We start from the raw sequence: 72,089 nt of genomic DNA on the forward strand, positions 1-72,089 counted from the left end.
AAAAGCGAGGATATGTTCTAAAGAAAGAACTGCTACGTGACGTGAAGAATGTCAGCAACTATCTTGCCATTGTGGTACGAGCTCAGTGGCTATCCACATGCTTATAGCAGCCCGTGAATGTAGGATGCTCCCTTTATGTGGCAAAGCCAGGGGGGGGGGGGGGGGGCGGGAGGGGTGGGGGGCGTTTATGGGGCTTCGCTCCTTCCCTCCCCAAATCCGGCGGGCCCTAGAATATACACACAAATTCCGACACCATCTCCCCCGCACCCCAAGTCATGAACATCCCAGCCACCTCAACCCCCCTCCATCCTCACCCCCTTAGAAGTTCCTGGCTACGCCACTACTATCAACAGCACTCAATAGATAGTCAACATTATCAAGATAAACTAAATTTCTTTTATTTTAAAATAATTGGGTTGTGGGGATATTTATACAGCGTGTAGTTGGTCTGCCATTAAAGTTGCGACGAGTCACACGCTGTAGATGAGCAATTTAGCCAGTGCAGTACAACCGCTAGCCTGGGGTCTTTCACGTGCTCACGCAGTAGTGATACACGACCGCACGCCGGTACGATGCTCATCCAGATCGAAACGGGCAGGGGTGGGGCTCGAACCCAGGATCCCTGGGTTCTGCAGCGCGAGCTTTCGCTCCACGCGCGTCGAGCTGGGTGTGCGCTTCAGCCCACTCGGCCACCGATCCCCCCTCTTTTATTTTATGCACCATATAGGCAGTGTTTTTGTCTTTATATGCATGCAGCCAAAGCACACACTGTAGAAAACACTTGTGTGAAGCCTTCGTTCACAATGCGGTCCCCGTCAAACTTTCAAGGCGTTAACGAATTCCACAAATTAAATTTTCAACGAAACGAATTCGTTTTGCAAAACGCTGACAAACTTACGTTGCGTTTTACATCATTCACCTTTGTCGTCCGATGAATCAGTAGTCAGCACTACACAAACCTCAATGAGCTTGTCGTTTGTTTTCTTGCCGATGGGGCGATCGCTGGCGGTCGTGGCAGCGGCACAATTCTTACTCAGACCGTTGGCTGCTGCCTCCGTCCTCGCGGAAACGTGGCTCCCTTTGTGTCGAGGTGAGGTTTTGAATCTTAATGCACGGCAACGCTGAATAAAGGTCTATTACCGTCTTTATAATCTCAGCAACGCTACCCTACGAGCCACAACAACACCACCACTTTCAAGCTTCTTAACACCATCACAAATAGAAGCCAAGTCTTGCATCTCGCCAAGCGTTACATCGGAGACGTTAAACGCCAGCTCACTGTGCTCTTCGACCCGGTCCTGCCGCCGAATGGGCTCATCCAACAGCACGAAAGCATTCGTGTGCGCGTTGACCGAGTGACCGATCGCATGTCAAACCCCAGCCGCGGTCAATCCAACGAGCATCGCAGCCATGTTCTTTCGAGTTTAACTCGCCAAGGGTACGGTTGTCGAGTTAAAACAATGCAAATAGTCCCTTGCATTCTTGTTCTTACGTCATTTTGTCGTCACAACCCGAACTCGAAAAATGACTGTTTGCGGCAAACAGAGGCTTTCTAGTTTCACGAACGTTTCCATGGCAAATGGCGTTGAATCGTCACGCGCAATGAAGCCAATGGGAAAGCGAGGTACCTATGTATGGACGTGTAAAAACGTAAAAGCCGTTTTTTTTTTTGTACGAGCTATTCTGCAAATAAAAATATATAAAAAATACTGCCCGAGATTATGCCGTCGCGTGCTTCAGCGCCGAAAGGGAAGAGCATGGCTTATGGAGACTATACCGGCATAATCACTGCAGTGAGCAAAGGAGCAAAGCATTCTTAAAACTGCCCAAAGAAACTTTCCTGCATCATCCACAGAATGCTCACAACCGTTTCACTCTGCGTCGATCTCATGACTAGTCATATACTACCACAGAGTCGTCGTCAGCTCTGTATCCATTTGAAGTCTCCTTCACAGCCAAACAGGAAATTTCATTTGCAGCTTATGTTCAAGGCGGCTTCACAAAGGGTGATCGAAGTCGCAGCGCACCTTCACGTAATATTTTTTTTTCTCGTAATGCCATCCGTATCGTGCAGAAGCAGGGAAAGCAACGACGCAAACGAGACACAAACACCACAAGGTCGTTACCGCGGTTTTCGCCATGTCTGTTTTCAAAGACCGTAGCGAAAGACTTCGAGAAAACAAGCTGAGATATCTTAGCTAAATTTACTTTACGCCATAATTATTGAAATAATATCTCGTATTTTATAAAAAGATAATATTAATTTTTCTGTTTCCTTCTATTTTCCGGAAGGTATCCTTTTCTCCGTTATTCGCTCGTTCTAACTCCCGGAGGAAAGAAAGAAGATAACAAAAAGAACAGGGGGAAATGCGGGGATTTCTGCGCCCCAACTGCGTGGACACGTCATCGCGACGTAGGGGGATCGTCAGATTCTAGCTGACCGCGTGCGTAAACCCGAACGTTGGGGCGGAGCCTCACACTAGAATCAATCTAGTTTGAGGCTCCGCCCCTTCTTTCTCGATACGTCACAACTCGAAAGGTTCCGTTTGCGACCAGAATAGCACCCCACGGGTGAGCGAAATTCAGTGAGATATGTTGCGCTACAGCGACAGCATGGGACTAGTCCAATACGCCGATTTGCCTGTTGGGAAGTGCGGCGAGTCTTCCGGTGAAGACTCCAGAAGTCAACGCAACTGTCATTGTTGGTAAAAGGCGGCCCGTGTTAGTCGTTTGCAAAGCGACGTAGGTGGAAACAAATTGCCGCGGCGTTTTTCGCGGCCTCGGAGATGCGGGAGCGAGCCGACGTTAAAAAAGATACGTTTGAACTACTACAGTGTCAGCAAGAGCCGCGTAAATACCTGTTCACACTCGGAGCGGACTCGCGCGTTTGATGGAAGTGCTGGATTCGCGCTGTTGGTAAGCGCTTCGCGACCGATCTTTTACGATTGGAACTCGATACTGACGTGACACTCGGCAAAGAGAGGTTGGACCGGCATTGCACGTAGCTCCCACGAACTGTATATAGCTTGACAGTGACGTGCAGTCGTCTCAGAATGAAAATGGCGTACTAATAACAAGGTGTACCTACCGTGTTACGAGGGTAATCCTACCGCGTTCATTTGAGCTCTATATCACACAAAACAAGAAGATAGAATCGACTAGAATCCCTTTTCGACGATAGTGTTCGTCACCACTGCCTCGAAAAACAAGGAGATAACAAGAGGAAGAGATTCACCTCGCCTCTTAATCTAAAATTTAGGTCAGCGATCAAGCTATAAAACGGGAAGGGTCCACAAGGGTCGCGCGGGCATATCCCATTCAGCACGCCAGCCGGTCGTGGGCAGGCGGTCTTGGCCAAGTACCGTTGAAGCAACGCTGCGCCGAGTCACAGTGCCTGCTAGGCCTACTTTTCCGCCGACCTTGCTTGGTCGGGGTCGGTGTATTTGTGGCCGTTGTAGGTTTTCTCGGGTGTTTGTGGATTCAGCGGTCTTGTCCGTCGTGGTCTGTTTGAAGTGCTTTTTTACTTTTTTCTTGCTGCTTGAAGTGGGGACGCGCGAGAAGAACACGTAGAAAAATAAACGTTCGTTGGTCGTCGCGGCTGACCAAGTAACAGCCAGCTGAGCGACACAGTAGGGTCTTTCTCTTGCTTCGGTTATCACACGATAGATGGCGCTTGGCTCTCAGAATTATCAAATTTGGCAATTTTCGTCACATCTCTAATTATGCTACAAAATGTGGATCTGAATATTGTTTAATAAAAATTGTAGGGAACATTCACCGGCTATTTGTTGTTTTCTGATCGCGGTGCTGGTGAGGTAGGCTCTTACCCAATAGGCGACGTGGATTCGGCTGACGTGCTGCGGTTCCGCGGATGCATCTCAGTGAAAAGGCAGAGAGCTTCCGAAGAAAAGAAGGCGCAAAAGAGTCCAGTTTTCTTTTAAAAAGTTCTACAGCAAAAAAAAAAATTTTTATTGCTCCCTGTTTTTGTGTTTTTGTGTTTCTTTTCAAACCTTTTACGACGGTCGATGGATGAAATTCGATTGCCGAATCGTTTCATGGTCCCTTTAAGTTTCAACAGCGTATAGGGTATACAAGCACGAGATCTTTTTACAAGGAGCACGGTGGAAAAAAAAACACATTTAGGTGATGGCTCTGGTCGCTCTTCCAGCGTGGAGCGAGCGACCTGATCGTGTTCGGAGCTAGCTTCGAACCAAGAGTAGCTAGCTCCGCGCCGCCGCGAAAGGCACTGAAATATGACGTCCCTCCTCGGCGGCCACGATGTCGGCGGCGTAGCGTGCTCGCCTTTTTCGTGGTCTGGTGGGGGTGTGCGGCCAGTGGCTGGCCTTGTGTTTTGCTTCGGTGCTGTGTTGATCACAGGTGCCACCATCGTAAGTTCGGGTTGAGGCTTACCAAGGTAAGCCTCAATCCAAAGAAGAAGTAAAAGCAGAAGAAGAAGAAGAAGGAGGAAGAGGAGAAGGAGGAAGATAGCACAGATTTACCGACTCTGGCGAGTTGGTGGCGACGTGGCGGCGGTGAGGTACAACAAGAAGCGGCGAGCGAGGGAATGCGGGACCACCACTGGGAGAAACAACCGGAGCGGTCGGTTTGGGAGGCACCCTATTCTTGGGCGTCATCTATACCCGTGCGAGTGAATCGCTCGGTGCGCCGAACATAATGTGGTCGCCGCGTCGTACAGGGAGTCATCAACTAAATGTTTCTTCCGCCGTTACAAGGAGGCACCTCGGTTGAACGAATTCTTGCTCAGCAGAAAATACTGACTAAAATAAAGCCATGAGCTCGGGCTTGTAGCTGTCAGACAATACCTTTAAAATATTTTCATTAAGGCGAAAGGCTTATATGTCTCATCGTTCAATAGACCTTCAAAGTCCTTGCGCGAAAATATGTCGGCGACACGAAAAGTACGAAAACTCGTCGGCGACACCAAAGGTACCAAAACCCACTCTTTGCCAGTGGACCACGAGATAGCGGACCCCAAGCTAGAATCATTGCTTGTATGGTTAGACAGCCCTGATGCTATTGCGCCTCAACGGGTGACATGTCTCTTATAAGTAAATTAGAAACTTAACCAGTGCAGTACAACCGGTAATCTGGGGTTTCTAACGTGCACCACGCAGTTGTGATTACACCAACGCGGGCCGGTACGAACTTCATCCAGATCGAAACGGGCAGGGGGTAAAGATCGAACCCAGGAGGTTCTGCAGCGCAAGCTTTCGCTCCACGCTCCGAGCTGAGACGCGTTAGCCCACTCGGCCAGCGGTCCCCCGGAATTCCGTCCGGTTTGTGGACCGCCTATTAGCGATGTTTGTAACGAGCGGTGCCACCTTCCGATAGGCGCAGCGAGAAGATGAAGTACGCTGTCGTCTGCTCGCTGCACCAATCGGTAGATGGCACCACGCGTTAGAAGCACCGCTCACACGGTCATCTGCAAACCCGTTCACCGTTAACCCTACAAATGTGTTGGTTTAGTTTTCTATAAAAAGTGACCTTCGCCTTAAAATTTCATCCGGTAAATTGCAAAAACTCCATGAACATTCGGTGACATTTTTAGCTTTCTATATGCAGGCACAAATTTTTCCTGTTCGTTCTCATGCGCAGAGTTAAACAATTGGTTACAATAATGTCAGCATCAGTTTTAAAACACCGTAGCAAAGTATTAAATATCTTTTATTTAGTTATCTGAATATTCACTCCCATCATCTGGTTCATTCAAAGCATTTTTAAAGAGCATCAATGAGCAAGGTTGAGAGTTCTACTGATTTATGTCTTCCGGACCGATGTCTTCCTGATTGTTGTCTTTCGGATTGATATGTGTTTCTCCACCTCTCTCGGCCAACATTCGTACAAGCTGTTGAAAGTGACTGCCGGTTCCCCGCAAAATACCGTGTAGATGAAAAAACACCAGCTGTTTACGCGGTTGGAGTCATGACGACCAGCAGTGAAGAGCTCGCACACTGAAAAAAAAAAAAGGAGTATAAAAATATAAGAGAAATATTATTCCCATCCGAAGCGCACCGTAAACTATTTAGGATCGTCTTTTTATAAAAGTTCCAAATTTTTGGCTACCGGCGTGTCCGTAGTTTAAAATATTCATTTTCCTCTACTTCCCCGCTGTGCAGTGGGAAAGCCAATCATTGAGATCTACAGAGGGAACTTGGCGAATGACGAAATCAAACAAGATGTTCACTGTGACATATCAAAGTTTATGCAAGAGGTATGTTTCTTTCGACCAAGGGCCGCTGTGGCATCCGCAAGACGCGACCATACAATGGTGCCATACGGACGCATCCTACCTTCCTCACGGACGTCTGCCAGCGTGCGCCCGCACGCGTGAACAGAGCGTTTAAAAGAGTAAGAAACCTTAAAAATCAACGAAAGAGCGATGCAACTAGCGCCCTCAGTGTCCTATCAAAAAATTAAAACAGTTTTATTTTAATATTTCTTCCTCTTGTCTTACTTTACAAGTGAACACAGGGTGTGCGCGGCACTTCCGGTTGCCATGACAGTTGGAGCCAAATTCTTCCGATTTTTCTATGTTTACCTAGTGTTGAAGTGGATGCGCGACGACTCTTGGTTCACCCGTGAGCAGTCCCATGAGAGCTACGCTCTAAAAAAGGCGCCCCATTGTCAAGCTTCTATGTTGCCGATGCGTATCGGCACGAACAAAAGGTCAGGAGTGAAGTTATTTTGATTATTTCGAAACAAGGAAAGCCAGCGACGCCGCCGAGCTTGTATGCAAACAAGTCAGCGTTTGCCCACACCAGTTGGGGTGCGCAAAAAACAGATTCTCGTAAAGCATGTGCGGATGCGCAGTGCCGAAAGCAGCGCTACCACGAAGGCGTGACATCAAAAGAGTCGAGTTTGTGCATAACCGCTTCATTTTGTGACTTTATATGTAGGCCCTTTGGAAATGGGAATTACGACATCCATGCATTTGATATGCAATGCATAGTGATCGTATGAACATTTTGTATCGCGTTATGTACATACCGCGTACATAAAAAACGAATTGAAAAAGGATCTTTCAACACAGGTGAAGCAAGCTAAAACGGTCAAAATTAGCGCTAAATTTGCATTAATGCATCTCGTGTGGTTGCAAACTGGAGGAGCATTGTCTTTACCTAAGCCGGTTGAGGTATAGCGCTGATGGTTAGCTCGTTCTTACTTGGTGAAGACTATACTCCGTTTCAGTTTGAGTCCTACCAACAGGAGACGCTACTTTCCCCGGCTAGGTCAATCATGCACAGTGCATAGCTAATGACTCTGTGCCTGTTTTTGCTCGCGATTGGTTCCGCCGGATATAGCGAACGCACAAACACTAAGAGCACAATGATCATGTATGTTTTGGCGCTGCTTGATCAGCTCCATAAAACCTTAGCGTCGGCTTTGCTTGGACCTAAGGTGAAACAGGGTATAATCGTTTCATCATCGTTTCCTAGTCAACTTCATCTTCAGGGGGGAAAAGGCGACAGGTGAATTTTTGAGCCGTGCAGTAAAAAAATCAATCCGCCGAAAAAGTTTTCTGTTCGAACACTACTAAAATTGTGTTGTTGTATTTTTAACGAATTCCGTCGCCGATGATGAGACACGTCCCCATCAGATTTTTTTTTTTTTTTTGCATTTCAGCGTGTTCAGCTGAACAAGCAATTTGTGACGTGTAAAAATTGTATATTTCTAAAAGTTACCACTAGGGCAATCAAAATTTGAAAATAACCTAGTTAGGATACTTACGGTTGTTGTATGTTCGAGTCCTGAGTATGATACAGTGTTTGTAGTCCGTGAAAATAACTCTGGATTTATAATATTCTGTATGAAGACAAGCAGACATGTAAACGCCTGCAAAGCGTAGTGTGCGCAATGGGGAGGCAGTTAGGTGTACGTACGGCCGCGAAAGAGCCAGGATATCGCTCTATACGTCCTATTGTGACGTATGGCGGTTTCGGTATAGAACCCTTGAACCATCTCTCTGTAACTAAAATGGTGCTTTGTTACTGCGGAAGACCAATTGCACGCACTTGTTGAACGAAAACAATTCACGCAAGCGCAAGACAAAACTTCTATGCCAATCACGTAGTACCTGAAAGTGTCCAGATTCACAATTGAATACTGACGGCATTAATACACATACCTGTACAAACCACAACTCCCAAATACAGGTTATGTACACAATAGACTTGAGAGATAAGTCATCAACGGTTGTGTTTTGGTTTTCTTGCGCGAAGGACAAAATAAAAAACAAAATTATCTCGATCTCAGTATTGTGTATCTAAGTAAAATGCCAGAAAACTTATTTTTATAAATATCATGTCAGAATACGTTGCAGGGCTTTCCACGTAGCAAAAGATCTTTTGCTACGTGGAAAGCCCTGCAACGTATTCTGACATGATATTTATAAAAATAAGTTTTCACTTATTTTTATACACACAAACACACACAAAAAAACTACGAAGCGCTCAACTTAGAATCGTTTACTTAGTCTGGACATTTGACATAACGTTGGCTCTAATGATGAACTTCCTTATCGTTTTGACGCGCTCCACAATTGACTTGTCTGGAGAGCGCGTTTGCCACAGGGCGTTTGGGATCAACCGATGCCTGTCGCTCGTCTCTGTATCAGCGCCAAACTCCACATCTCGATCCAAATATCCAGATATCGCTCTGCTGAAATCAGCGGATTCGGCCGCAAACCGATCTCCTGGGGTACGTAAATTCCTCGCCCACTGCATGCCGGTCGCAATTATGCGACCCGCTGGTAAACGTGGCGTCGGTAAAAGGCGTTGTCACGGTCGGTGGAAGTTCATCCAAAGACAGTATTGACTTTCGCTGTGGCGCTGTAGTTACGTTACGTTGTCGTCCTCTTTTCCGTTACGTTACTGTTACATTAATAAACCTTGATGTCCTCGAAAAGAAAAAAAAGACGCATCCACCCGTGTGGCAACGTCGTAGCTGCGGCTTCAGACGGTCAAATCGCTTGTAACTTCGTTTTGTTTATACTTCGTCGCCGCTCGTGCTTCTTTAACATTCGTAGCGTCCGACCATTGCACATTTCTCCTTTTTCGGGCTTCTCGTCTGCGCTCCTGTTCAGGCTATTACTGGCGCGTACTGTACTGCAGTGGTGTCCGAAGGATATGAATTTTCGCGTTTCCATCACACGAGTGAAGTGAGTTCGTTGGTGCCAGCATTATTGAGGGCCCCCATTTTACTTATCGGTTTTACATGCAGTATCGAGACTATTGTATATCATTGAATGTAGCGAAGAAGCGTGGAGGAATTTTTCTCCTGGTTAGATTGTGTAATGTTCAATTCCGCGTCGTCCTGGAACAGCGTAACGCTTTTTTCGTCGATTCAGCCCTGTGTGTTTTATATTGAAAAAAAAAAATCAAATATAACTAAACTTAAATTTCCTTCCATAGTAACCGGAGACAGAACGATAAAAAACGGACAAAAAACAAGTCTCAAACACAGCTTCTAGTTTATTTTAACAACGACCGCTCGTATATATACGTAAAGACCCTCACCACCAAAAAAGAAGCACCTGCTCTCCACTAGGTCTCCGAAAGCCAGACACTCATACACATTTAAACACAAACCAGCCTCCCTGACGACCTCACTTGAGTGCTGACCAGCCACATGCGATAACAGGTACCTCAAGCACAACCCTTACTATTTTTGGAAAACCCACAAGACAAGACCTTAAAGACACAAAACAAACGCTGTCCAAGTTTAAGGACGGTGTGCTAACACAATTGCCAGCGGTCAAACTACGCATGGTCGCCCTCAGAAATCTTCTACCATTTTATTTCTCTTCGTGAAAAACCTGGGTATCTATGCCACTAAAAAAAAAAAAGAAACCAAATTGCTTTTGGGTTTCATAAAGCAAAAAAAAAAAAAGAGAAAAAACAGTGCGCCCCCGTTGTTTATGGAGGAATGGCCGAAACCCGAGACAACCGCAACGGAGAAGTGGTTGTCTCGCGTCACAAACAGCCATGGTTCTGCCACCCATGCCGAGCGCTTCCAAAGGGTGAGGTCGTTTTTCCCTGGTGGAGTGGAAGGCGCGGCGGCTCCCTACGGATTGCGTACTTCGTCGCAGATTTAGGCCATTGATCTGAAACCACTAGTGGAATTCGCCATAAGTTCCTCGTAAACACACTCATTAAAAGACCTAAAGCGTAGAAAATGAAAGAAGCACTGCTGCGGCGGTTACACCATTGTAGTAGCTCCCAAAGGCTGTGGTGTACCAAGTCAAGCTATGAGATGTTCCAATGTTTGAGATATACAAAACCTACACCTGGCATTCAAAGTTAAAAAAAATAAAGAAAAAAAAACTTTGACTGCTTTTTTTTATTTTTATTTAAATGTTTGATGACGGATTATCCTTTTATAATACCACCTCGTAGCAAGTCCGATACAGAGCCAAGCAGCATCTGTTGGACGCACGGAGAGGTTAATCATAAAATAATCTTACGTTGAATTTCTTGACGATGTGAGAAGATCAATCTGCCCTTCATCTGTTAAGTTTGTGTTTGGTTTGTACGTCATCATGCACAATCGGAAAGAGTCAATTTTCATGGAGGACTGAACCAATACAAGGCTGCCGTATAGAAGGCCCTGGAAATGAATGTGAAGCGCATACATAGCACAAGAGCACAATTATTACAGGAGAGGTAATAAGGACCTCGGTGTTGTGCTTTTCTCTCAAGAAATAAGTTTTAGCCGTCTATAAATAGCGATTCTTAACACAAAATACAATGATCATGGGCATTATGAAGAACGAACCCTGAAGACTAAAAAAAATTATAAAAGATTTATTTGTGGATCTTTAGGGAATGCGTTAGCGTGACCCGTGGGAAACGCCACGCACGTCTTCATTTGGGAAATACTATAGCTGACCCCTCCAGTTTTTTTTTTGTTTTGGCTTTCTCTTTTGCTTCCTCTATTCTTGATGCCTCTTTTTGGCTTCATTACAGGGTCAGTGTTAGCGTTTCCCAAAGGGGACGTGTATGCCGTTTACCAAGGGTCATTGTGCTAACGTATTCCCCAAGGATCAACCCATGGGTTTAATTTTCGTACCACAAACCAAGGGATACGCGATCCGCACACCTGCAAGCTCAGACCCGCCCCAGCATCCGCGCGAGCATTGGCTTCCACCCCGTGACGTCGCCTCCCTCTCCGCCTTTGTCCTTCACTACTCTACTCTCTACGCGCATCGCTTTCCTTTCCCCTGTTTTGTCCACAGACGGACGCCGTCAGCTGTTTTCTTTTATATGAGTACTAATGCATTATTAAAATCCGGAAAAGCAATAGACAAGACATGGCGTACGTCTTTACCCGAGTGCCTCAATTGTGATAAGGGAACTTTAAAATTCAGAAAGGCCCAAGGGCGGTTTTATGAGACGGTCTTTTTTTTTTCTTTTTTTGGGGGGAGGGGGGGGGTTGACATCACAAACGGGTTTGATGCCACGAGCGAGGAGATGCCCAGATGTATTTTGTTTACCTAATGTTTGCCATTTATCCAAAAAGTAAACATTTTTTCTTCGAAAGAACTGATATATGCCGTTTTTTTTATTGAAAAAGTTGCCCTTGGAGTCTTAGGGGTCGTAATTGCCTCCCCCCCCCCCCCTTTCCTCCCGTACCCCTCCAAGTCCGCCCCTAGAAAAGCAATCGCACAAAATATAATGCTAAACAAATATGTTTAAAAAAATTACAGAAAGACCCATGGTTGGATTCTTAGGGAATGCGTTAGCATGACCCATTTGAAACGCCACACAAGTCCCTTTTTGAGAAGCGCTAACGCTGACCACTTCAGTTTTCTTGTTTCGCTTTCTCTTTTGCTTCCTCTATTTCTTGAGGCTTCATTCTGACCTTGTTACGGTGTCAGTGTTAGCGTTTCCAAAAGGGGACGTGAACGTGTTTCGTGTCCCAAGGGTCATGCTAACACATTCCCAAAGAATCCACTAATAGATCGTCCTGTAATTTTTTTTCACCCCTTTTTTTGTAGTCTGCCTGTCAGAGTGCGTCGACCCCTTGGATACAGTCATTCATATCACTCGTGGGAGGAACCACATTCATATGACTCGTGTAAGGAACCGCATCCATATCACTCGTACAGGGAACCGCATTCATCCATTTAACTACACACACACATGACAGCCCACGCACCACTAAAACGAAAACCGAGCGCGAAGAACATTAGGCGACCGCAGGGATCCAACCGCGGCACCTCCTCCTCTCTGGCTCCGCGCCAGCTGTGCAACGTTCCTTTCACGAAAACGAAAACAATCGTTTTGACGAAAACCCCGCGGTGTCTGTCAGTTTGTCAGCGCCGGGGAGAGAAAAAGAGGTGTACGCGTATTGTCCTCAGCGCTTCAGACCAATGGGAGCGTCGCCCGTGCCGCCCTCTCCTCCTCCTTCTCTCTCATTCCCCGGCGTTGACAAACGAAGGACACTGCCGGGATTTCGTCCGAACAAGCGTTCTAAACTAACAGATTAATAGCGCATTAAAAGACTCGCACATGGTTGAAGGGGACTGCTCGTACTGGAGTATTTTACATCCGTAATCGCGAGCGAACGAGAGCTGACGTAAGACTTTTTGTTATAGTACCCGATCCGAAATTACTTTTGTATCTCACGCATTGTTTGTGTTTAAAATTGCCCTAGGATGTTTGTGCCTTTAATTGGGAACGCAGCCGTACTGAGCAGAGATTATGAGTGCCCGCGGCCCATGACGATTGCTCTTTTGGTTCATGCATTTCTCGTATGTTCGCCTCCAGGATATTGTTTTAGTGATGCCACGTTATTATGGTCACCCACATTTCCACCAAAAAAAAATTGTCCATAATGTGAATTGTTGATATTTATGAGACAAAAATATATTTAGTTATCTTCTTCGCCTTCGAAAACTTTGTCGATATGGTTGGGTGTCGATATCAACGAACTCCGTATTAATGAGTCAGGATTGTATCGGCATCAGCAGCCGTCGAACAACACCAGCGTCGTTCGATTTACTTGCACCTTCTACACCGCCAAGAAAAGTGTAAGGCAATGTACTTCCAATGTGTGTACTGAGATACGACCGGAAGTGCACCGCCCTACACTTTTCTGCACCGACGCAGGAGGTGCAGGAGGTGAAGGTAAATCAATCGAAGCTAGAAGCGTGACGTTATCATGGACGAGCTAATGATCATATTATAGTTGTGATTCACTGATTTACAATAGACCGTTCCACTAGAAAGACCGGAGAGAGAAAAATGTCCTCCCCCTTTCACCCCGAGCAACGTCTGCTCCGCCGAGTGGGCTGTACCTAACATCCGGCTAGTGTTCACACTCAGTTTCAAATCGCGTCGTTTTGGACATTTCAGCAGATGCGCGGATTTTGATATGAAAGTTATCGTGTAATGCTATGCCCGCCAAAAAGACTAACGTGGTCTAACAGCAATGTTACCTGCGTGCGAAGACACAAAACAAAAAAGAAAACCTTAGTTAGATTGGCCGATCGCTCCGGCGAAAAGTAAGCCGGTTGCTGTAGATATTTTACTACACGAAGTTCGTACGGGTGTAGGTCTTTAGCGACAATGAGTGGAAGTCTGTGATAATATATAAAAACGTGCTCTCCTGGCGCAATAGACGCACTGGTTGAGTTGCCGGCTGACTCCACTGCTATTGAAATAACGGAACAAAGATACGCTAGTTGATCAATTTCTCAAATCAAACAACAGAGCCCTAAAGGCTGATTTTGGAGGAGCCATAAATATTCTAAGAACGCGAACCACTTCATAACGGCAGCCACAAGCGAGTGTTCGATGTTCGGTGCAGCCTGCGGTACAGCCCGAAGATGGAGAACGCCAACCTACCGGTTTGTCGTCTGCGAGCAGAGTCGGGCGCGTGCACTCTCTCGTTTTACCCCGCGGAACCTGCTGAACTTCCCGGATTTGTGGAGAGGGCGCTGCGGTCTAGCAAAATGGCGCCGCCCTGAGAGCGCTAAATGGAATGGTCTATAGCTCACTCCATATCTACATATGTTCCTTTTATGCCCGTTCCAGGCTCTAAAGTACATCGAACTGCATTATCTGATCGGCCAATCAGCACGCACCACTCCTGCAGCAGTGCGGTGCACGCGCGACGCTTGAAAGCCGGATATCGAGCTGATTCGTTGATCACCTACTGTGATTTGATGTAAATGACTCTGCATTTTTCCCTGCGGAGGGAGTATTAGCTGTTAGTGACGTGCGCGACCAAAAGCGTCGCTTTGGTCGCAATTCGCATTTGTGGAAATGCTCAGTGAGACGTCTTTGTCTGAATTATTACAATTTAACTCAATATAAGAGTGTCAACTGTGACGATGTTGGTTCAAGAATGCGATGGCTCCAAGTTTTTTGTGGTTGTTTTTTCCTACACACGATGGAACTTGTTCGCAACTGATAAAAAATTGTAAACGATTACCACTTAAGACGTCACGGCGAGGAGAAATGTGGTCGTGACGTCACGAACGGAAATCATATGAAGGCACCACCGAAACATCTTGGCGCTAATAGTCGCTGAGATCTTAGGAAACGCAGAGCGTGCTTAGGCTTATCATATTCCCGCTTCTTATTTCGTAATTTGATCTTCGACGTAGTCAAAGCTGCCCTGAGGAGGTTTCTGAGATCGCCTAGATATGGCGAAAACTCACTCTGTGTTTTCTAAGCTTCCTAGAAATCCACAAATAACAATGCCCATAAAAAAAAATCAAAGGACAAAATTATTTGTGGCGATGGCAGCCAGGACAACACGTGACCAATAAAAACGCGACATTTCGTTGAGATTTCTAACGCCGGTATTATTACAAAATGTGCTTGCCTTTGTAGATGAAATCAGCAAGTAGGAGTACTTGAAAAATTTTATTTTTAGCTGCGAGGAAACATGATACTGCAATAATTGTCTCAAAAACAACAAACTATGTTGTTGTTCTTGTTATTGTTGTTTTCGTCTTGTTTTTGTGTTTTTTTGCTTTTGTTTTTTTTTGTTTTGTTTTTTGCGGGAGTCATGTGTCGGGTCGTTAGCTCTCGAGCGCTCGAGCGCGCGCTATACTTCGTTTCAGCTTCGGTCCAGACGCAGCCAAAGCTACAAGCGCGAGCTTCGGGCTTTCAGCATCCCTGTCAAGCACGCGCGCTCGTGCTTGACAAGGATGCTGTCAAGCACGAGCTTCACGTGCTTGACGTGAAGCGGCACCGAGCATCGCGGTGTCGGCGTCACAGCTGGCTAGCCCGGGAGTGTGAAAGTGCGTCGTCGTCGGCTGAGTGCGTCTTTCCGCACGGTCATGCTGGGCTCCATGTCTACTACACTCGGCATCTCGAACCCTCGGTGTAGAATGTTCGAGCGCCGAACACTCGGGAGACTGACTCGGCAAGGTCGTGTTGGCCTCCTTATCTATTACTCGAAGCAAAAGTAACCGGAAAATTTCTAGAAGTATGAAGTAGTGTCCCATCTCGGCCGTGTACGTACACGCACAAAAAACACGCGAGAAATCACGCGGGAAAACACACATGATTACAGGCACTGTAGGACGCACATGCGCTTTTGTGTTATCTTGAAACCAGGCGACCCGCCGGCATATGGCAGAGCAATTAGTTTCAGTCGCAGCTCGCGCGTCCTGGGGACTTTTGTCCCCGACTGTACACGCTACAATATCCACTAGGAATGGCGTTTACAGCAAAAGTGCAGCACTTGTCTTCTCTAGTCCCTGAGAAGGTGAGAAAGGCAGAGAAAAGCTTCGGTTGCCCCGCCTCCCCAGCGCGAACTTCCTACCAATTTCCTACTTTCGACAACGCTATACGGCGTCTCGTGCTCCTTGAGCGCGCTCACGAAGCCAAAGCACGGCGGAAGGCATGCAGCGCGTGCTGGAGGTTGAGCATTCGAAAGATATGCCCTGCCGTTCTCATTTTTTCGGTGACTATGGGTGATATCCAGGTGGTGTTGGCCGATCCTTTAGTTGCGGAATGTCTATAGGCCACAAGCTTTCGGTTGTGTCATGGCATGCTCAAGAAAGCCAGATTTAACAAAGAAAAAAGGGGAACTGAGCCCGTGACACAAGAAAACTGAGCGATAGACGTCCTTGCTTTTAAACAAAATAGGCGAGTGAAATGCAAACGTGTAATGTACGGAGCATGCCAGAAACATCAACGAATAATCGTTGATGTTTCTTTGTTTTACAAGTTAGAGGCCATAAAAAAAACCGAGACTTTTGCAGAAAGCTCTCAAGCGGAGCATAATGACAAGCATTTTAAGAATAGGTATCCGTCAATGCCCTATTTATGCAATATGCAAAAATAAAACGCCTATGTCGCGTTGGCAGGTTGCCCAGCTGCGTAGAATGACCGCCACAAACGAGCGAATTTACCCTTTTAAAATCTTGGTACTTTTGAAGCTCCACACTCCTTTCATCGAGAGGCGTCTGAAAAATGGTAAGACGATTACAATTATTCCAGGGAGCAAACCTTAATAGACACAGTTGTAAACGTGTGCAAAAACGATACATTTCTTTATGAATTTATTTGACCAATGATCGTTTTCACCTCAAGAGCCGTAGTAAAGAAAACTCCGGCTCCTAGCGGAGCATCACTAATTTCTCCTTTTATGCAGAAGATTAAGGTATATGTAGGTGCATTTTAAATTAAATATGTGTTATCTTATCAAGACGTATACGTTTCAAACACCGAATGCATCGCTTCTTCCTCTCAAAACCAAATCTTGTCACAACTACTTCGCGCGGGGTATGAACAATGCGCTAAACCTCATTTTTTCTTGAGGTGAAAACGAGTGCAGTGTTACACCCAAAAACAATTTTTCGGCAGAAAATTTGTTATTGCAATAACCACCCAGGTTATATTAAGTAATGGCAGTTTTCCTGAACGGAGATTATTCATTGCTCTTTGAATTCTCATGCCCAACAAAAAGCGACCGCACAACAATCTTAGGCGGGTTTATTACCAGAGACTGAAACCGTACCCGGAACCCGAGCCGAAAAATGTCTAGGATTGATTTTATTTCGGTAATTGTAACCGAAATGAAACCAATAAAAGTTTTAGAATAACGTACGCAATTTTATCGCACGCTAGCGCTAAATTTAGCGCCTGTATTAGCGCACGCGACGCGAGCGTGTTTTAGAATAGCGTTTCTCCGTCGCGACACAAAAGCCCAAGCATCTCGCGCTTGCGACGCCATCAAGATAGTCACAATTTTTATTTCACTCACGAAATGCTGTAACTTTCAAAAAAAAGTTTTTCGGTCCAGAGTATTATTCTAGATTTGTTTAAACATGGGAATGAGACGCGACCGGTTAACCGGTCGTGTCCGCTTGCGTCGCCTCGGCAAGAGAGGTGTCGTGTACTGACCTTCGCACATCGTACCTTCGGCGAGAAATGTTCGTGCGTCACGAGCACCAAGTTGCCGGTGATCGTTGCCAATCCGAGTACAATGTCGTCCCGTATTGAAAGTCGCATTCGCGAGGATGCCGCCGACGTCGCACTCACGACGCCGCCAAAGCAGCCGCCGACGTAATGCTGGAAGCCGCCATTTTTTTAACTCTGCTCGTCTTGGCTATGGCCAACTTCTCATCAGGAATCCTCTTTGGAGGAGCGGAAAGACTCTTTGCGTACGCACGCTATTTCCGAGAAATAGCGCATGCTAAAATTGCGCACGCAAAGCGCAAAACCTGGTTTGCGTTCGGAGCATGCGCAGTGGCGACGACGCTATTCTTTACGTACGCAAAGCTTTAGCCTGCGCTATTCTAAAACTCATTGGGGAATTGTAGAAGACCGTTCCCGCAGCCCGCTAAGCACCCGGATAGCGCTCCGTAATCCGCCACAAGGCCTCGAACTACACAGACAAGGCTGGCGGCGCGCATGCGCAGTTGTGGCGTTTTCTTCGGGAATACCGTAGCGGAGGAGAGAAACGGTCTACTACAATTCCCTATTAATATTTTAACCCTAACCGAAACCGTAATGTATTAACCGGTAGCCGATGAACTCGATCGGTTTAACGTTCTTTTTTTTTTTTTTTCTGGAATAGTACAACGGAACATTAACGATGATCTTTAAATGCCGCCGGCGCTTGCAGACAGCTCACCATCTCCACTTTGCTTAGTCTCCTTGCGAAAGTAAGAGAAAAAAAAAAGCGGGAAAGCAAAAAAATGGAAGCCGTTTACAACTCCCAGCAACGCCGAATTAGAGCACAGCTCTTGAGGAGGAGTAGGGAAAAGTACTGAGGGGGAGGGGGCTCACGTGACCTCGGGAAGGGGGAGGTCACGTGACCTTGGTGTCGGAGGGGGGTCACGTGATCCCCAAGAGAAATTTTTCCGCTAGATTTTGGGCGAAAGCTTTTCCGCTAGATTTAGCGGGGATATTTTCCCGCTAGATTTAGCGGAGAAATTTTCCGCTAGATTTAGCGGGGAAACGTTTCCGCTAGATCTAGCGGGAAAATTTTTCCGATGATCTAGCGGGGAAATTTTTCCGCCAGATTTAGCGGGGAAATTTTTCCGCTGGATTTAGTGGGGAAATTTTTACGCCATATTTAGCGGGAATATTTTTCCGCTAGATGTAGCGGGGAAATTTATCCGCTAAATTTAGCGGGGAGATTTACCCATAATGCACAGCGCGGTTATACCGACGGCGACGGCAACACCGACGCCGCTGAAACCGGAAACTGGCGCCTAAAGGCTCTGTTATACTCCGACGTAACGCGTTCGAGGGCATCACAGCGACGTCACGTCGGCGAAAACCCGACGCTCTACACTCCGGCGTCGTGGCGTAACCGACGCGACCGGCGGCGTTCGACGCAGCCTGACCGCCTCGACGCCAAAATGGAGCATGCGGTATTCCGCGCCGGCCGCGCCAGCGATGTCGGACCAGGATGCACCACGCGCTGGCTCCCGGCAGCCCTCGCGCGGGAAGCGCGGCGAATACGAGCAATAGCAGACGACAGGACACCACTCCGTGTGGCGTCATGTTTGAAGAGTCGAACTCGGTCGTCGAGAAGCTGATCGGGGGAATTCGTCCTCACCCGTGTGTCTACGACACGAGGAAGCTTGAGTACCGTAGACCATGCGCTTGTCAAAGATGTACCGTATGTACATTGACCGCCTACGCTTGCGGCGCAAGCGGTGCACCAAGTGCGCGAGTTTTTGTCGTGCAAGGTACGTCCACGCCATCGCTCGAGCTTGGCGCTCAAGAAGCTCGAGAATTTTCGTCTGCTATGCGAAACGAAAAGGAACCGGAATGGCGCCCTCTCGAGGGAAACGTGCTCTCGTAGTCAGGTTTAGCGCATGCGCCGCGCCGCTGGCTCACCGACGCGCGCCGCGGGAGCCGCCAAAGCCGCCGGAGTATAAAAAGGGCGAATTTTTGACGCGCGCGGCAAAGGTGACATATTGAGCCTCCGGCTCAGCAACGCTTCCTTTGATTTCCTTGCTTTCAAAACTCTGACTGACTGACGTGACGTAGCCGACTTCGGCCAGCGTTCGCTTGCGCTCGCGTAACGTCAGGGTATAACAGAGCCTTAAGAGCTGCGCTCTGAAACGAAAGCTTAGGCGCGCGGAGCTGGAGGCGGGTTCGTGTTCCTGGCGGCGTGACGGCTTGGACGGGGCCGCGGTGGACGGAGGCGCCGGAGGCATCCTTCCTTTGCTACGCTCAATCTAGGCTTGACCTGACAAACGCTGGATCCTACAGAGCGAGGCACGTGGCAACAAACCACGGAATCAAACTCCCGTGTAGCGTCATCACCTATTTCCCTTCGATGCTCTTATTGGCTTTCATAGAACCATATATGAAGATAATTTCCGAGTTAAGGCTCACGGCGACAGTTCTGCTATGGAAAGAAGTCTCTGTGGCCACGACGCCCTACTGAAAAGAAAATTTCAAATTTAAACAGGTGGCAAACTTTGCCCTGTCTTCAAAGCGCAATCATGTTTTCTAACGTACCGTCCCAACTTGCCCAACAATCAGCACGTAGCAAACTGGTTGACCCGTTTGAATTAAACTGGTGGCAAACTTGTCGGTCTGTTTAAATCAAACGTGACTATGGGATACGGGTGCCCGTTTGAAACGGCACCCGTTTGATACGGGTGCCCGTTTGATACGGGTGCTCGTTCGACACGGGTGCCCGTTCGACCAGCCACGTGACCACACATCTGAACGCACCATTCGGATAGGAAAATTATTTGCTAGCCCTAAATGGGTATCGTCCGGAAGGTTGGTTATTTTATACTTATTTAAGACATCGCGAAACTCATAAGCCTATTCATAACAGGGAACATGTAGAAAAAATGTGCTCGCGCAGGTGCTTGCAAATGGGCAGAAAATCAGACACAAAAATGGTTTTCAGTTCTCATAAAAGTTTATTACAGCCTATTCCGTAGACAAGAGCAAACGTGCAAGCGATCTGTGAAATCTGAAGAGGCACTCTAAGCTTTTATACAACTGAAAAGATTGCAAAGCAAAAGCAAAAGCCAAATTGCTCTCCCGGCTGCCGCGAGAACAGACGCTGCATAATTATATAGATAATCTCGACGAGTACTCGCAGAAGAACGGTCAATCGTTGCCAACAAGTAGGTAGGAGTGCACTTACCATAATAACAGCGGACTTGAAAGATGTAATCCAAGATAAATGTTGACACTGTCACAGCAGGGCAACTACACAAACACTAAAACGAGAAGGAAGGCTCCTAGGAAGTTTCAACACGATGCGGCGCACAAGCTGTCATTTGCCGAACCCAGCCAAACCGCAAGAATTCTTGACTTCTTTGAAGAATCGCTTGTTGCTAGGACTTTTCGAACATTTGGTGCACATCCCAGACGTTGTCGAGAGGCATCCTAATCAGACCGCAGGGAAAGGCGGCAGATCGAAGCAGGCAAGACAAGCGAAGTTGCAACGGACAACAAGCAGACAAAGAAAAAAGCGACTGCCGACGTGCGCCCTGCCGGATCTGGCTATGCCAACCCCCGGACATTTCCCATAGGGCCAATGGAGTCGACTTTTGTACAGTAGCGCCGAATTCCTCGTCCGTGGGGGGGGGGGGGGGGCTCTCATTACTGGAACGAGTCAACTTATCATTTTATATTTGGTAAATTATAATATTATATTAACAACTAATCATGCTATTTATAAAATATCTGGCTTACTTTTCAAAACGGCTTTTATATATCACGTTTGGAACGTAGTAGCTTACTTTGAAGCCGTTTCTAAGCCAAGCCATAAAGAATCCAACATGGCGCCCCTCTATTTTTGTAGGGTGGTTCTCGTATGGATCGCTTCGGGGTCGTACTGGATCAAGGCTCCTGAGCATCCCGCCCGGTCCCGCTCGTGTAATAATAGGGACTTTTAGCAAACCGTTACCGTGTTCCGCGTACCACACTACCGGAGCCTTTGAAGCATGCTTTTAAGCGCGCGCCCAGCGGTCACGGTATCACTCAGGGTGCGCGCCTGATAAAGCATGTTTCAAAGGCTCTGATAGTGCGGTACGCGGAACACGGTAACATCTCGCTAAAAGTCCCTAACGTAGTATACGATGTGCGGTTTCGCTTTCAGCTGTATAAGATGCGTAGTCGTGTGTTCGTTGTTCTGTTTCGAGGCGTCCCGCCGTCCAGTGAGGGATCCAGAGATGCTACCGAAATATTTCGAGGCATATTTATTGCACACATGCTAAAACAAAATTAAGTACAGCACTGCACCTGCTTACGCGCAAAAAAAAAAAAAAATGACAAAATTACTTTGTTGCCCTCGCCCAGAAGCACCAGTTTCAGATCGCGAGCACCTCTCCGTCATCTGTGCACGATCTCATCACTTCATTATTACATGCGGCACCGCACACATCTTGGGAATGGGCTTTATCACTAATTTTATACCTATTACTTCTTGGGAATTACCACTAACATATATAATTACAAGTGTACACATTGACCCACATAATTACGCATTCAACATGCCAAGTTGGATCAGCTGTTCACTGAAAGTAAAGTTTTTCACTGATTTAAGAAATATAAGCCACTTAGGTGGCCTCCAGCAATCGTTAGCTTCATTTTTACATATTCAATGCTTCTCACGCAAGCGAGATGAAAATGTGTTAAAATAAAGCTTCGAAAAATGTTGGCACTCAACAGGCTGTATAACCGGTTGGGAACCACGAAGTTGACGAAGTGTCCGAAGCTTTCTTCCTCCTTGAGACAACGTTCAAGTGCTCGTTCCATGTCCCAGCATCTCTAATGACAATGTGGTCATAATATTTAAAATTTTATACTGATATAGAAACAAAACAAATGTCTATCTACAGAGAACAAACTAATGACTTAACGCCGTTGTCGCACCCGGAACCATGCAGAAATAAATGAAACTTCAAATTAAAATATAGGAAGCCTAATTCTTTCTGTTTATTATCCTCCGTCTGTTCGAGGACCGCCAGAGACCATTTTGAAAATTAAACCCAATTGTTACACTTGAAATACCCTGTTGTGCCCACATCGAAGTGGGGCTAAGTGCATCCCGTAGTTGTTCGGGGTGGATAATATAGAAAAGCGTGTGTTTTTACTGCGAGACCGAGCCTGCCTATAGTACGGTAAACCCACAAACTAACAGCTATGGGATGCAAAATTTTAATGGTAAGTTCGCTGAGCAAATAAAACTGAGTGCGGGAGATACATACTCACCTGTGTTTTCTTGAAAAAAAATGAACGAGCAAAGACTTGTGGGTTTTGGCATTTGCGCTGTTCGTGCGCCATTGGGATATGGCCACGTAAAATGGACCTCTCAACAGTCTCTGAAAGTTTGCACCAAAATATCCATCGAGTTCGACAGGCGCGCGGAACGCCGAAGAGCGGAACCACACTCGCACGACCCTTGGGTAAACAGAACAACGCGACACGGCCGTCCGCCGTCACGAAGTCTCAAATTTGGGCGAGGGGAGCAGCGGCGCCTTCCAAGGCCCAGGGCGTCGGCGAGGCCAGCGGGACGGTTTAGAGTTTTGGTTTCAGACCGAAAACGGAACAAACAGAAGGAAACATATAAAATAGGTGACATTTTACTTTCATGGTGTGGTGAAGACGTTTTGTTGAAATTACTGTTAGCAAACAAAGTTCTATAGTTGTATTTTTATATTAATGAGACCCCCCGCCCACCGTCCAAGCGCTGCTGCCGGTGGCGACGCTAAACACAGCGCCGCTGATGGTGGCGAAGCTAATGTCAGAGCCGCGAAATTCGCACTGTGACCGGGGGTTGGCTATGCTATCAGCGTGTAGCGTGTTCTCCCCTCTCTCTGGTCACGTGACGGAGCTGACCAGAGAGGATGGAGGTGGCGAAAGCGAGGTCAAGGCGCAAAACGCCGAGACCCCCCCCCCCCCCCCCCCCCCCCCAACCCCCCGCCCCCAACCCTCTCCTCTTGCATTCTAAAAAAAAACTTTCGGTTGGTTTTTTGTGACAATGCAGTCAATGCTAGGGGAGAGGGCGCACAAACCGCTGTACACGCGCTTTTCTCCTCTCTTAGAATCGCCACTGCACGTCGCGTTTGCAGCCTCGGAAAGCAGGCGAAACGAGCGGTTTTCAGCATCCTGGAACGCTGGAAATGGCGTCGGCCAGAGGCTCCGCTTGCGCCCGAGTCAAAAAGCACCCAGCGCGGGCTCGTAATTTAACTGCTGCAACGGCGGGCCTGCTCTGGCAATGCTCGATGTTCTTGCAGCCACGTGTTCGCGCGCTAGAAATATATTCTTTCACGCGGTCGCGTCCTCTGCGCGAGAGATTCGAGCTGAATACGTAAATTGAGGAAACAAAGAACGCCAAATTTTTAAAGTTCTGCCAAAAATATCGGCTCGCCAACGTCGCACCTTTACGTATATAAAAAAAAAAAAAACGCTTATTGCAGTTGCAGTATAAGCGAACATCAGCGCAATCAAAATATAAATATCATTACTTGCATTACGCGGACGATTGTAAACCGATAAACCGGCGCTCCCGCGGCTTTCCGGAAACAGGCTGCCACGGCTGAAATAGGCGCGCCCATGCCGCCGATTGGTACGTTCAGTGTCAAACGGGCTTCGGAGAGCCGTTTGATTAAACCGGTACAGTTTGCCGGTCACCGGTCGCCCATCTTGTTCAACACGGTCGCTGCTTTGAGCAAACGTGCGGCACCTTCGCTCAAACGAGTTGCCCATTTGCCCGGACAACTGACCCGTTTGCCAAAGGAGTGACCTGTTTGCCCAAATAGGTGACCGTTATGGCTCATACGGGGGACCCCTTTGACAAACTGGTGACCGGTGTGGCCTGTTACCGGTATGAACCCGTTTACTTTCATTTAGGCGCCAAATGTTTTTCTTTTTTTTTTTTTTCAGTACGGCACGATTTGAAGAATACCAGAGAAACTGCTCTCCACACGTGACTTTTGGGATACGTTCGATTACTTTTGACGCCGCTCCGGTATCACCAACGGAGAGCCAACAAAACGGCCAGCCGGACGTCGATGGGCGCCATAGTTCGTTTCTGTCGTCTATCCGACTGCTGAGTGAAAGCTTAATGGTTGTCGGCTCTTCAACTCTTCCATGGCGAGTTCCCTTTTTATTCCGGATGTATTTTATAAAGAGAAAATACAGGATCATATGGAAAGTCCGGATATTTTTGTGGAAAGGCACTCACCTGAGTGAACGACGTTTTAACGAGCAAAACCTCGCCCACCTTGTTTCATCGAAAGAAGGTGTTCATTTGAACGAATGCGGACGCTCGGTTGGCCAGGTGACATTTGTTCATTTCAATGAACTCAAAATAAATGGTTGCTTCCAATATCTTAAAGTGTAATTAATGGTGTGTGGTATATCCAGCGAATGAACCTTATTCTTAAATTATTTTTTTAACGCATCACGACGTTAAACGCTTACAAATATTTATTTTAGGCATGAGGCTCCTAAATAGGATAGTTGATTCGTGACCCTGGTGGAAAGGCGTGCTTTCAGGCAAATTACGGTAACGGAGCTAAAGGAAACTGCACCATAATATACTCTCTATATTACAGCCCGGATTTCCAGTATTAAGCACTTTCAAGGCGCCTCCGGGAAGGTAATGTGCGACCAAACTGAAATGACTAAGAGAAGTCGGCTGATTATGAGTGAAAGTTAGCTATCGGTGTTTCGACCGTGTGCCTTATATTACTCAATGTTTTCCTGTAAGAAGTGGGTAAAAGTCAGTGAAAATATGTTAGGAAAGATAAAAAAAGAAAGACATTTGGTTTTTTTTTTATAATTACGCGCAATGCAGATGATATTTGATAAATAAGTTTTATTTTCTCATTAATGCCTCAAGGACAACAATAGGCAAACAAATATTAATATGTTTATAGACTTCAATTATCGATGCTAATATAATTTTATTACAAACTTTACAAACGGTCACTTACTTAATCAAAATTCATGAAAATCATTATGAAATTATGACATCATAATTTATAAAAATGTCACCAAAATGTGTTCTGAAGAATGCTCTCAACCAAAAAGTGGTAAAGACGTTTCGGAATGCTCATCATTGTAGATATTTTCGATCTTGATGAGCATCGTGCCGGCGTGCGATCGTGCATCACTACGGTGTGAGGCACTTGAAGATCGCAGGCTGGCTGCTCAGCATTGTCTAAATTTCTCGTTTAGAGCGTATGGACGTGTTGCCTCTATGAATGGTTGGCAAGTGTCACACTGTCTATATATCCAGACATAAAGGAATTTGTATGGCTCTGATTACTTTCGCCTCGCTGACTCGTTGTACAACATCAGGAGTTACCTCAAACGGTTTCTTAAAGGGCTACTCCGGTCCATACTTTCGATTTTGCGATTACGACTGTTTTTAGGACAGTCAGCGTCCCTGAATTGCAAGGTGTAATTTTTTTCTCCTTTATGTGCGTAGTTTTAAAGATGCCGACGCCTCAAAGTTTTGTTTGGGGCGCGGCCAACAAAACCGAAACTAGCCGCTCGAGGCGCCGGCAACACTGGAGATCAGCCGCTATGTGAACGTGACGTCAGGATCGTTCTCGTGCAATGAGTACGCAGGCCGAGCGGCACCTACCTGTGTTGCGCTAGCCGTCTAAAGATAGAGGGTAAGCTGATTTTGTTTTAATTCTGTATACGTGGCAGTTATCCAGCATATGTAGCAAGAGTTAGTGCGTATATCCAAAAGCTAGCGACTGGAAAACCCGTGAACTCGTTTGATGCCGTACTCGGCGGCCACCGCCGCGCGTGCGCTATGCCGTACTCGTCGCATCTATACCCAAAAGCTGGCGACTGGAAAACGAGTAAACTCGTTCGGTGCCGTACTCGGCGGTTGTCACCGTGCGTGCGGTTTTCTGTACTCGTCGCTAGGCCTAAATTGTCATCGGGGCTTCGTGGATGGAGCGGCGTTGCTCTATGCCGCGCTGCCAGTGATGTACAGTACTGGGGCCCTCTCGCGTTCGCACTAAGGGTCAGTTCCAGACACGAAGCTTTGAGGCTCTCCGGCGTGGGCCGCGGCGCCCGAACACATGTGTGCTGGGCTGTACACGTCTGTTTTGTTTTGTTTTTTTTCCTTGGGCGCGTAAAAGCCGAAGTCCAAAGTCCACTCGTAAAACAGCGTTCACCCACACCTTCTCCAACTTCTGGTCCGTTGGAAACTTGTGAAAAAGCACCTCCGGGTTGCGCAGCGGGTTGTTTGAGCAGCCTATACTCCGTTTCAACTTATGTTGTACCGCAGCGAAGGCTAGAAGCGCGAGCTCATAGCGTTGGTAGCTGCCCTTGGTGCACGAAAGCTTCTGCCGCCGAGGTGTGCCATATAGCCAGGAGCTCGCGCTTGTAGCCTTTCCTGCTGTACAACACTAGGTGAAACAGAGTATAGTGCGCTACAAGTTGTACTCGGCATCTTTCGAGGAACAGCTCGGCAGTCTTGGGCGCACCGAGTTGCTAGCTGAAACGAGTCTTGGAGTCCTCACAAGGGCAAATAAACAAAAGGCTATATCGAAGCTACACGGGCTACAGATAAAAGCAACGGCTAAACACGCCAATCACAAGCCGAAGTAGCGGTGGTAGCGGCTCAAAGAAGCGCACTCCGCGCAACGCCCGAACCGGAGGAAAAACAGAACGATACTGACGTCACGGCTCAATGATGCTTTAGCGATCGGCCACCCGCTGGCCGCCCGCTAAGGAGCAGCGGCTCGCGGCGGGTCGCATTTTGTGGCTTTAGCTACACTGGCCGAGGTTGAGCAGTTTCGCGTGGCTCTCAAAGAGTCGTGCTGCGAAATCGCGAGGAGTAGTGACGTCACACGGCGCACAGCTGGCGCACCGGAGACGCCGCCGCCGCGCGCTCCGCCGCCACCGCGCGCCTCGCTGGTCTGCACATTCCAGGGGCGTGACGTCATAGCCATAGCAGAGGCACTGGCGCCGCCGCGTGCCCAGCTGTCCGCCTCCGTTGCGCAGCAGCCAAGTCTGACGTTACAGTGTACTATAGTCAGTTACAAGTCAAGAAGGTAGGAGAAGCTCCTCCCACAAGTGTGATGCGCCAGTTTCAAATCTCTCCGCAGTCGAAAGAAGAGTTCACTGGAAACGCTCCTTGTTCCGCTTCAATGGATTCCCACTTGTCTCCGATCCCACTTTTTAAGAAAGCGACCTTTGTATTCATCGGAGAGGGAACCGAGCCCCTGAAAGCAGCCTTTGTATCCATCGGGGGGGAAGCTAATCCCTGAAGGTCGTATTTGTTTCCGTCGGTGGGGGGAACTCTAATCTCCCTCTCGTGGCTTCCACAATGCTAAGTCAAAGTCGAAAGATAAAGTAAATATGTACAGAAAGGCAAGACCCTCCTCGCGCGTTGGCCGCGACGTCACGGAAACGGTGGGACGCTATTGGATGCGGAGGTGGCGGAGGGATATCCGATTCCCTTTGAGGGGCATTTGCCGCTACCTTCTTAACCTGTAACTGACTATAGAATACTTGGGTAGTGTTGGGACCGGAGGGGCTCGCCTCAAGCACGTATATTGATCGCGACAGCTGTTGACACCGGCGCGTTATCCAGAAGGTGTGCGCGTGCGCGGCTGCACGAGCGAAAATATGAATCTTTGGTGCCGCTTTGGTGGAGTGCACATAGGATTTCTGATACAGCTACGACCTGCCAGCAGTCGTACCGCGGCATCAATTACGCTGCGGCACGATCGTCAGCAACATGATGCTTCAATGTATTAGACGGTACAAGCTACATTACCCTTCCTTTACATCAAAACAATTGCGACTTTAAAGAAGCGCATCGCAAGTTGTTTCAGCGTAGAATTAGCTGCGACATTCGGTTTGTCGGATGGTGAGCATTTGAAATGAAATGCCCATTTCTTGGTCGCAAAGGCCGAACATTAGATATTTGAAAGGGATATCTAAACCTCGGAACCAGATTTTTTTTTTCTATCTACTTTTATAATCGAGCGAAACGGCACATACTAAAGTCCAAGATTGTTTTAGTATATTTTTATAATCCCAGGTTAACTTTGTCTTTTTTTCTGCCCATCTTCTTTTTCTTGACCTTAATCAGCTCGGTTCACTTGTCACACATTCTGTTCATTTATGCGACAAACCACCCAAGCGACGGTCGCAAAGGGGTGAAGAACTTTTATTTCTTCATGGCTACCAGGACCATCCGAGGACCACCCGACTTTCATTTGTGAGAAATGGCTTATAAGCAGTGACAAGTTTATCACGCGTTTTAACACTGAACTTAAGTCCAAAAACTGAGACAACGTGGGCTGAACAAGTAATGCTTTATAAGATTCAAAGAAAACAAGCAACTATTTCACATCATTTTGAGCAGAATACATGAGCACACGTAGATCAAGCAAGGAAAAAGTTGTAATAGTTTACAGCACGGCATTGAAATAATGTTTACAATGTGCAGCGTATCCACGGTTACAATATGCAGCGCATTATCCCCTTGAGGGTAAGCCATCTCAAGCCTACACGCTCATAACAATATATTTAACCGACAGCTGCTTTCTGACAACCAGGTAAGTCTCGCCTAAGCAGGGTATTCGAAAAAAAAAAAAAAAAAAAAAACATGGTTTCACAGGGGCGTATCCGGTTCACGCAGGCATACAGGGTGTTTTTGTTTTATTCTTTACAGAAATTTACATATTTTACAAAAAAAAAGGATATGGCGGATATGTGGATGCCGTCTTTCGTTATATCTGTAGGGCTGTGTGGACAATAGGTGGGTGAATAACCGTTTGCAATGTTTAATAATTAACCAAAATCTGTTAGTTAACTTGTTTATTAATGGCTTAATTGGCCATGGTAAAATTGCAGTTTTAAAAGGAGTTATTATTAAAAGTAAACACAATTTCGACAATTCGCGAAAAGGCAACGAGGTTCGCGAAATTTATTCTTAAAAGTTTGCCTTTCTTCGCATGATTCAGAAACCGCGTTATGAAAATAATAGGTAGAATAGTGACTTAGTCGTCTTGCTGTGTGGCGCCGGCGAGTCCACCGAAGACACGCTGTCGAGTTAGTGACGAGAAGACAGGAACAACTCTGTCGTTCTTCTACGCATCAATATCAGCACAACCGCATTTGCGCTTTCAGCGCGCGGTTTTTTAATTAAGCAAAGAAAGGCAAAATTTTATCTAGACGGTGGTTTTGAAAGCGCAAAAGACTGAGAAGGAGGGGACAGGACAGAGCGCTTACTTACAACAGACATAGCGGCTAAGGCCCAAGAAACTGATAGAATTCGATGTGTGGACGATTGTGTTGATGTGCTGCTACATACTGGTCAAGTTAATGACAAGAATATGAGAATTCCTTCTATTGTCAATTATTTCAAAACGAATAGCCTAAGCCTTCTAGCTTCTGATAAAGAAGGAGGTTTCGTTGTCATTCCTAGGTCACTCTACCTCGAAAAAGCAGGGAGGGCCATAGAGAAAAACTTTAATCAGTTGCATGATTTCAAAACCAAGAGAGTGAAGGCAAAGGCGCTCCAACTGTGCCACAGGCTTGAGCTTGAGCAATTGAGGAAGACAATTACTGCTACGAAAAAGGGCCATTTGGATATGTTCTTCACGGCAAAAACACACAAGGACGAATGTCCTTTCCGAGTTGTGGTCACTGAGAAAGGGTCTTGGCAGGGTTTAATGTCACGGTTCCTCTTAAGCCATTTGTCGAATCTCCAGCTGAATGACCTATTCCTAATAACAAATTCAGAGGAACTTATTAAGTATCTGCAACTAAATGCAATGACAGTGCGCTTTGGCTTCTCACTTGATGTGGAGGATCTGTTTTACTCAGTACCTCACATCAAATTATTTGCAGCAGTAAGTGAATGTATTGAAGCCAATGGGACTATTTCATTTCAAAACAAGTGCGGCATTCCGGTAGAGTCCTTCTTAGAACTTTTAAAGTTCTACCTTTCTGCTACAGTCGTCACATTTGAAGGTAATTCTTTCCTACAAAAGAAAGGTATATGTATAGGTTCCTGTGTGGCACCTATATTATGTGATATTTACTTGTCCCAATGTGATCGGGCAATAGACAATACACTTTCTAACAGCCATGTATCACATATTTTTCTATATGTTGATGATTACCTCGTTCTCCTTCAACATCGCCCAAGCGAGAATGAGACGCAAATGTTCAACATCATCCAATCTAACTTTTTAGAAAATGGCCAAGGTCTCAAGTTCACCCAAGAGTCACCAGTGAACTCCGTACTCCACTTTTTAGATCTAAGACTGGTGTTCTCCGACAACCACGCTTGCTGGATGTATTCCCCTCGATCGAAGAAAGGTCTTTTACAGTATGATTCGGCTCACTCCAAAATTATAAAAAGAGGAATCGCAAAAAATTGTCTGAATACAGCTCTTAAAAAATCTTGCATGCACTCAGCGGGGGAAAGCTTCGATGCTCAAGTGCAAAGACTGAAAGCGTCGGGATATCCGAATTCCATAATATATGACGTCGCCGAATCCTTGATGACCTCAAATAAAAAACGTGACACTGAAAAACGAGAGAAACACCGACCGACTGTTCTGCCATATATACACCGCTTGTCCCACAACTTGAAGAGAACAGCTGCGAAGTTTCAAGTCCAAGTTGTGCTTTCAGCTCCGGACAAACTAAAAAGGCTCTGCCCTAAGATCAATTGCCAACAGCATCAACAGGCAGAGTGCAGTGTAAAACATCGACTCAAGTATGTGGAATGTCAAAGTGGAGTGGTATATCAAATACCGTTTACATGCGGCAAAGTGTATGTAGGTCAGTCGGGGCGATGTATTAATACCATATTAAGAGAACATGCCCAAACGTTAAAATCAGCACCATCGGGACATCTTGCGGTGCATGTCAGAGACTGCGAATGCTCACCAACATTCAACCACACCAAAGTTCTAAAGCGGTTCCGTGACAAAAACACCAGAGAACTGAACGAGGCTCAAGTCATCCTCACCAGTGGCGACAAGTGCATAAGCGCGCCATCAGTGACCCTAACACAAAAAGAACTTCAGTTCCTTCGGTGTTTCCCCTGAAGACCTGAAACTCAGAGAGAACTTCAGTTCTAGCGGTGTTTTATCTGAAGACGTTTTAGCCGTTTGCTCAGCGTAATTTTTTTCTCTTCTATTTCATGTTTTTCTTTTTCTTTTGCTTTTTGTAGTATAGAGTTTTTTTTACGTGACAAGTACTTTGCCTTTGGCTGAAGTTAAAATAATTTTTATTTCCATTTATAAAACTAAATATGTTCTTTTTAGCAGCAGTGACTTTAATTTCATCTTTCTTTTCTTCCTTTTCTTTTTTCACTTCCACCTTGTCGTTCTCTAGATGCTCTATTAAATTTGACAGTTGTAAGTAAGCGCTCTGTCCTGTCCCCTCCTTCTCTTCTCAGTCTTTTGCGCTTTCAAAACCACCGTCTAGATGTTTAGCCAACTAGCCCCCCAATTAATTCTGAGGCAAAATTTTAGCGATGAAAATCTCGGGACAGAACGAGTGGGTTGGTAGAGATAATTAAGCTTGAGGAAGAAAACGAGAAGGGACGGACAAACACAACAAAAACGAGCGCTTTGTTGCTTTCGCTCAAAGCTCGTTGTTTGTTCGCGAACTTTCTAAATTGGGTTGGCCTTTAATAATGGCTCCCTTCAAAGCTGCAATTGCAACATGGCCCATTAAACCGTTCATTAACCCGTGGCCTACCGCAAAAATTAAAAAAAAAAATTGAAAATACCGATTTTTTTTTTTTTTTTTTTATGAGCCCTATACTTTGTTTCACCTTGTGTCGCACCGCAGGAAAGCTTACAAGAGCGAGCTCCTTGCTCTAGGGCACATCTCGGCGGCACAAGCTCTCGTGCACCGAGGGCAGCTGCCAACGCTATGAGCTCGCGCTTCTAGCCTTCACCGCGGTACAACCAGAGGGTACAACATAAGGTAAACGGAGTGTATAGACCTTTGTCCGGAAGTGCTCTTTTTAGCCTCGACCGCAAGGAGCAAAAGCGAACAATAATCTCGAACCCAGACGGCCACGGGGAGGGGGGGGGGGGGGGGGGGGGGCTGCGTCCACGGCTGCGTCAGCTGCGTCCTGCGTCGGCCTGCACCGCCGCTTCCCGTTGAGGGCTTCTTCGCTGGTGTGCCGACTGCCGTTTCGCCGGCATCGGTCCTGTTTACCGCGGTATGTGAGTATAGTGCCCGTAATGTGAGAGCCGTGTGTCCATACGCCACTTTACCGCTGTTGGTTTCCATCTAGCCGAGCCAGAAAACATCTCGCGACGAGTTGACCGCGCCGCGAGTGACGAAGAAGAAGCAAACATGGCGACGGTTTGTGCGATTGCTTTGGTGGCTCCGGTGTTGAGTGTTTTCAACGTCCTCGTGAGAAGGTTCCCCTGCCCTTCGAAGTTATTGCAAGCACCACGAAAGATGTGGAATCATCGTCTCAACTACAAATAAGCAGGCCTTCACGAGCAACAACGGTGCCGAGCAGGCGCTCGGCGCAGTTGTATCAGGCTCACGCAGCCAGCGGCACAGTTGTGTTGGTTTTGTCGTCAGATGTTCAACAACGCCGAGGTATTTTCATTTATCATTTGGAATGGCTTCAAGAGTGGGAAATTAATCGATTTCGCGGATTGTTAACGCCGAGGCAAGTGCCCTCCGTTGCAGTGCCGTCGTCGCGCAAAGTGCAGAGAAAACCGGGTGGCGATGGCGGCGGTGCTCTTTGATCTTGCGCCGTCGGGTTCATGAAGTCCGGAGTAAACGTACGTACGTGCGTCTGCTGGATCGGTGTTTTGGACTTCCTCAAAACTCTTTCTCACGCGCATTTTCCTTGTGAAGCTTAGTAGCTCATTACACCTCATCGTCGACTGCGCTCATTTGACTACGACGGACGAGCCTGCGTGATGTGAATTTCACTGCCTAAGATTCGTGGTGTGCTGTAACGAGGGCTAATAAAATATCACCGCGAACTTCTGAACAAACGAGTCGAAGTTTCGTCTGCTATGATAACTGATCGCCTGTCACAATAGTATTCACTGGCGGCCATAGCTGTGTGCGAAAATGCTGAGAGCGTGTGGAGGACAAGCTTCCACAGTTCTTTTGCAACGTGCATTCCGCACCATCAAGATTGCCGGTCTTAGCAGCCTATTAATGCAGGCTCGTTCTGAGCATGCGCTCTAAACAGCACCCTCAAATATGGCGTCCAGTGAATACCCCTTATATTAATCAGTAGCGTTCCTAGACTCCGCCCCCACAGGCGCCGTGCTTCGTTGCCCGATAGTAAGTGTCTCCTGGTACCTCGTAGAATTCCAGCTACCACTTCAAGTAAGTACCATCCTTTAGAACTGGCAATTAATAGTTTCGAACCCAGACGCTCGCAGTGCGTGTTTGTGTGTGTGTGTGTGGGGGGGGGGGGGGGACGCGTGCTAACATACTCGGAGCCCTCGTTTACGCCGCTTTGCAGCGGCAGACAAGGCGCCACATTACAAAAGGAAGATAATCCGAGCTGTCTATGTAACTAGACCCATTCGCTAGTCATTCGACGAAACGTCGTGGTCTCGTTTTCATTCGCTAAAACGGCGTTCGATCAAGTGAACGCCTCCCACTTATTTCGGCTCGGCAGAGCCGCGCTGCCGCAGAAAGGCAAGCAGATCGCGAAAATCGGTCTCAAACGTGCTACGAATGTCATGTCGTATACAAGAAGCCAACAATCAAGCATTTGAAAGCTACAAGAAAGCGGTAGCGAAATATTTACTACGCAATGAACCCGGACTGAAACGCGGATGTCAAGGGTCAGCAGACACCGAGAACATTTAAGACAAGAAAGGTTTTCTCTTGTTTTCTTGATCGAGATGGGTTCTCGAATGTTCACGACATCTTATCTGTTGAAGAACGGGTCGCGGAGGCTTCTGGTGAAGACATTGTTTATGATGTGCCGGTGCATTCGGACAGCTTTCCGCATCCAGCTCCCCAAAGCAACGCCGCCAACGCAGCCCCCCCCTCCTGCATGCCAGTTCTCTCCGCGTGGTGGCGCGAGCGCAGATAAACATGGCGGCGCCCTGGAATTAGCGCGGACACTGGTCTATAAAATCGGGTTCCGACACGTGCACCGCTCAGATTGAAAAAGAAAAAAAAGGCGAGCTGCGCGATTTTTTACGGATAACTCGACTACAGCGCCGCCTCGAACTGTCAATACACACGCCCTCACGAGCTCCCGTTGCCCAGCCGCTCCGGTCTCAACACTACCCAAGTATTCTAGTACACTGTAAGGGGTATCCACACGAAGGAGAACTCCGTGGACGGATGTCGTGACGTCAAGGGGTATCCACACGAAGGAGAAATCAGCCCCTTTCCTCCGTGGAGCGCGCATCACGTGAGACAAACGTCATCCCTTTTTGACGCCTCGCGGCCTCGTTCTCCTCCGTGGCGGAGGCACGGAGGCTTCGTATTTTAGCATGAGAGCTCCGCAGGTGCACGCGGAGGAGCCGGGGACGGAGTTTCCCGGGTTGTTGACGTCACGTCATCCGTCCGCGGAGTTCTCCTTCGTGTGGATACCCCTTCAAGGGGTATCCACACGAAGGAGAAATCCCCTCCTTTCCTCCGCGGAGCGCGCATCACGTGAGACATACGTCATCCCTCTTTGACGCCTCGTGGCGCCGTTCTCTCGTTCTCCTCCGTGGCGGAGGAGCGGAGGCTTCGTACTCTTAGCATGAGAACTTTGCAAGTGCGCGCGGCGGAGCCGGGGCAACACCTCCTAGAGAAGAAGGTCAGAGCGCTCTGAGAGGTTACGTCACAATGGCGGAGGAAGGAAGTCCATGGCGCAACTACGTGAGAATACGCTATCGACGTGAAAACAATGTCCCTCGACAAGCGGCGCGGTGGTGTTCGTTCATGCGCGTTTATCCGACATTAATATACGTTTTAAAGGCGCAGTCTTGTACAATTTATTATATATATAATATAAACGTATTATATAACGCGCTACCGAGGTTGAGAGTACCAAAATTATATTTATGAGTATTCCCGTAACCGCGGGACTACGTGCAGTTCCGCAGCACCCCACACTTTTCGAAAGGACCGGCTGCGATGCTGCTGATGCCACATGGCTCCGATTCTGGTAAATTTACGTTGTGTGTGAGCTGCTGACTGTCTGAAAAGGAACGCTGAGACATCTCAGAAGGGAAGCAAACCGAAAAGAAATCCAGTCGTTGTCGCAGGGAGCGCACACCAGCAAGAGATGGGTCGACAACGTCAAGCCTCTCGTCGCCGCTGCTCTCGTGTGTGGTACTTTTGAGACTTGTTTCCCGTCGTATTTCTGTCATCACCGCAGTCTCGGGTAGTTTTTTTTGTGTTCGCATGATACTACGGCATTTACGTGCATTCGTGAAACAAGTCCTGCTACGGTTTGAGTGACGTGTGACAACTAGCCAACGAAGGCTCTGGTCGACTAATCGATAGACCTCTCTCTCGACAAAGAGAGGCTTCTCGGAGTTCGTGTTCAAATGTGTTCGTCACGGATATTGTGGGACGTATGGATACGATCGACAGGTGAGAAACAACTTATTTACGGGCTTTCTTGTTCATATAGGACGCAAGTAAGATGCTGCAATCGTTTTTTTTTTAATCGCATGATAAATTGCAATTTTGTTCCTTGTCATTATTCGTATGCAGTTGCGTCGACATTTGTAAATATGCGCGCTAATCTAGTTTTCACTGGAAGATGAAAATCAAGTTTGTGTGATTATTGAAAGTGAGTTGTTTGTGGTTCTGTGTTTATTTATACTAAAGTTATTTTATTGCCTTTTCCGCGTTCATACTAGAATCTTAACTGTATTAAGGTGATAGTATTATTATATACAAAATAAGTTATGTTTTGTTCTAAGGAAGCTCGAGCCCATAGGGAGAAGTAAATTAGTAGACTAAGTAGTAAGTTTAGTACCCCTGCCACAGGGAAACGTTAATATATTTTCGTTCATTGATATAGGATTTAATCAGCTCGCGGTCTTGAGTGATTATACGAGCGCCGCAAGCGGATTTGTCGACACTATAATGTCATTCGATCGAAATTACATTAATTTTGCCATGTGGCCGGGGTATGATGCAAGAATTCAGTGACTGGTCGCGATAACGTCGCTTACATGATCGTGAGAAACGCTTGTCTTGCCTTGTCCGCGTTGACTATGTCTACCTGATTTTTAACTGTTCTGTTTTGCTGTTTGAAAATCACTGCGTGTCTCGCCATTTTGTCAAAGTATTTCTGTATAAAATATGCATTCCTACAACAATAATTGCATGACTCAATGTTTTCGACCTAAACAATCACATTTTTCGGTAGATGTCTTGTACGCATAACTCGTGCCATTTCGTACAGATTATTTAGCGGTGTAATATTTTGCTCGTGTAATAAAATGTTTTTTAGACCCGTTGCTATCTGCAGCTTTCATTTTAGCTAATATGACACGCGTATGTGACTAAAAACGCGTTACGACGGTTGATCTACGCGCGTTGCATTCGCTTCGACGCGCGCCCCCGATGGCCTTCCTCTGCGACGTCACGAGAAGAGCACTACGGCCTTGTCTTCTAGGAGGTGTTGGCCGGGGACGGAGTTTCCCGGGTTGCTGACGTCACGACATCCGTCCGCGGAGTTCTCCTTCGTGTGGATACCCCTTCAACAACCCGAGAAACTCCGTCCCCGGCTCCGCCGCGTGCACCTGCGGAGCTTTCGTGCTGACAGCACGAAGCCTCCGCGCCTCCGTCACGGAGAACGGCGCCGCGAGGCGTCAAAAAGGAATGACGTATGTCTCACGTGACGCGCGCTCCGCGGAGGAAAGGGGCGGATTTCTCCTTCGTGTGGATACCCCAGTACTGACGCTGCACCGGAGCCGCTTGATAGCGCCTCTTATTTTCTGCGCATAAGATCACACTACGTATATCCTGGCATGGCCGAGCTAAGCCACCATATTTTTTTATTATCGGCATTAGTTGAGAATGCGGCGTCCCCCGGACCTAATATTTTGGCTGGGGTCGTATTTTGTGTCACTACAGCGATGTCAGTAATTTATTTCATTTTAGGTTTTGGCCGGAGTTGCCCTTTAAAGAACTGCTCTCTAACGTTAAAAAAAATCGCAGGCAGGCTTTTTTTTTTTTTATACGCTTGTTAAAAGAAAGATCGAACTGAAAACAAAGAACCGTTTTTCAGCTACGGCTAACCCGTTACCAAAATGGTAAAAACCTAAACAAAATACATTTGGGGAAAAAAACGGCACTCGTAAACGTAACCAAACCGTTATATTTATCGTTTTCAGTCCCTCTCTTTTAGGTTCGGGCCAAATTTAATATTATTTATTTTTTTACATTCATTTTTGGTCGCTAGGCATTTTAAAAGTAAAAGCGCAGCCATACGTATTAAAACATACTATCCAGAGAACCGCACACTTCTCAACTATTGACAGCCTTCGGGGATAGACAGTTCCATTCGTTGATACAACGAAGTAAGTGTTCTTAAGACGTGCGCGCTGAGGCACAATAAATGCGTCATGCTTCCTTCGATTAAAAGGTTCAAAGGCGCTATCAAACAGGACGAAAAAAGAGACACGTACGACACGGACAGGCGCTAACGTCCAACTGATTTATTGAAACACGAATCATCGTCAAACTCGATCCTACTCGCCTAAACACATGCAACTGATAAAAAGTCCTATCTTTCATTACACACATCCTTAAGAAACACAATTTCTTTGGTTAACAGATAAAGAGATGGCATGCTTACGCATCTGTCAGCCGCTTTGTGTATACAGAAAGCCTCGATTAGTTCTTTTTCCATTTTTTTCATTCCCTTTCGTGATAAACCTTCTCAAACAAACGTTCGCACCCGCATCGTTTGCAGTGCTCCGCAAGATGCCCACCCGAATTATTGCGTACGGCTAGCTTATGTTCGCGCGCTCTTTCATTAAAGCATCCACGACCTAAGAAAGGCCTCCTTTCTTTTAGCAGTGCCCACTCAAAGCTCGTAAAACGGGGGATTGCATCCTCCTGCCTTCACGCAGCCATTACAAAAAGCTGCCAGCATAGACTGCCGGTTAGCTTTGATCAGCAGGTTGCAGACTTGACGAGGGCTGATTACCCGAAGAGCTTAGTGACAAGTCTGTGTGAAAGGGTCTTACAGAAAATTAAACGATAGGGTGTTGACAAAAGTCGTGAAAAGACAGAGAAGATGCCAGTGCAGGTGATACCATATTTGCACAGAGTGTCCCACAATTTAAGAAAGATGGCTGTTACACACAGGGTTAACGTCGTCTTCTCAGCCCCGTGCAAACTTTCAAAGATATGCTCCGCGATGACAAAACGAAAGTATGTAGTGTGCTCAAAGAAACATGTAACAAGATACACCGAATGCGTGACCAAGGTGGTGTATGAGATTCCTTTTAGTTGCGGCCAAGTTTACATCGGTCAGACCGGCCGATGCTTTAATGAAAGAGCGCGCGAACATAAGCTTGCCGTACGCAATAATTCGGGTGGGCATCTTGCGGAGCACTGCAAACGATGTGGGTGCGAACCTTTGTTTGAGCACACAAGGTTGATCAAGAAAGGGAAGGAAAAAATGGAAAGAGAACTAATCGAGGCTTTTTATATACACAAAGCGGCTGACAGATGCGTAAGCATGCCATCTCTTTATCTTTTAACCAAAGAAATTGTGTTTCTTGAAGGATCTGTGTAATGAAAGATACGAATTTTTATCAGTTGCATGTGTTTAGGCGATTGGGATCGAGTTTGACGATGATTCGGGTTTCAATATATCAGTTGGAAGTTGGCGCCTGTCCGTGTCGTACGTGCCTATTTTTTCGTCCTGTTTGTTCGCGCCTTTTAACCTTTTAATCGATATGAACCAACTAGCCCCAACCAAAGTTTTATTGCTTCCTTCGAGTTCATTCACCAAAGTTCGCATACACAGCATATCTGTAAATGTCAAGAAAGTAATGAACATGTAGCAAGTATAAAAGGACCAACACGTTCGCTAGATTTTGTATAAAACATTATACAAGCTTTGACCCCAGTGTACAAACAAAAATGTAAGAACATAAAAAAAAATGCTTGATCATATATACAGCGTGGTCCCAATGACAGGTTGGCCCTTTCAGCAGCCAGCAGTGCGGATTCGTAGTAAACAATGACGCATGCCAGACGGTTACATTCCGGAATAGTGGTGAGCTTATTGATTATACAAATAAATGTAAAATTAAAATCAGACTTAATCTACGTCTTTTTTCTTTTTTATTAGGCTGAAGTTGGTGTTTCAGAAGCAGGAGATGAGGCACTCCGTTATTCAAAGCTGATATTACGTTCCTTAAACCCATCTCAGACTGGTGTGTTTGCCACGTCCTAAAAGGCGATCCCCCCATTTCCGCCTGATAGAGTAATAAAAGTGTCATGCTGACACCGGCCGCGATCTTGGCGGTGCCACAGCAGCGGTAGTATATGGGGCAGATGCCTGTACTCCTGCAGATAAATCTCTATTGATAGGACAGGGAATTAAACTTCTGTACTCAGGGGTTGGGACTCCGCGACGACAGCGGCACTCGCGGTCGCTCGTACGTTTTCCCTGGTCTTCTAGAATCCTAACGCAAGAATGGCGACAACCAACAAAGAGGCCGGCTTCTGGGACGTCATTTGTTGCTACTTTGGAACCACGTTTTTATGTATGGGCGAGATGGACGCTATGCGAAGCGCAAGTTCGTCGGCTTCTTCTGCAGGGGTTGCGGTGACGCCAGACTGGCTCTGATTAAAGGATAATGAGTAGACCTCAAAGCCACCTGCTTTGAAGTCTACCCACTATCCTTCAATCAGAGCCAATCATAGCTCGGCGTCTTTATGACGTCACCACAACCGCTGCAACAGAAGAAGACCAACTCGCGGTCCGCATACACATTAGTAACAAACGCGTTCCAGATTCCGTAGTTGATATACACTTAAAAGGAGAGAAACCTGCATTTTATTCAATTAGCGATTGATTGAGTTCCTACACAGTACTGAAATAGCTCGTTTTTTTAATGTTTACTCTTTATAAACCTAGCAGCTCTTTTGCTAATTATAAAATAAAACTAGTTCTATTGAAACAATAACAGGCGGTGTTAGCGTAAATGAGACTTTGCCCAATTATAGTTGTACAATCTGAATATTTAGCGTAAGAGGAGCAGCAATAGGGCGCGTTCTGGATGCACATGTGCTTGTAATATCGTTCGCGGATGACAAATTTTAAGCCAACACCAAATGATTAAGCCGTATATTCATATAACGAGTTTCGGTAAACCTCAAGCAAATTGTTTCAAAAATTCATGCGCAAATACACGGGAGTATGGTCACTGACAGTTTCGGAAACGCAGGGACTGGCTAGTCGCGATCGTCTGATTATTGGTCCGCAGCCAATCAGATCGCGGCATCAGACGATAAGGACGTGAAAACACTAAAGACGAAGCAAAACGCGTGAGTATAAGCCACGCCTTGCATTTCAAATTCTGTCTGCGACTAAAATCACCATATGATGCTCTCATTCGCGTCACGACATTTGACACGACAAGCTCTATTAGGTAAAAATACGTGGCAAGTGCCTTGTGTAGCACTGAACATGAACACTGATGCCGCAAAAGCAGGCGTCATTTCCTTCTAAAATTTATACTGAAGGTTTGCGAAAAAAATGAGGCATTCATCAACACTGACAAAGGGAAAATATGCACTCTAAAAAAAAGGCCCGTGCGGTTTCTTTCCGCAGAACACGCGGACTGCCAATCACTGCTGTTTGCGGAATCAGCTCAGCGAATGACAATGCCAAAACATATGTTTAGACCAAAAAGCGAAGTCTGCGATGTAGCACTAAGGAATGCAAAACGTCACGCTTGCATTGCTTGATGCTACATCGCGGACTTCGCCTTTTAGTCTAAACATACATTTCGGCATTGTCATTCGCTGAGCTGATTCCGCAAACACCAGCGATTGGCTGTCCGCGTGTTTTGCGGAAAAGAAGACGCACGGGCTTTTTTAGAGTGTGGTAAGGGTGCAGGCGATCTGGTGAATATTAACCACGTTGAATTAACCTGAGAATATAGGGTAGAGAAGAGACATCTTTTCTACCCCAGTCTCACGTTAATTCAACATGACTAATGAAGTGTATACTAAAAAAAAGGGACTTCAGCAATGTTTACACAGACAGAAAACACTCACACCTTAGTCACTCTAACACTACTCTCAAAAATACTAAAGTTAAAAAGTTACATATCCTAAGACAGTTCTGACATCACTTAGATTTTAAAATGCCATAAAGGCATGAACATATAAACTGAAGATAACAAAACACCATGAACCAAGGCTTCCACGGGTTTTGCTTGAGCTAGTTGGTACATACTTGAATAGGATCAGCTGAACAATTACAAATTAGAAAATCATGAGAGGAATAGACATACACACCGCTGGCTATCCACTTGCTTCCTTTAATACTTCGTCTTCCTTTTTCCTTTTTTTACTACAGCTACTGATGAAAGCCATCCCCCATGTCCGCGCGCTGCACCCATAAGGTTGTTATGCGGCTCTTGGAAATTCTCCTTTAGTCCGAAGCCCATACATTTCACTGTCATCTCAACCACGAATGGAGGTCTGTGACGTCATTTTTGTTGCGTGTGCTCGTGCACACCGGCGGCTGCTGGCTTGTGGAAAGAACGTGCGCCACTTATTGTGGGCACTAAATTCTTTGGCTCAGTATCCCTTTAAGTGGTAGTTATGCACCGCAGGAGTTTTCTTATGTGTCATTGACATGCAAACGGTCGTTTCCAGGTTTAAAGACATCTGCCAGCTTTCACACCACTAGCTAATATTTTGTAAACAACCGTGCAACTCGATGGAATCACTGTCATCGTTTATATAATTATGTAAGATGCAATCATCACTAAGTAGTATAGATATTACATATTTTTACTTCAGAAACAGACTAATTTTTCTTGTACCTTTTTTAATTTTATTAACTCACGACGATATACGAAATGATTCGCAATAAACGTCCAATGCCAGGTAATAGCGAACGACTCTCACCGTGCAAACTCTATAGAGGTCTTTTCTACGTTTCACTTTACTAGCTATTTCTATAATGTAGCAAACCAAATGAAAATGTGGGATGAACGTATCACAGCGGTTCTTATTTAATTAAATTAATTTCATTTTGAATTATGAAATAAGGAATTACAGCGTAAACGTGAAAGGATGACTGCGTTCAGTAAGTATAAAAAATGTGCATTCCTATTTATAAATCTTTGATTATAAATGAATATATTTAAAATTGAAAAAAAAACACGCTTAGAGAGTCAAATATAAATTTTAGCATACCGGGTGCTTGTGAGAAAAAAGAACCGTGTTTTCAGCCCGCCTAAATAAACTACATGTCGCAGAAGACTGAAATGCCGGGAGACAATTAGACAAAAATAAAATTTCAGAGCATGACGTTGCTTGAATGAAAATATAAAAGAGAAATTCGATATTTCTGTGTGAGCCGACGTTTATTTAAGCTAATACCGTTAAAAATAATAAATGATACTGTGGACACTTGCGGCACTTATATCAGCAAAATATACTTATAGCAAAGAAAGGAAACGATTTTGTGTGTCTTGTTGGCAAGTTTGTTTTACTTAAAAGAAATGCTACAGGCGCCCACAATATCATGTTGTATTTTGGGGGTATCCTAGGTTTAGGGGGACTACATCTCATAAAAAAATTGCATCTTCCTTTTTTTTCTTTTTGATCCAAATAAAGATATGTTCACACATTTTTCTCCGTTCCATTACCACCGCACGCGCCATATTTGTATGGAGCTCCAGCTTTCTACGAAACGTAGTTTATTTACACGGATCAAAAAACAAGGCTCTCTTTTTCTACAAACACCCGGTACAATGGCATTTTTATATAGTATCAAATTGAAAATACATTGATGAGTCGGAAGTTCATCTACACAATTAGACGCACAGTATTCACATTGTGTTTTCCTTATTTTGATATAGGATTGTTGATCCATCAAGTAACTTAGAGTTACTCACTGAACTTCCAATCCGTGGAGAGTCTTTGCTGATATTTCCGCTAGCTGTTGGGTTGACTGCGAAGACACCCAGGCAACTCATCAGCAATGGCCACAATCCGAAATGCAGGGGCATTGTCTCTTTTCTCCTGGAGGCTTGACCCTGCACAAGATGTACTTTGCTGATTATGACTAGGTAAATCTTGCCCTTTCCGGTTTCAACAAAAAAATGAAACGAGAAACTTCTGTCTGTGTCAAAAATACTAAATCAACTAAAATGAGAAAAAGGACCGATACGTATCCGTCGGCGTTGAAAATACAAAATCATTTAAAACAGAAAAACACCGATTCTTTGCAATTTTCCCTACGACGAAATCGTCTCCTCTTAGACCTGAATGCTAAGCTTTTATTCAATTTTTGCCGATAATTACCGTTTTTAGGGTCTCTGCGAAATTACTACATCACCTAAGTACACCAATATGCGAAAAGAAATATTCACCGAAAAACATTAGACCACTTTTTTTATTAATAAATGTCCGAAAATCTACTGCCTTATGCAATACATTTGTGGCTGTTTTTATTTGAACTAACCCAAACTTGCCGGAAGTGTGGCTACATATATTTGTAAATATATATGATAGTTTCAAACCTAGGTTGAAGGAAACTGCGCTTTAAAAAAAATATAACTACATACATTGACTAAAACATTTAGAAGTTCCCCGGTTTATGTATAATGGCTGTCAGTGATTATACATAGATTGGTTGAGACTTAATTTACCATGAAAAAAGATGAAAAAATTGTGATTCGGCGTTTTACGTGGGCGGCATATGGAATGATATCTTCACCGCGATTTTATCCTCACGCTCAGTGCAAAGTTAAACATTTCATTCTTCCGTAAAAAAAGAAAAAAATACATTATTTGTTTTTATTTATGAGGGCTGATTTTTTGCTTTGTTTTGATAAACAGGCTAAAAAATTGATAAAATATTTGAGTATACAAATAATGTAGATCCTAGGTACCTCTTCGCACACACACACAGTAGATTAAGCCAGCTATTCTAACGTGGCACGGGCTCTCGGATGCCCACCCCTAAGATGTTTGCCGCCGGGGTTATCAGTTATTTTACCATACGTCAGCAAAGCCGTCGCTAGCCATAGATGTATATGTGTAGCGAGTAAACTGTATGAAGCTTCGGGAAGGACAGACAGGTATCCTTTATAATTAAGGTAAAAAAATAATGTTTGTGGCGACTGACACTCATGTCAGTCGCCACACTGGAGTGTCAGAGAATCCGGGAGCGAACGTCTTTTTGTGGATAGCATTTAAAAGCTTGCATCAAGTCGTAATAACTGCTTACGTCTGTGCTATGATTATATGGAGAACTAGCTAGGGTGTAAATTAACATTCTCTCTCATACAACAATTTTTTTATTACTCCTGTTTTAGAGCGCTGCTCTTAGGCGCCCGTTTCCGCATTGAGCGGTGTCGGGGTCGGCGTCGCCGTCGGCGTAACCGCGCGGTGCATTATGGGACGCGTGACGTCACTGGTGATTTCACTGATGACGTCATCAGTAACGTCATTTTCATCGTCACTGATGACGTCATCGGCTTTCGTATCGTCACTGATGACGTCACTAGTGATGATGACATTATTAGTGACGTCTTCGTGATGACGTAATCGTCATTGTCACATGACCTTACAAGGGTCACGTGACCCCCGTGAAGTCACGTGACCCCGGTGACGTCACATGACCCCCGTGAGTTCACGTGACCCTCGTGAGTTCACGTGACCCTCGTGAGACGACGGCGACGCCGCTCGGAGGGAGGAGTAGCAGACAGGATGAGGACGTGAGGAGGAGGGAGGAGGGGTATACCTTCCCCTCAGTATCCTTCCCTCCTCCTCCTCAACAGCTGCGCTCTAATTCGGCATTACAGCGAGTTGTAAACGGCCTTCATTTTAGAGCGCAGCTCTTAGGCGCCCCTTCCCGGCTTGAGCGGCGTCGGCGTATCAGTGAGTCACGTGACCCCCCAGGTCACGTGCCCCCCCCCCCCGAGGTCACATGAAAATCCCCAGGTCATGTGACCCCCCAAGAACACGTGACCCTCAGTACCCTTCCCTCCTCCTCTTTAAGAGCTGCGCTCTAATTCGGCGTTACGGAGAGTTGTAAACGCCTTTCATTTTCTTATCCAGTTTATCGGAAGGACCTTGAACGACTCAGAACCGAGGCGGGAACCTTCTTTTCGAAAGTGCATCCCGAAGCGTGTGCCACGTCAAACATCCTAAATCAGTGTGGTGAATGTGATTATTTGGAGAAGTACCTGGAGCACGTATCTACATACCGTGAATATCAAAAAGATTTTTTCATCACTTCTATGTGTTTTGACCAATTCATCGGAATTTAACAAGAAAAAAAACTAACCCTCGTATTTCAAACTACACGGAGATAACCAAACCGTCATTTTGAGTTAAAAAAGTAGTCGCTGATTGTGTATTTTCAGCTTGTGAACGTGCTTGATTAGCCTTTCATCTGAAGCCACAGCTTTAAGACCTAACGTCATTGGTTTCCAATTCCATATCTACTTTTCTTGTAAATGCCAGTCATTCATGACTTTCCGTCTTCTAGAGTTAGACTCTCGGTGTTTCTTTCTAAAATATCTATCTGTTTAAATTCTTGTATGAAGGCCAGGGATTTTCCTTGGATTCCGCACCTCCTAGCTCCTTTTATGACTGCCCAGTGCGGGACGGCATCGAAGGCCTTCTTAATGTCCAGGGCGACGACGAGGCGTGGGTCTTGCTGATTCTTGTTGGCCATGACGTCCTCGTAGAGGAGCTTGAGGCTGTCCTGGATTTCCATTGCCCCCCTAAAACCCGTTTGTCTGAGATCGAGCCTGTTGTGAGTTTCCAAGTACCACCGTAGTCTTTGAAGAACAATTTTCTCCATTGTTTAGCAAATGTTCGATGCAAGTGAGACCGGTCTTAGATTCTCTATTCTGTCTTCGAGCTTGCCTTGTTTGGGAATGGGCGTTTCCACGAGGGTTTCTATTGTCTCGGTAGCAATCCGGAGTTCCAAACTTCGTTATACCTGTCCAGAAGTTTTTGTTTGGCTTCTTCGAGGAGATTCCTTAGGGCTTGCAAGTAATGCTTTCGGGACCCGGTGCGCTGCCGGTGTTGGCCGTGTATATGGCTTCGAATAGTTCTCCCATGTTAAGCTGGTCCTCCATCCCAGGTTCTACTGGTGTCTCAAAGGTTTGGCTACCTTCGGATGTTTTGCTAGTCCTCCGCGGTGCTGCGCTGACTTCTGGAAAGAAACGTTCGCCTGCCCTGACTGCCATTTCTTCTTCGGTTGTCTTTAGTCGGAGGGCTAAGTTTTATGCCGCATTCCTTGCCTTGCGCCTTTTACCGTCCATGCCCCTGTAGGTCCTTTAGGCTTTCCCTAGGCCGGTCTTATCATTGAAGGATCCGCAGTGCGCCCTCCATCTCGTCCTGCTGAGCTCCTTGGAGTACCTGGTGGCTTTGGCTGTACCTATAGACCATTCCATTTAGCGCTCTCTGGGCGGCACCATTCTGTTCGCCCGCAGCGCCCTCTCCACACGTCCGGGAAGTTCAGCGGGTTCGGCGGGGTAAAACGAGAGAGAAGGCACGCGCCAGACTCCGCTAGCGAACGACAAACCGGGAGGTTGCCTTTCTCCATCTTTGGGCTGTATCGGCGGGCTCTACCGAACATCGAACTCTCGCTCGTGGCTGCCGTTGTGAAGTGGTTCGCGTTCTTAGAATAGTTGTGGCTACTCCAGAATCAGCCTATAGCTCTCTGTTGTTCTATTTTGCGAAATGATCAACTAGCATATCTTTTTTCCGTTACTTAAATAGCAGTTGAATCAGCCGGCAGTACTACCCTCAACTATTGCGTGTATTGCGGCAGGAGAGCACGTTTTATTTATTATTTCAGACTTCCACTCATGGTCGCTAAAGGCCTACACCAGTACGAATTTTGTATAATAAAAAAAATACAGCAACCGGATTTACTTTTCGCCAAAGAGATCGGCCAATCTGACACAGTTTTCCCTATTTTTTCTTTTATTTGCACGCTGGTAACAGCGCAATCGGACCCTGTGAGTCTCTTTATCTAGCATAATATTACTCGACAACTGGCATACCAAAATCTGCGCATCTGCGCTAGAAAGTTCCAAAATGACGCGATTTTAAACAGAGTTTGCACGCCAGCCGGACGCTAGCTACAGCCCACTCGGCGGAGCGGACGGTTCGCGGGGTCAGAGGGGGAGTGCATTTTTTTCTCTTTTACCCTCTCTGCTATGACCCTAATGGAACGGTCTATAGAGTTTAATATTTTGCGGTGTCGTTCAAACCTTTCTGTATTTCTGTAGGGCTTGAAGCCGGCTAGCCCCAAGACTTTCAAAATACAAGACTTTCTGCGGGACAGAAGGTTCCAAGTGAAGATTGGTAACACTAAATGACCCGACACCCCGAACTGCAGGGGTGTACCGCAAGTAGCAGTGATCTCACCGACATTCTTCAATATGGTGATGGCAGAGTTGCCTACCAGGGTTCGGAATATCGAAGGTCTGGGCTTCACCATATATGCAGACGATGTCACGCTCTGGACACGCGGAGGCTCCTTGGGAGACCAAGAACAGACGATGCAAGAAGGTATAGATGAGGTCGCTCGATATCTCTGAAGTTGGGATGGAGCCATCAGCGTATAAAACACAGTACATGGTTGTGGCCAGACCAGGGGATTGTAGGAAAGGAATAGCCAACCTGATACGACCAGAGATCAATGGAAAGGAAATAAGTACACGCCTGCACATCAATATACTGGGAGTCACCATCGAGGAGACGGCCCGCACCACGAGGTGCATACCCGAGCTACAGAAGTGGTGGACACAAGGTCTTAAGCTCATCTGAAAGATCACGACTAAGTCCTGGGGCGCTGACGAGAAAACCCTCAGGATCTTAACGGAGGCAGTACTCACACCCAAGGCATTGTACAGCTGCAACTGGCTCAATCTGACCAGACAACACTGGAAGAAACTTGAAAGCTCAAACTACCAATTGATGAAGTCAGTCACAGGCCTTCCAAAATACACAGCTATAGAAGATCTGAGAAAAGAAGCCCAGAAGAACACTATCGAAGAGCGTGCCGAGGTTCAGAACATTGCCCTATTTCAACGGCTCGAGAAAGCAGAGCACGGAGGCAAGCTCCTAGCAATTCTAGGATACGGCATGCGAGACAGGCCCCCGCTAGAGGAACCGCAGCCTCTATGGCAAGATAACACCGTCACCGACCACAAACTCATGCCGAAGACTCTCAACCAAGGGAAGCAGGTTCGAGCGGCCAGACTACACGCAAGCTGGTGCGAAATGCACGCGACAGAAGATGAGTTGCAGTACACGGACGCCGCCAATACGGTGAACGCCACATCTACGTCGTGGTACGATCCACAAAGAAATGAAGAGAGCGCCGAAATACTTCCCGAGGGGAATTCTATCAGAGGGACGGAACTGATGGCTATCTTGGCGGCGGTGAAAGACGTGCTCAAGAAACAGACCCAGCCAGGCAAGGCACGCATTTTTACGGACTCGCAAGAATCAATACGTGCGTGGCGCTGCAGCAGAACAAAGAGTCGCACGGTAAAGCAAATAAAGAAAGTGGGAGTGGAGCTTCGCACAAAGGGGCATCATACTTACAATCGAGTGGCTACCCGGACACAGTGGCATACCCGAGAACGAGAGGGCACACCGAGCCGCAGCGGAGACAGCCTGTAACACTTAATCCGCGCCAGGCTCAACCTCTCGGGAGAAGACGAAGGCGGGAGCAATGGACCAGGAGGAACGGTCCGAACTCGCCAAACTGGAGAGAAAGGCCTACCTCCGCAGCCAGCTTCCGCCGACAGACAGCGACAAACTGGCAGGATACAGTCGGTGGGAAACCGTAAGGATTCGAAGAATAAGGACGAATACTGCACTTACACCATCCAAACTAGTATTTTTTGACCTGAAAGAAGATATGGACCCAACCTGCACGAGCTGTTCGGAAGGAGCCGTGGCAACATTGCAGCATTTGCTCTGGGCCTGTAAGGGCCTCGAACATCATAGAAATGATGCTCTGGACACGATCCAAAGCGTAGAAAAGTATACGGCGCTCGAGGAGTGGACCAATCCAACGGGCACTCCTTAGCACAGGGAAGCCATTCTCGACTCCTTGATGCAGTATATCAGGGAGTCCTGATATAGTCCTGACCTCTTCACCTTACCCCTCACAACCCTTCCCCTCCCGTCTCAGGGGCACAACTCCATAGCGGGTGAACCCCTCATCAAATAAGAACATGTCTCTCTCTCAGTTTAAATTCGCAGAAATACGGTGCTGCAGTGACCGACAGCTTATAATATATAATTGGGGCTGTGGGGATATTTATACAGCGTGTAGTTGGTCTGCCATTAAAGTTGCGACGAGTCACACGCTGTAGATGAGCAATTTAGCCAGTGCAGTACAACCGCTAGGCTGGGGTCTTTAACGTGCACCACGCAGTAGTGATACACGACCCCACGCCGGTACGATGCTCATCCAGATCGAAACGGGCAGGGGTGGGGCTCGAACCCAGGATCCCTGGGTTCTGCAGCGCGAGCTTTCGCTCCACGCGCGCCGAGCTGGGTGTGCGCTTCAGCCCACTCGGCCACCGATCCCCCTGACCGACAGCTTAAGGGACGCAAGGTGTGGCCTCCTTACGTGTCGCTTCTTGCTATGTGATTGGTTCTTCTTTGTTCTTATCACCGGATGCTGCAATCTCATTGGCTGCGGACTGATAATAAGATAATCGGGATTTGTAAAACCCTGCGATTTTTAAGCTGTTACTGACTATAAGTATTCGAGATTTTCCAAATAAACATATTCTGTGTATTTCTCCTCGTCCTTGTATTTTTTTTCGATGATTCTTAAAGGAGTCATAAAACGCTTTTTCAACTTTTTTCTGTTTAGCTTTCCTCCTCAACTCATAAATCGCGCATTGTAACAAACAGTTCAAGAAGTCGGAAAGGGGGAGTCCCCTCTTGCTCGGAATATCGCCTGTGTAGCCGGACACAACTAGGGTGCCTCAATGTCCTTCTGTTTAGGGTGATGCCACTAGGGTGCCTTCATGTGCGCTTTGCTTAGGGTGGAGACATCTGGCCATTTTGTCTCACGCTTTTATTTTTATTTTTTGTTCAGAAGCGCGTGAAAGAACGTGTCCCTGCACGCGCTCGTGGCGCTGGCTGTGCTACGGCGACATTTTGTTTTCGTCGATTTCTTTGTATTTTACCCGTGAGCGCTTGCTGTCGGCATCGGGTACTACAAAGGGTGGCATCACCCTAAACAGAAGGAGATTGAGGCACCCTAGATGCCACCCTTTGAAGTACCAGATGCCGACAGCACGCGCTCGCGGGCAAAATACAAAGAAATCGACGAAAACAAAATGTCGCCATAGCACAGTCAGTGGCACAAGCGCGTGCAGAGACACGCTCTTTCACGCGCTTCTCAACAAAAAATAAAAATAAACGTGTGTGACAAAATGGCGAGATGCCACCACCCTAGGGAGCCTTCATGTGCGAAGCGCACATGAAGGCACTCTACACCACCCTAAGCAAAGCGCGCATGAAGGCACCGTAGACAACCATTGTCCCCCTAGAAGATTAGCCCGTCGCTCAAAATTCCGACTAGCTGCTTTCCCCACCCCGTTCACCCCGAAGCTGACAGTGCTGTAAAGCTACGTGCTCGTTGGGCCAGCCACACATTTTCCACTTGATCACGCTCTCTCGCGCATACCGACCCGCAGAGAAAGAGGTCAGGTGATGAAAGGGAGGCGGCTGATTGGTCCGGCAAGCGCGTAGCTTCCAGCGCAATGTCAGCTTAGGGGTAAAGAGATTAAGTGAGGTCCGGTGTCGTGTGACGTGCGCTTGGGCCCTGGTGACGCGCTGCGGGGGCCCGGTTATGGTGGCTAGTAGCCCGGTGACGCGCTGCGGGGTCGCAGATGTATCACAGTGAAAAGGCGGAGAGTTTACGAAGGGAAGGAGGTGCGAAATAGTCCGCTATGTTTTGCAAATTTTCGTAGCGAAAGTCAGGCTTCTGACTTTCTACCTTTGTTCTTTTGGCCCACTGAACGATGTGCTATTAGTAAAATCCCAATATAAATTGATGTACTCCGGCCCAAAATTTGTTTCATGGGTCCTTTAAGTACACTGCGAGACACTGTAATCGCAAGCACAACTTCTGCGCTTCTTCGAACTTCATTGGGAGGTGGCACTGCAGAGGGCATCAAAATTTGCCACTTAGGTTAATTCGCCAGCTATGGTTTATCACAGATTCATCTTATATGGTTTCTCACTGAATCTTCTAAGTTGATCTCAGACCTACTCGACTAATCGTCAAAGTAGCGTTAGGATATCGAACAGCTATTTTGAAACCTTAATACTCATATCTGGGTTATGAAGCACTCTGCCTAGATAAAGACCTTTGTAATCTTTTTTTTTTTTGTAAAACCACTTTCGTCCTTTACCAACTGTTGGTCCAGAAACTGCAACCTCCCCTTGTTCAGGGAACGAGGCATGAACTTCAACCCCAGTGCTGCCCCTGTAATGAACTTCCGAATCTTACTTGAGAGTTACTCATCTAGAACGCATGTAAAAATGGTATCAACAGGCAAAACAACAAAATTTAACGAAACGTAACTCACTCATTACGCGTATTAAGGCGAAATTCTGAGAACGAAGCCACAGCACTACCAGTAAAAGCACCTCTCCGCTGAGCAAAAGAGAATGACAGTTAAAGGTTACCATAGTTGCGCTTAAATAGCATTTCAAAAAACGTAACATAACAAAGACTAAAATGCCTCGTCGTGCGCAAAGGGCTCGAACCGGTATTTTGGTTGTCGAGATGTCTGGGCTTGTTGCGACGTAGCCTTTTCGGTTAATGTCATGTTACAACTCTTGAACTACTCGAATTTGTATAAACGATTACGAAAATAAGAGGCGCAAAAGAAACGGACAAATGGAAAACTACGCAGGACAAGGCGTTCCGCCGGTGCGCCTTGCTCTGCATGTGAGGAACTGTAGATGCTGCTGCTGTCCAGCACAAGGATTCTTAGGAGGTGTCCTGATAAGCGAATTTGCGAGATTTTTAAGGTTGAAGTCATTGCGACCAAAGGAGATGCCTGCATCAGTGCTCCATCGGTGACTTTGTCATCAAGAGAATTGGAGTACGTAGAAATATTTTCCTTAATTTTTTTTTTAATTTGCTCTACCTTTTTGTTTTTCTTTTTAATTGTTTCTCACTGTTACAGATATAGGAGCCAGCTCCGAGATATGAAATAATTTTCCTTCTTTTCTTTTTTTTTTCTTTTTCTTCCCCGGAATCCGAAGGCCCCCGCCGCCTCGTACCACGACCGCAGCCAGCATGCAGAACCTGGCGCAAGACGGTGACACTACCGGCGACGGCGCGCCTCTTCGTTCCCCCGACACTGCCCTCACGGCCATCCAGCTCCGGCTTCCGCCATTTTGGCCGAAAAATCCACGAGTCTGGATAACCCAGATCGAGGCTCAGTTTCATCTCCACCGCATAACATCCCAGCTGTCTCGGTTCTACTATGTCGTCGCCTCTCTCCCTCCGGCCGTCGCCGACGAGCTGGACGACATTCTGTCCCGGCCTCCACCTGACGACGCCTACGACCACCTGAAGGGTGTCCTCCTCGAGCGGACGACAGCTTCGGAGCGCACGAGGATCCAGCAGCTGCTCACAGCCCAGGAGCTGGGAGACCACCGCCCATCTCAACTTCTTCACCAAATGCGGCAGTTGCTCGGTCCCCAAGCCTCCGGCTCCCAGGACCCTATTCTGCGAGAGCTATTTCTCCAGAAACTTCCACAAGGAATACGTATGGTCCTGGCAGCTGCGGACGACATGCCGCTAGACCGCCTGGCGATGCTTGCGGACCGCACCGCTGAGTACGCTTCACCGTCCATCGCGACAATCACATCGCACGAACCGCCTGCCTGGCAAACAGCCCTTACAAGACTCGAGGCGCGCATGGAACAGCTATCCTGCGCTGTTGCCGCTGTGAGGCCGTCGCACGAGGCACCTTCCCGACGAACGAGGCGAGATATGTCTCAAACCTGTTCATCCTCGCGACGCACCTCACGGTCAGCCGACAGATCGCTCTGCTGGTACCACAGGCGGTATGCAGAACGTGCTACACGGTGCCAACAACCATGTTCCTGGTCGGGAAACCCCACGGCCCGTCACTAACAGCGGAAACTGACTACGACCAACACCCGAGCCGCTTGTTCTACGTCATGGACAAGATATCTGGCCAACGCTTTTTGGTGGACACGGGGGCCGAGGTTAGCGTCCTGCCAGCGTCACGACTGGACCGTCAGCAGACGCAGCACACCAGACCCCTACGAGCAGTCAACAGCTCTGCCATCGCCACCTATGGCCAGAGATCCCTCACCATCGACATTGGACTGCGACGACTCTTCCGCTGGGTCTTCATTGTTGCAGACCTTCGCGAGGCCATACTGGTAGCGGACTTCTTGGCGAACTTTGGCCTGGCCGTTAACATGCGTGGCAGAAGCCTCACGGATGCTACGACATCGTGCACCATTCAAGGTATTCTTTCGTCATTTCAAGCTTCTCCGATGCGCCCTTTGGCGGCGTCTTCAAGATATGAAGCCATTCTCGCAGAATACCCTGCCATAACCCGACCGTGCAACACGGAGGTACCCGCCAAGCACGCCGTGACCCACCACATCATTACCAACGGCCCTCCAGTCTCTGCGAGACCTCGTCGACTCTTCGGCGAGCGACTTAACATCGAACGCAAAGAATTCGAACATATGCTGGAGCTTGGCATCATCCGCCCCTCCTCCAGCAATTGGGCGTCGCCCCTTCACATGGTCCCTAAGAAGGATCCAAACGACTGGAGGCCATGCGGAGATTATCGCGCCTTGAATGCGTGCACGGTACCTGACCGGTACCCCTTGCCACACATTCACGATTTCTCCGCTGGCCTAGCTGGCACCAACATCTACAGCAAGGTAGACCTTATTAAGGCCTACTACCAGATTCCAGTCGAGCTAGCGGATGTGCCCAAAACCGCCATCACAACTCCGTTCGGACTTTTTGAGTACGTCCGGATGCCCTTCGGCCTCCGAAACTCTGCGCAAACTTTCCAACGCCTTATAAATGAAGTTACCAGAGGCCTTCACTTCATCTTCGCTTATGTTGATGATATTCTCGTGGCCAGCTCCTCTCCGGAAGAACACGAGCAACATCTGCGACTTTTGTTCGACCGGCTGCAGGAGTATGGCCTCGTCATCAACGCGAAGAAGTGCGTTTTCGGTGCCGACGCGCTGGACTTTCTCGGCCACCGCATAACATCGTCGGGCATCCTACCACTCCAAGAAAAAGTCCGGGCAATACGCGAGTTTCCTCAACCTACCTCGCTTCGAAAGCTTCGCGAATTTCTCGGGCTAGTAAATTTCCACCGTAGATTTATTCCCCACTGTGCCGAAATTCTACAGCCTATGACGGACCTGCTGAAGACCAAGAAAGCGCCATCATCGTCACTTAAATGGACCGATGAGGTTGCATCAGCTTTTTCCGCCGTGAAGGAAGCCTTGGTCAACGCAACCCTGCTGGTCCATTCACAGACTGAGGCTGCTACCCGTCTCATGACCGACGCGTCCAGTACAGCTGTAGGTGCTGTACTACAGCAGCTTCTTGACGGCCAGTGGAGGACACTAGGTTTTTTTTTCTCAGAAACTGAAACCTGCAGAAACACGATATAGTACGTTTGGACGAGAACTCCTTGCCATCTACCTTGCCCTTCGGCACTTCAGGTACATCCTGGAAGGTCATGAGTTCCACGTCCTAACGGACCATAAGCCCTTGACTTACGCGTTTCATGGAAATCACACAGCCTACTGCTCCCGAGAAATCCGACAACTCGCCTACATCTCAGAGTTCACGGTAGATCTCCGCCACATCAAAGGAGAAGACAACTCAGCAGCGGACGCTCTTTCCCGTGTCGAAGCACTTTCAACAGTCTCTGGAGGAGTAGACTTCGAACGCATCGCTGCCGCGCAACGAGACGACCCTGAATTGAACAACCACCCTGAGACGCTGAAGTCTTTGGTGTTGAGGCGGATTCCCCTCCCTCACTCCACCGGTACCATCCTCTGCGACATGAGCATGGGACATCCTCAACCTTTAGTCCCATTGACACTTCGTCGGAAGGTCTTCGACCACATCCACAACATCAGCCACCCGGGCATCCGAGCCACGCAGCGACTGGTGACAGCTCGCTACGTGTGGCCTACAATGAACGTGGATGTACGAGGTTGGGCAAGAAGCTGCCTTCAATGTCAGCGCTCTAAGGTGAGCCGACACACTGTCACACCTTTGAGACCATTCCGTGCCCCCTCGGCACGGTTCGACCATGTTCACCTCGATCTTGTGGGCCCCTGCCATCATGCCGAGGCTTCACGTACATTTTGACTTGCGTCGACCGCTACACCAGGTGGCCCGAAGCCACTCCCCTGGTCGACATCACTGCCGAGACAGTCGCCAAGAACTTTATCGACATCTGAATATCCCGCTTCGGATGTCCATCCACCGTCACTACGGACCGGGGACGACAATTCGAATGCTCGCTGTTTGCTGCCTTAGCCAAGCTCCTTGGCACGCACCACGTGCACACTACCTCATACCACCCGTCAGCCAATGGCATGGTGGAGAGGTTACACCGACAGCTCAAGGCCGCAATCACAGCACGAGATGGACGTCTAAACTGGGTCGATCATCTCCCAATCGTCCTTCTCGGCATTCGATCCGCCTTCAAACAAGACCTGGAATGCACCTCGGCTGAATTGGTTTATGGATCGCCGCTCCGACTCCCTGGAGAATTTTTCGATATCACCAAGTGCACTCCAACAATTCCACACCAAGTGTACCTAGACGACTTGAGGCACTTCATGCAAGAACTGAAGCCCACACAACCTCGGATGCCCCATTCTCAGAAGATCTTCGTAAGTCAAGAATTGAAAACTGCCACCCACGCATTCGTCCGAAAGGAAGTCAAGAAGAAAAGTCTCACGCCACCTTACGAGGGACCCTTTAAGATACTCGAGCGCACCGACAAGACCATGACTCTTGACATTCACGGACATCGAGAAATCGTCGCCATGGACCGAATCAAATCCGCATTTCAGGACTCAAATTCTCATCCTTCATACTCGGAGCAACTTGTAACACCCCAGGAAACCAAGAAACCAAGAACTGTTTCATGGGCCACATAACTCCGAAAACCCTTCTTCTTCTTATTGCCACCATTGGATCAACTACAATTTTATTTGTATTTCCGTGCTCCATGCTGCCAGGGGGGAGCCCTATAGGAGCCAGCTCCGAGATATGAAATAATTTTTCTTCTTTTTCTAAGCTCGCTGCGCGAGCTTCCTGAGGCGCGAGAATAAAAACGAACAGTTCGAGCCAGAACACCGTGGAGCTCGGACGTCTTTTCCACAACAGACATGCCCAACATTTTATTTTGTTTTTACTAATTTTAATTTGGTACCTTTTTTTAATTCTCAAACTGTTGAGATCACTTCGCTCCTTTCTCAAAAATATTTGTAGCTTTTAATTTTTTTTTATGCCTTCATCTTCCTCATATTCCGAATTAAAGCGTTAATTGAGCGTAAGCGCTTGTCCTGTGTAGTCTTCCACTTGTCCTTGTCTTGCACGCTTCTTATTTTCGTAATGTTTAACCAACTAAGACAACCAATTATTTCGCTGTTTAGTTCTGTTGTTCTGCTGTTTAGTTCTGTATAAATGATGCTGACGTAGCTTAAAGGGGCACTGCCACCCCAAGGGTCGTATTTTTTTTTTTGTCTAAAACGATGCGAGTTGTAGTCACAGACACGCACAAAAAGAAACGCATCGCAAAAACAAATTTTGCCACGCGCGCGCGCGCCTTTTTATTTTTGGCGTTTTCCTCTCCCGCTCTTCACCGCCTCGCTTCGTTTGATTCGTGACGTCAAAAATTATAAACTTAGAAGCTTTGTAGGCGACATTTTTATAACATTTATTAATGGCTATCGTAATACATGTTTTTAACGCAATTGCGAACGCATTATGGCCCTTCTTTTTGAAATACCAAAAATCGGAGTCCGGTGTAGTGTCGCCTTCTGCAATTGTACCCTCCCTCGGAAAACATGCCGCCTAGGCAAGCTGCACCGCTCGTGGCAAATTTTGCCACGCGCGCGCGCGCCTTTTTATTTTTGGCGTTTTCCTCTCCCGCTCTTCACCGCCTTGCTTCGTTTGATTCGTGACGTCAAAAATTATAAACTTAGAAGCTTTGTAGGCGACATTTTTATAACATTTATTAATGGCTATCGTAATACATGTTTTTAACGCAATTGCGAACGCATTATGGCCCTTCTTTTTGAAATACCAAAAATCGGAGTCCGGTGTAGTGTCGCCTTCTGCAATTGTACCCTCCCTCGGAAAACATGCCGCCTAGGCAAGCTGCACCGCTCGTGGCAAATTTTGCCACGCGCGCGCGCGCCTTTTTATTTTTGGCGTTTTCCTCTCCCGCTCTTCACCGCCTCGCTTCGTTTGACTCGTGACGTCAAAAATTATAAACTTAGAAGCTTTGTAGGCGACATTTTTATAACATTTATTAATGGCTATCGTAATACATGTTTTTAACGCAATTGCGAACGCATTATGGCCCTTCTTTTTGAAATACCAAAAATCGGAGTCCGTTGTAGTGTCGCCTTCTGCAATTGTACCCTCCCTCGGAAAACATGCCGCCTAGGCAAGCTGCACCGCTCGTGGCAAATTTTGCCACGCGCGCGCGCGCCTTTTTATTTTTGGCGTTTTCCTCTCCCGCTCTTCACCGCCTCGCTTCGTTTGATTCGTGATGTCAAAAATTATAAACTTAGAAGCTTTGTAGGCGACATTTTTATAACATTTATTAATGGCTATCGTAATACATGTTTTTAACGCAATTGCGAACGCATTATGGCCCTTCTTTTTGAAATACCAAAAATCGGAGTCCGGTGTAGTGTCGCCTTCTGCAATTGTACCCTCCCTCGGAAAACATGCCGCCTAGGCAAGCTGCACCGCTCGTGGCAAATTTTGCCACGCGCGCGCGCGCCTTTTTATTTTTGGCGTTTTCCTCTCCCGCTCTTCACCGCCTCGCTTCGTTTGACTCGTGACGTCAAAAATTATAAACTTAGAAGCTTTGTAGGCGACATTTTTATAACATTTATTAATGGCTATCGTAATACATGTTTTTAACGCAATTGCGAACGCATTATGGCCCTTCTTTTTGAAATACCAAAAATCGGAGTCCGTTGTAGTGTCGCCTTCTGCAATTGTACCCTCCCTCGGAAAACATGCCGCCTAGGCAAGCTGCACCGCTCGTGGCAAATTTTGCCACGCGCGCGCGCGCCTTTTTATTTTTGGCGTTTTCCTCTCCCGCTCTTCACCGCCTCGCTTCGTTTGATTCGTGATGTCAAAAATTATAAACTTAGAAGCTTTGTAGGCGACATTTTTATAACATTTATTAATGGCTATCGTAATACATGTTTTTAACGCAATTGCGAACGCATTATGGCCCTTCTTTTTGAAATACCAAAAATCGGAGTCCGGTGTAGTGTCGCCTTCTGCAATTGTACCCTCCCTCGGAAAACATGCCGCCTAGGCAAGCTGCACCGCTCGTGGCAAATTTTGCCACGCGCGCGCGCGCCTTTTTATTTTTGGCGTTTTCCTCTCCCGCTCTTCACCGCCTCGCTTCGTTTGACTCGTGACGTCAAAAATTATAAACTTAGAAGCTTTGTAGGCGACATTTTTATAACATTTATTAATGGCTATCGTAATACATGTTTTTAACGCAATTGCGAACGCATTATGGCCCTTCTTTTTGAAATACCAAAAATCGGAGTCCGGTGTAGTGTCGCCTTCTGCAATTGTACCCTCCCTCGGAAAACATGCCGCCTAGGCAAGCTGCACCGCTCGTGGCAAATTTTGCCACGCGCGCGCGCGCCTTTTTATTTTTGGCGTTTTCCTCTCCCGCTCTTCACCGCCTCGCTTCGTTTGACTCGTGACGTCAAAAATTATAAACTTAGAAGCTTTGTAGGCGACATTTTTATAACATTTATTAATGGCTATCGTAATACATGTTTTTAACGCAATTGCGAACGCATTATGGCCCTTCTTTTTGAAATACCAAAAATCGGAGTCCGGTGTAGTGTCGCCTTCTGCAATTGTACCCTCCCTCGGAAAACATGCCGCCTAGGCAAGCTGCACCGCTCGTGGCAAATTTTGCCACGCGCGCGCGCGTCTTTTTATTTTTGGCGTTTTCCTCTCCCGCTCTTCACCGCCTCGCTTCGTTTGATTCGTGACGTCAAAAATTATAAACTTAGAAGCTTTGTAGGCGACATTTTTATAACATTTATGAATGGCTATCGTAATACATGTTTTTAACGCAATTGCGAACGCATTATGGCCCTTCTTTTTGAAATACCAAAAATCGGAGTCCGGTGTAGTGTCGCCTTCTGCAATTGTACCCTCCCTCGGAAAACATGCCGCCTAGGCAAGCTGCACCGCTCGTGGCAAATTTTGCCACGCGCGCGCGCGCCTTTTTATTTTTGGCGTTTTCCTCTCCCGCTCTTCACCGCCTCGCTTCGTTTGATTCGTGATGTCAAAAATTATAAACTTAGAAGCTTTGTAGGCGACATTTTTATAACATTTATTAATGGCTATCGTAATACATGTTTTTAACGCAATTGCGAACGCATTATGGCCCTTCTTTTTGAAATACCAAAAATCGGAGTCCGGTGTAGTGTCGCCTTCTGCAATTGTACCCTCCCTCGGAAAACATGCCGCCTAGGCAAGCTGCACCGCTCGTGGCAAATTTTGCCACGCGCGCGCGCGCCTTTTTATTTTTGGCGTTTTCCTCTCCCGCTCTTCACCGCCTCGCTTCGTTTGACTCGTGACGTCAAAAATTATAAACTTAGAAGCTTTGTAGGCGACATTTTTATAACATTTATTAATGGCTATCGTAATACATGTTTTTAACGCAATTGCGAACGCATTATGGCCCTTCTTTTTGAAATACCAAAAATCGGAGTCCGGTGTAGTGTCGCCTTCTGCAATTGTACCCTCCCTCGGAAAACATGCCGCCTAGGCAAGCTGCACCGCTCGTGGCAAATTTTGCCACGCGCGCGCGCGTCTTTTTATTTTTGGCGTTTTCCTCTCCCGCTCTTCACCGCCTCGCTTCGTTTGATTCGTGACGTCAAAAATTATAAACTTAGAAGCTTTGTAGGCGACATTTTTATAACATTTATTAATGGCTATCGTAATACATGTTTTTAACGCAATTGCGAACGCATTATGGCCCTTCTTTTTGAAATACCAAAAATCGGAGTCCGGTGTAGTGTCGCCTTCTGCAATTGTACCCTCCCTCGGAAAACATGCCGCCTAGGCAAGCTGCACCGCTCGTGGCAAATTTTGCCACGCGCGCGCGCGCCTTTTTATTTTTGGCGTTTTCCTCTCCCGCTCTTCACCGCCTCGCTTCGTTTGATTCGTGATGTCAAAAATTATAAACTTAGAAGCTTTGTAGGCGACATTTTTATAACATTTATTAATGGCTATCGTAATACATGTTTTTAACGCAATTGCGAACGCATTATGGCCCTTCTTTTTGAAATACCAAAAATCGGAGTCCGGTGTAGTGTCGCCTTCTGCAATTGTACCCTCCCTCGGAAAACATGCCGCCTAGGCAAGCTGCACCGCTCGTGGCAAATTTTGCCACGCGCGCGCGCGCCTTTTTATTTTTGGCGTTTTCCTCTCCCGCTCTTCACCGCCTCGCTTCGTTTGACTCGTGACGTCAAAAATTATAAACTTAGAAGCTTTGTAGGCGACATTTTTATAACATTTATTAATGGCTATCGTAATACATGTTTTTAACGCAATTGCGAACGCATTATGGCCCTTCTTTTTGAAATACCAAAAATCGGAGTCCGGTGTAGTGTCGCCTTCTGCAATTGTACCCTCCCTCGGAAAACATGCCGCCTAGGCAAGCTGCACCGCTCGTGGCAAATTTTGCCACGCGCGCGCGCGCCTTTTTATTTTTGCCGTTTTCCTCTCCCGCTCTTCACCGCCTCGCTTCGTTTGATTCGTGATGTCAAAAATTATAAACTTAGAAGCTTTGTAGGCGACATTTTTATAACATTTATTAATGGCTATCGTAATACATGTTTTTAACGCAATTGCGAACGCATTATGGCCCTTCTTTTTGAAATACCAAAAATCGGAGTCCGGTGTAGTGTCGCCTTCTGCAATTGTACCCTCCCTCGGAAAACATGCCGCCTAGGCAAGCTGCACCGCTCGTGGCAAATTTTGCCACGCGCGCGCGCGCCTTTTTATTTTTGGCGTTTTCCTCTCCCGCTCTTCACCGCCTCGCTTCGTTTGACTCGTGACGTCAAAAATTATAAACTTAGAAGCTTTGTAGGCGACATTTTTATAACATTTATTAATGGCTATCGTAATACATGTTTTTAACGCAATTGCGAACGCATTATGGCCCTTCTTTTTGAAATACCAAAAATCGGAGTCCGGTGTAGTGTCGCCTTCTGCAATTGTACCCTCCCTCGGAAAACATGCCGCCTAGGCAAGCTGCACCGCTCGTGGCAAATTTTGCCACGCGCGCGCGCGCCTTTTTATTTTTGGCGTTTTCCTCTCCCGCTCTTCACCGCCTCGCTTCGTTTGATTCGTGATGTCAAAAATTATAAACTTAGAAGCTTTGTAGGCGACATTTTTATAACATTTATTAATGGCTATCGTAATACATGTTTTTAACGCAATTGCGAACGCATTATGGCCCTTCTTTTTGAAATACCAAAAATCGGAGTCCGGTGTAGTGTCGCCTTCTGCAATTGTACCCTCCCTCGGAAAACATGCCGCCTAGGCAAGCTGCACCGCTCGTGGCAAATTTTGCCACGCGCGCGCGCGCCTTTTTATTTTTGGCGTTTTCCTCTCCCGCTCTTCACCGCCTCGCTTCGTTTGACTCGTGACGTCAAAAATTATAAACTTAGAAGCTTTGTAGGCGACATTTTTATAACATTTATTAATGGCTATCGTAATACATGTTTTTAACGCAATTGCGAACGCATTATGGCCCTTCTTTTTGAAATACCAAAAATCGGAGTCCGGTGTAGTGTCGCCTTCTGCAATTGTACCCTCCCTCGGAAAACATGCCGCCTAGGCAAGCTGCACCGCTCGTGGCAAATTTTGCCACGCGCGCGCGCGCCTTTTTATTTTTGCCGTTTTCCTCTCCCGCTCTTCACCGCCTCGCTTCGTTTGATTCGTGATGTCAAAAATTATAAACTTAGAAGCTTTGTAGGCGACATTTTTATAACATTTATTAATGGCTATCGTAATACATGTTTTTAACGCAATTGCGAACGCATTATGGCCCTTCTTTTTGAAATACCAAAAATCGGAGTCCGGTGTAGTGTCGCCTTCTGCAATTGTACCCTCCCTCGGAAAACATGCCGCCTAGGCAAGCTGCACCGCTCGTGGCAAATTTTGCCACGCGCGCGCGCGCCTTTTTATTTTTGGCGTTTTCCTCTCCCGCTCTTCACCGCCTCGCTTCGTTTGATTCGTGATGTCAAAAATTATAAACTTAGAAGCTTTGTAGGCGACATTTTTATAACATTTATTAATGGCTATCGTAATACATGTTTTTAACGCAATTGCGAACGCATTATGGCCCTTCTTTTTGAAATACCAAAAATCGGAGTCCGGTGTAGTGTCGCCTTCTGCAATTGTACCCTCCCTCGGAAAACATGCCGCCTAGGCAAGCTGCACCGCTCGTGGCAAATTTTGCCACGCGCGCGCGCGTCTTTTTATTTTTGGCGTTTTCCTCTCCCGCTCTTCACCGCCTCGCTTCGTTTGATTCGTGATGTCAAAAATTATAAACTTAGAAGCTTTGTAGGCGACATTTTTATAACATTTATTAATGGCTATCGTAATACATGTTTTTAACGCAATTGCGAACGCATTATGGCCCTTCTTTTTGAAATACCAAAAATCGGAGTCCGGTGTAGTGTCGCCTTCTGCAATTGTACCCTCCCTCGGAAAACATGCCGCCTAGGCAAGCTGCACCGCTCGTGGCAAATTTTGCCACGCGCGCGCGCGTCTTTTTATTTTTGGCGTTTTCCTCTCCCGCTCTTCACCGCCTCGCTTCGTTTGATTCGTGACGTCAAAAATTATAAACTTAGAAGCTTTGTAGGCGACATTTTTATAACATTTATTAATGGCTACCGTAATACATGTTTTTAACGCAATTGCGAACGCAGTATGCCCTTCTTTTTGAAATACCAAAAATCGGAGTCCGGTGTAGTGTCGCCTTCTGCAATTGTACCCTCCCTCGGAAAACATGCCGCCTAGGCAAGCTGCACCGCTCGTGGCAAATTTTGCCACGCGCGCGCGTGCCTTTTTATTTTTGGCGTTTTCCTCTCCCGCTCTTCACCGCCTCGCTTCGTTTGATTCGTGACGTCAAAAATTATAAACTTAGAAGCTTTGTAGGCGACATTTTTATAACATTTATTAATGGCTATCGTAATACATGTTTTTAACGCAATTGCGAACGCATTATGGCCCTTCTTTTTGAAATACCAAAAATCGGAGTCCGGTGTAGTGTCGCCTTCTGCAATTGTACCCTCCCTCGGAAAACATGCCGCCTAGGCAAGCTGCACCGCTCGTGGCAAATTTTGCCACGCGCGCGCGCGCCTTTTTATTTTTGCCGTTTTCCTCTCCCGCTCTTCACCGCCTCGCTTCGTTTGATTCGTGATGTCAAAAATTATAAACTTAGAAGCTTTGTAGGCGACATTTTTATAACATTTATTAATGGCTATCGTAATACATGTTTTTAACGCAATTGCGAACGCATTATGGCCCTTCTTTTTGAAATACCAAAAATCGGAGTCCGGTGTAGTGTCGCCTTCTGCAATTGTACCCTCCCTCGGAAAACATGCCGCCTAGGCAAGCTGCACCGCTCGTGGCAAATTTTGCCACGCGCGCGCGCGCCTTTTTATTTTTGGCGTTTTCCTCTCCCGCTCTTCACCGCCTCGCTTCGTTTGATTCGTGATGTCAAAAATTATAAACTTAGAAGCTTTGTAGGCGACATTTTTATAACATTTATTAATGGCTATCGTAATACATGTTTTTAACGCAATTGCGAACGCATTATGGCCCTTCTTTTTGAAATACCAAAAATCGGAGTCCGGTGTAGTGTCGCCTTCTGCAATTGTACCCTCCCTCGGAAAACATGCCGCCTAGGCAAGCTGCACCGCTCGTGGCAAATTTTGCCACGCGCGCGCGCGTCTTTTTATTTTTGGCGTTTTCCTCTCCCGCTCTTCACCGCCTCGCTTCGTTTGATTCGTGATGTCAAAAATTATAAACTTAGAAGCTTTGTAGGCGACATTTTTATAACATTTATTAATGGCTATCGTAATACATGTTTTTAACGCAATTGCGAACGCATTATGGCCCTTCTTTTTGAAATACCAAAAATCGGAGTCCGGTGTAGTGTCGCCTTCTGCAATTGTACCCTCCCTCGGAAAACATGCCGCCTAGGCAAGCTGCACCGCTCGTGGCAAATTTTGCCACGCGCGCGCGCGTCTTTTTATTTTTGGCGTTTTCCTCTCCCGCTCTTCACCGCCTCGCTTCGTTTGATTCGTGACGTCAAAAATTATAAACTTAGAAGCTTTGTAGGCGACATTTTTATAACATTTATTAATGGCTACCGTAATACATGTTTTTAACGCAATTGCGAACGCAGTATGCCCTTCTTTTTGAAATACCAAAAATCGGAGTCCGGTGTAGTGTCGCCTTCTGCAATTGTACCCTCCCTCGGAAAACATGCCGCCTAGGCAAGCTGCACCGCTCGTGGCAAATTTTGCCACGCGCGCGCGTGCCTTTTTATTTTTGGCGTTTTCCTCTCCCGCTCTTCACCGCCTCGCTTCGTTTGATTCGTGACGTCAAAAATTATAAACTTAGAAGCTTTGTAGGCGACATTTTTATAACATTTATTAATGGCTATCGTAATACATGTTTTTAACGCAATTGCGAACGCAGTATGCCCTTCTTTTTGAAATACCAAAAATTGGAGTCCGGTGTAGTGTCGCCTTCTGCAATTGTACCCTCCCTCGGAAAACATGCCGCCTAGGCAAGCTGCACCGCTCGTGGCAAATTTTGCCACGCGCGCGCGCGCCTTTTTATTTTTGGCGTTTTCCTCTCCCGCTCTTCACCGCCTCGCTTCGTTTGATTCGTGACGTCAAAAATTATAAACTTAGAAGCTTTGTAGGCGACATTTTTATAACATTTATTAATGGCTATCGTAATACATGTTTTTAACGCAATTGCGAACGCAGTATGCCCTTCTTTTTGAAATACCAAAAATCGGAGTCCGGTGTAGTGTCGCCTTCTGCAATTGTACCCTCCCTCGGAAAACATGCCGCCTAGGCAAGCTGCACCGCTCGTGGCAAATTTTGCCACGCGCGCGCGTGCCTTTTTATTTTTGGCGTTTTCCTCTCCCGCTCTTCACCGCCTCGCTTCGTTTGATTCGTGACGTCAAAAATTATAAACTTAGAAGCTTTGTAGGCGACATTTTTATAACATTTATTAATGGCTATCGTAATACATGTTTTTAACGCAATTGCGAACGCAGTATGCCCTTCTTTTTGAAATACCAAAAATCGGAGTCCGGTGTAGTGTCGCCTTCTGCAATTGTACCCTCCCTCGGAAAACATGCCGCCTAGGCAAGCTGCACCGCTCGTGGCAAATTTTGCCACGCGCGCGCGCGCCTTTTTATTTTTGGCGTTTTCCTCTCCCGCTCTTCACCGCCTCGCTTCGTTTGATTCGTGACGTCAAAAATTATAAACTTAGAAGCTTTGTAGGTGACATTTTTATAACATTTATTAATGGCTATCGTAATACATGTTTTAACGCAATTGCGAACGCAGTATGCCCTTCTTTTTGAAATACCAAAAATCGGAGTCCGGTGTAGTGTCGCTTTCTGCAATTGTACCCTCCCTCGGAAAACATGCCGCCTAGGCAAGCTGCACCGCTCGTGGCAAATTTTGCCACGCGCGCGCGCGCCTTTTTATTTTTGGCGTTTTCCTCTCCCGCTCTTCACCGCCTCGCTTCGTTTGATTCGTGACGTCAAAAATTATAAACTTAGAAGCTTTGTAGGCGACATTTTTATAACATTTATTAATGGCTATCGTAATACATGTTTTTAACGCAATTGCGAACGCATTATGGCCCTTCTTTTTGAAATACCAAAAATCGGAGTCCGGTGTAGTGTCGCCTTCTGCAATTGTACCCTCCCTCGGAAAACATGCCGCCTAGGCAAGCTGCACCGCTCGTAAAACCGTTTATTTTTTTTCGGTCCGCCGGCGCCCTTAGCTCCCGTTCCTTTCCTCCTTGCATCGGGTCGCGGTGGCAACAGCACGGAGTCGCGGAAGAAGGTCGACTCTCAAGACTCCGCAATATTTGACGTCCACGCATCGGCGCGGATCGCGCGGGAACTTCGAATTCGGCATTTGGAAATTGTTTCTTTACTTCAGAAATGCAAAATTCCCGAGTTTCCAATTTTAGGCTAATCTCCCGGCATCGTTTTCAATCGTCTCGGATAACAAAAAAGAAGTATGATTTTGATGTGTTAGGGCCCCTTTAAAGTGCATAAGGTACTCGAGCATTGAAGGGGCACTCACACCCCAAAAGCGTACCTTTTTCAGTTGTCAAAAGCAATGCAAGTTGTAGTTATAGACACGCAAAAAATACCAAAACGCAAAAAAAAAAAAAAATCCCATTTGCGCGCGCGTTTTTTTTTTTACGTTTTTCTCTTTTGCGCGTCACCTCCTTGCTTTTTTTTATTTGTGACGGAATAGATTATTACATTTAGAGGCTTTGTAGGCGAATTTCTATATTATGTAATAACGCAATTCGCAAAACATATTTTTCAACATAATTAGAAAGAAGAAGCGAAGGGCGCGAGCGTGCACAGCTTCAATCGGCGCTCTGCGAACAATCAGCTTCAAAGGCAAAAAATACCACAAACCTTCCAGCCAGAACCAGAACACCGGGTGCCTAAAGGTATTTGCTACCCGAGGACACCACGTTTATGGAAATCGTACCACCGCCTGGCCTTGTTCGGCCAATTCCTCCTACCGACGGGCCGGCGCCCCACTAACCCTAACGAGGAATACGGCACCTGCTGCAGGCCAGCGGCGGGTGCGGAGCCCTCCTCAAGGCACCGAGACCCAAGATGGATTACGTCGAAGTGGCAGGTGAGGGCATCTCACCGGACCCAAGCAGCACATAAACGTGAAGAAAACGTCGAAAGAACGTCGAAGACGTCTGTAACGTGACGTCGTAAAACGTCGAAGGTCCGGACGTTACCTTCCTTCGACGTCGATGAAACCTTTAAATGTCCGCGAGAAAAGGTGCACAGGAGGTCGAGGGGACGTTCCAAACGACGTTTGTTGCACGTCACATGCACGTCTCAGTGGGCCGTTGCGTCCTCCCTCGACGTTTATGATACGTGTGTTTACGACATCCGGACTACCAACGACGTTCACAGAACGTCGAGAAACCTTTCCAAATTACGTTCCCTAGCCGTCGTGGGAAAACGTTGTGCCCCCCCCCCCCCCCCCCCCAAAAAAAAAAGTATTTTTTTAGTATTATTGCGAAGGCAAGCTGCTATCATGCAAGTACGAAGGAAGTAACTAAAACACAGGTTCGGTACGAACTGTTTATTTGAGCATGTTCAGACACGAGATGCGATACGGAGCGCCTCCAAAAGACGTCCCTGGATGGGCCAGCCTCAAAAATATAAAATAACAAATTCACGTAAATAAGTGAACAAGAGACGATGTCACGCGGCGCGGAATGTTCCACCGCTTACCTCGTTCTGCTTCTGATTAATGCGCTGACGCGCGTGCTTTAGCCGCCCCATTGCGCGTAGCTGGTACTCTCGCTGCGTGCACGGGAATGGTTTCAGAAGGGGGATCCCGTCCGCTGGGCGCTCTTGATTGGGATCGTCGGAGGCGTCTGAAGGGTCTTGATCGGAGACTGGACTTGACGCGCCGTTATGTGCACTGCCACTTGTTTTCTGGGGGGCGTCATTCATATCCTCACAGGCACCTTGATCCGAGCAGCAGTGCGATTGAACGTGTGAAGCGTTATGGCCTTGAAAAAGGTCCTCGAGCCGTGACTGCATACGACGGCGTTTTTGGCGATCACCAACTTTTTCATAGAAGCGACTGTCGGAAAAAAAAAAAAAAAAAAAATCACGGCTACCATAGCAGCTTGCCTCGTAGACTTGTAGACGTGACGGCCGGTGCTAGTGACTGGCTTTCGGAAAAAGCTGGACCGGGTCCCAGAGCTGTTTCTCTCTGGGCCAATTCGAAGAACAGAACATTCAGTGAAATATTTTGCGAACGACTGAGAAATACGTGCACCCGGAACTCAGGCTTGTCAGTTGTTCGTCCGTCGCTATCTTCCCCCACTTTTCTCTCTCACCCTCTTCTTGCCGAGTTTCCCGACGTATCGCATGGGGCTCTATGGAGTTGCCACTGGCTTCTCCTCTGCCTACCTTTCCCCCTCTCTCTCGCGCCGTGCCGGCTGTTTTTTGTTTTCTTTTTTTCTTTCTTTTTTGTTGTGTCTTTTTTTTTTTTAGCCACGTAAGTGCGGCCTGGGTTTGAACGCTTTTTGGACCGTCATCTGGGCCATTCAGGGGTTGGCACAGTTTCCACAAACCGTTGACAGTATCTACCGGATTTTGTCATTGCCGGGCATTTTATTTTATTTATTTTTTTGAGTCAACTCCAAAAATGCGCAAGTATGTAGTGAAGTTCTGCGCTGATATAGTGTGTGCTGGCATGCGATTTTCGTTTGGGTACGCCACCAGTGGCAACGAAAGCCAGATCTTTACTGACAGTCACGTGACAAGACTTTGCGCCCCGATCTACCGAAAGCGCTAAGGCGCTGGAAGTTGGTGTTATGGATGAACTGTGATGTTGATGCGAATTTTTTGGTTGTGCGCAGGTGAGCATGGATACAAAATACGAAAAAAAAAATTGACGAACCTTAAAACAATCGCGGGTGGTCGCGGAGCAATATGGATGCTCCTAGGAAAGGATGCAGGCCTGAAATCACCTGAAGTGGGGAAGGTGTAGCGGCGCCCCTGAGGCGCGTACCAGGGCCCAGGACCCATGGAAGACGACAACGCGCGTGCAAAATGCAAGAATAGTACAATTCGATCCGTTCTAGACGCCATGGGCTTCGCAAATTAAACCCGTAACAATATTTTAAACAAACCAAAATTATAGCAAGCACACCTAAAGGGGATGATATTTCCAACATGCTTTCATATTATTTTTTTTCCCTCCGTAAACATTGAGTTTTGTAAATGCCCTCTTTAGCGTCATTGATTTGCAATTAATAGCATTTTGAACTTTCTCTAAAAAAACTCGCAAAAATTAAGTTTTCTTTGCGGCTCTTGAGCACTGTCACCTTGACCACAGTGATTCTGCGGCTGGAGATTAAGCTGGAAAATCTAAAAACGTCGAACAAAACGTGAGTGGTCGACGTTGCCAGCACGTCTTGTATGATGTTTACGACATTTAGGTGTGAACGCGACGTCACTGAAACCTCAATGACGGGGCAAGAATGTAACGTCACCCAGGACTTTATTTTAACTTTGAAGACACGTGAGTGTTCGACGTTGCTAAAACGTCTTATCGTGACGTCGTGGTGACGATAACGACGTTAAAGTTGAAACGTGACGTCGCCAGCACGTCACGGACAGGACGATAATGGGACGTCATTTATGAACTTCAGTTCAACGTCAAAGAAACGTGAGCGTTGGACGTTGTGAGAACGTCGTGCATCGACGTCGTGGGAACGTTGACGACGTTTGAGTTGAAATACAACGTCGTCACAACGTCACTGATTGGACTCTAATGGAACGTTATATAAGGACGTCACCTCAACATCAAAAAAACGTGATCGAAGTCATGCGGGACGTCACGGACGTCCGGGACTTTTTCTCGACGTTTCCACGACGTTTTGTGCTGCCTGGGGAAGAGTGTACAGCAGAGGCCGGCTGGCTCGTGAGCCACCGACAACGGGGCACACGAGCCCTCAACAAGCTAGGCCTCACGGCGACGAGCACAGCCAAAAATGACGCAGGTGGCCGGACAGGAAACCGAAAACCACGTCAGAGACACAAGAAACAGCGTCAGCAACCAGCCCTCCCACGCGAGGACATAAAAATCATCCTGCGGCCACGAGAGGGCCTCGATGTTACCAAGGTGAGCTCCGCGAGGCTACACGACGGCGTATTCTGCGCCATCGGCCTAATGAGCAGGAAGCCGAGGGAGACCTGCTACGGGTCAACCCGGAGAAGAACATCATCGTGACAAGCACACCAAGCATGGAACGAGCTAAGAAATATAACTCCATTTAAAAAATCTGCATCACAGGCAAGACCTATGAAGTCACCGCGTACGCTGCGCCGCCAGAGGATACTGCTAAGGGAGTTATACATAATATCCCAGATTATGACACCGCGGAAGACATTACGCGCAGCCTTGTCTACAACAAGAACCCTACCATCCTTCAGGCACAAAGGATGGGAAAAACCAACTCGGCAGTCATCATCTTTGAGGGCAACAAAGTGCCCTATTATGTATATTACCGTGGAGCGGAGTACCGGTGTTTTTTACATAAAAAAAAGCACGAAGTGTGCTCCACCTGCGGAAAAGTGGGACACCGCATGGACGTCTGCCCGACGCCCGAAGACAAAATATGCCGCTCTTGCGGTGCAAAGAATGCACGAGAAGGGCATAAATGCGACCCCAAGTGTGCCCTGTGTTGTGGGGATCACCCCACTGGAGACAAAAACTGTAAGAACCGCTTCCAAACGCCGTACCTACTACGGAAGAGACAGCAAGAAAAAGAACGTCAGAATGGCGCCGGTCAATATGGCGGGCACCGAAACGCAGAGTCGACGTCCGTTCTGGGTGGCGGCGAGGGCGGCGGGAGAACGAAAGAAAGGGGGACGAGAGATCGTTCGGGCTCCTTCCCACGTCTACCCCACCGCGGATCAGGGAGCGACAACGACGCGGGACAGCGGCAGCAGCGCCGGTCAAGATCTAAGTCAAGATGCCGGAGCCCTAACACCCAAGGCCGCATGAGTCAAGATCGACATCCCGAGGCGGCCGACACGAGACTCCGGGAGGAACCAAGCAGAACAAGGTGAGCTGGGCTAGCACGGTCTCCCACAGCTCGGCTCCGCAGAATGCAAAGAAAAAGATTAGCAACCAAACTAGCGCGCAACAGGCAGACAGGCAGCAACAGGGGGAACTCACCAAAATCAAGCCAATGCTAGAGATGGTAGTCGCCGAGAATACAAAGCTAAAGGCTCAAATGGCAAAACTAAGAGG

The 72,089-nt window shown here is 47.0% G+C and overlaps 1 protein-coding gene across 1 annotated transcript; it reads right to left on the reverse strand.

Annotated features, from left to right (window-relative positions):
- Nucleotides 1-5,778: 5,778 nt before the first annotated feature.
- LOC8052217 lies at nucleotides 5,779-43,657 on the reverse strand. Its single transcript, XM_029982906.2, has 6 exons — nucleotides 43,544-43,657; nucleotides 16,394-16,447; nucleotides 10,484-10,626; nucleotides 7,902-7,990; nucleotides 7,750-7,824; nucleotides 5,779-5,972 (listed from the first exon to the last, which is right to left on the reverse strand). Exons 1-6 carry the CDS (start codon nucleotides 43,655-43,657, stop codon nucleotides 5,779-5,781), a joined length of 669 nt encoding a protein of 222 aa, XP_029838766.2.
- Nucleotides 43,658-72,089: the final 28,432 nt, after the last annotated feature.

The sequence above is a fragment of the Ixodes scapularis genome, unplaced genomic scaffold (genome assembly GCF_016920785.2).
Source record: "Ixodes scapularis isolate PalLabHiFi unplaced genomic scaffold, ASM1692078v2 PGA_scaffold5__190_contigs__length_132052651, whole genome shotgun sequence".
NCBI classification, from domain to species: domain Eukaryota; kingdom Metazoa; phylum Arthropoda; class Arachnida; order Ixodida; family Ixodidae; genus Ixodes; species Ixodes scapularis.

What these genes read in the sequence shown, in the direction of transcription:
- LOC8052217 (XM_029982906.2), bottom strand. Translation starts at nt 43,657, where the DNA reads ATGCCCCTGCATTTCGGATTGTGGCCATTGCTGATGAGTTGCCTGGGT. An exon ending in CTCCACGGATTGGAAGTTCA is followed by an intron (nt 16,448 to 43,543) that starts GTGAGTAACTCT and finishes ACCATTTTTCAG; the next exon opens with ACGCCTCTCGATGAAAGGAG. An exon ending in ATCCTGGCTCTTTCGCGGCC is followed by an intron (nt 7,825 to 7,901) that starts GTACGTACACCT and finishes GTCTTCATACAG; the next exon opens with AATATTATAAATCCAGAGTT.